The sequence below is a fragment of the Haemaphysalis longicornis genome, unplaced genomic scaffold (assembly GCF_048455015.1).
Source record: "Haemaphysalis longicornis isolate Haplotype H1 unplaced genomic scaffold, Haemaphysalis longicornis Haplotype H1 scaffold_11, whole genome shotgun sequence".
NCBI classification, from domain to species: Eukaryota; Metazoa; Arthropoda; class Arachnida; order Ixodida; family Ixodidae; genus Haemaphysalis; species Haemaphysalis longicornis.
In genome coordinates, this window is record NW_027526214.1 from 84840247 (window position 1) to 84912335 (window position 72089).

The window sequence follows — 72089 nt, forward strand, 5'->3', positions numbered from 1 at the left end:
TATCGCATATGTGTCATGTCATATAATCGTTAGGTGCCTTGTGTCTCATTTTTATGCTTCTGGACCATTCGCAGACACTTACCTCTTTGTATTGTTTATTAGATATTTGTTTGTCGCTATCGGGAAGTGTCCAAAAATTAAAAGGGCATTATTAGACTTGTGGTGTCTTGTATGATACTGTTTATTTTTAATAAGATGAAGATGTAGACTGATATGAGGTAATCAGCAAAATTTCTGTTAACGCGATTTGATCTTTCGAGGCTTGCGCACATATTCGACTTTGTGTGTACGTGTGTATGAGCTTCATACACATGACTCATTGTCTGCTTTTATTTTACCTAACGGTGTTATATAATTTGTGTGCAATCTATGTCGATATTATGTGCTCCCTCTTACTCTCTGCCCCACCCCACGGGCCTGTAAGGTAGCTTGAGTAATAATTACAATAACAGTTGAAAATTTTGTTACTTCAACATGACCCTCAGATTGCACCTAGGTTCGCATTATGGAGTGACCAACACCTTTTCCCCTTCATTAGAATATACACCAACAAGATCGGGAATCGGGGTGGAGGGTGGCCATTTTGATCAGGAAATCAATGGAAGCTGTTTTTATGAATAACGGTTGTGAGCTTCAGTGCACAAGCCTTAAATTATTTTGTTGGGGCTTTCGCTTCATTTTGTATGCTATTTATTGACCAACTGATGGCGGAATCGATTACGTTGCCAAAATACGTGACCACACATTGCAGTTAAAAACAGCAAGATATTACTGATTGGTGACTGTAACTTCACAAACGCAACTCGGACGGTTGCAGAGAGACTATGAATCCAAGAAAACATAAAAAGTTTTTTTTATATTAGGCTTACACATGATTTGGTTCAATCAGTTAACGAGCCCACTCGTATCAAGGGTGTATCCAGTTCTATATTAGGTCTTGTTTTCGTTAACAGCGATTATACAGGGAGTACTGTAATAGTGGAACAAGGCTTGTCAGATTATGATCTTTTATGTACCTCTTTGAAATTGGGCAGTTTAGTGAGTACTGCTTATTATTCGTTACGTTCCTTCAAGAACTATTCACAAGGTAATGACGAATGTATAGTTAGACATTTGGAATTGTGCCTTGCTGTTTTTTTCGGGAATGACGTATCAACACTTTGGGACCAGCTCAAAAAAATGCGTCACTACTCCCTAAAAACGTTTGTTGCCACTCAGCGAAAAAGAGTTCATAAGCATACGCTTTCGATTACGCGCAAAATATTCCACCTTAAGCGAAGAAGCAAACGCTTCAAGAAAAGGCACGCACAATTTTTGTTGTTGAAGAAATAAACGTGGTTTGCTTGTTATTTCGATACTACTAAAGTCTACTATTTGAAAATATCATTGCCTAGTTTTATTCAAAACGATCGCAGCAAATTTTAGAATTTCGTTACTGAAAAAGAGAAATCGGTGAAAGAAATTGCTGCACACAGCTGTGTTGTTTCAGACCCGAATTTAATTGCTGAAGATTTCCACCGATATTTACAAACTTTATTGTCTGCTTCTTTCGCATGTGCGCTCACGCACACAGTGTATCGCCCCCTCTGATGTTAACTTTATTTCGTACTCATATGTGGTATCTATTCTTTCCAACCTAATACTAAAAAATCCTGTGGAGCCGATGATATTCCAAACGTAATTCTTCGCCGTTATAACGATTCACTAGCAAACTTTTTTGTTGTGGTATTTCGTATTTAATGCATGGAGAGCTTCTTGCAGACTAGATAGCTGTGCTTCTGCCTACCTTTCAAAAGGGTGACCACGTTTGTTTTCAAAATTACCGTTCGATATCACCAAAATCTTCTTGTCGCAAGCTCATAAAATACAATAGTTTCACTCAAATTGTTCAATACTTAGCATCCACATATAACAAATTTGGATCGCGCCTTTACGAAAGGGTAGTCTACCATCACACAGTTAGTTACCTTATTTCATTTGTTGCACACACGCGCGAAGACATTTCTCAAATCAATGCAAATTGTCCGGAACATTAGCAAAGCCTTTCATCCAGTAATTCTAAAAAAGAAATTAAAGATGCAAATTATTGGCCGGTTTCGTTTATGGGCACATGGGTAGCTAACTATTACAAACAGTAAACAACTGCTCACAATAGACCGGGTGGCATGACTATCCGGATGTTACTTTGGAAGTTCCGCAAGGAAGTCTGCTCGGGCCATTGCTTCTGTGCTGTACATAAACGATATTTTTGATGAAATTACCCTGGTGTAAAAGTTTGACTGTTCGCGGAGAAAGTTTTCTTTCGAGATGTTTCAGGCTCTGATGATCGGTCGGAGCTTATTACAGATAGTACTAACATACTTGAATTGTGCAATAAATGGGGAATGGTAATAAATGCTAACAAGCTATTGCATCTTCGCGTAGCACGATAAAAACGGCGATATGAATACCAATACACACTTGGAGCATCACCACTGACACAATACGTTGGTGTCACATTGACCAGTAATCGATCATAAAATTTTCGCATTGACAATATTTGCTCGTCCGCATTCTGTAAACTGTATTTCTCAATACAACCACTGAAAAATTGCTCTATGAACGTGAAACTCCTCGCTACATTACTTTTATTCGGCCAAAGCAGGAATATGGGTGCACAGCCAGGGAGTCCTATATAAACCACGACATCCGTAAGCTCGAAAGAATTAAACGAAAAGCTCCAAAGTTTATGTATTCAAAATACTCAGGCATTGGTTTTCCCTCACGCTTGACGCTTACTAACAGTATATCAAGCCATCAATCTAGGAGAAAGTTCTGCGTTGATATTCTTAACTCAGCAAAGGTGAGTTGTCTATAAACCCAGTTATGTTTTAGTCCCCATTCTTAACAAGATATACTACACACTATAAACCCAATGTTTTCGCCCTATATTTTGCTGCTACTGACAAAAATAATATATTTTTTTTTTTGCGTACACTTTTAGAGTTGAGTGAGTCACCCACTGTACATGTGCCTTGTTGTTTGTATTGTCTGCATTTTTCCTAGCCTTCTATCCTTTTATGCCGACCTGCATTTACCGAATGATGGTCAACAATATGTAATGAATAAAAAAATAAATACTCCAACTATGCAAAATATTCAACGAATTTACGCTGACAATACACAACTCCTCGAATCCTTCATACACTCTACATACCCCAAGGAGACACCATATAGCTCCTCGAATAACTAGGTTATAGTAATTCGGATTTTAACATTGAAATCTCGCATACAAAGTAATTCAAAACAACACTTCTGAACATCCGGCATGCATGGGGCCGGTGAGGATGGTATCACTAATAAACCCCTCCGAAACTCATTCGAAACAGAAAAATCTATCCTTACACAGTTTTACCAGCACTTTTGAACTACAGGCACATCCCTTTAACAAAAACAGTATAACTTACTGTTGCTAAGAAACTCTGAAAAGAAAACACACTATCTCACGTCCATATGTTTGCATTCCACACATAGGGAAAGTTCTTAAAAGCATATAATCAATAACAGTCTGGTTGAGCACCTTCCCCAGACCAATGCAATTCTCCACACAACGATATGCGTCCGGAAAGGTATCTCAACCGAGGATCGTCTTTTCCGAATCCATTGTAAGATCCTCCAGGTAAGGTAGAGACGGTGCCTATTCTAGGCCTAGACCTTACTAATGACTACACAAAGCTATCCTCCAAAATGTGGCAATAACCCAACCAGGGCAACGAGTTTACACTTACAATAAATAGTTTCTCACTGATTTTGGTTCTGTAATTCGCGTCGGTGACCTAGTGTCCGACCCTATTCACATAACTTACGTTGTTACCTCTCGAGCAATAGTCCTCTCTCCCCTCCTTTTTACTCTATTTCTTCCTAATTTCCTAAACCGCTTAGCTCAAATCACACCTTAAATAGAGTTTGTAGGCCGATGATATCACTTTTTGCTGCGCCGGTACAAGTGATGCCAAAAATAGAGCAGGAGCTTCAGGCAGCCACGGACGTCGTAGTCGCAGAAGCGGCACTCGCCTGTCTTGTGGACTCCTATAGTTAGTCGGTGCTCACGACTTTCCCTGACTGCCACCCGTCATGCTTCACTCCGAACATAATGATAAACATTCATATTGTTACGGGGAGGACACTATATTTGAAGGTGTGGTACAGCGGGATGCAAGCACCGGGAAAGACGAACAAGGCTGACTGCGAGAGAGAGCCGTCATGATAATGAGCGGGTTAAATGATGATGATCGCAGTTAGTCGAGTTGGTTTTCCACCTTGTATCAAAGGTACTGCTCGCCAACACCCTAACCATGACTTGTAACATGACTCCCCGCTGCAAAAGCGTCGTCCCGACGCTAACTTGTAGTCGATGAAGGCGCATAGTATGGCTTGAGGCGGGACACATGCACAATGTTAGTAGGCGGGGTTCTCTCGAAAGGTAAATGAAGTACAGGGGTGATCTCATATGTTACGTCTGTAACCGAACGGAGATCACGGTAAGGACGACTATAACGGGCAAGCAGTTTTTCTGAAAGTCCCACGCGACGGGATGGTGTCCAGAGGAGGACCAATGATCTCTGAGGGAAGTGTACTGGCCGGTGGCGCTGGTTCTGAGAGGCTTGTGATGCGTGAAGGCGGTCGCGGGCGATCTGCCTTGCAAAAGTAGCTTGAGTAATCGAATCCTGAGCGTATTCGGTGGACAAGGGGGCAGAAGGGGGCAATAAGGTGTCCAAGGGCAAAGCAGGCTGACGGCCGTAAATAAGGTAGAAAGGGCAAACTCCCATGGTGTCGTGACGGAAAGAGTTGTAGGCGAATGTAATGTAGGCGAAGGCGATGTCCCAATCGCGATGGTCCGCTGAGACGTAGGCTGACAGCATGTATATAAGGGTCCGGTTGAGTCGTTCGGTGAATCCGTTTGTTTGCGGATGATATGCCGTGGAAAATTTGTGCTTAGTCGAGCATGGGCGCAGAAGGTCGTCAACAACTTTGGATAAAATTATCGGCCATGATCAGTGAGCAATTCGCGGGGAGCACCGTGGTGGAGAATGATGTTGGTAAGGAGAAAATCGGCAACATCGGTCGCGCAAAACGTAGGCAGGGCACGGGTGATGGCAAAACGTGTTGCATAGTCCGTCGCCACGGCCACCCACTTGTTTCCGTGATTGGATAGAGCAAAAAGGCCCAGTAAGTCCAAACCTACAAAAAAAATGGCTCAAGGGGAATTTCGATTGGTTGATGCTGACCGGTGGGGAGTGTGGTCGGTGGTTTCCGCCGTTGGCAGAGGTCGCAGGCGGTGACGTATTGTCGCACGGATTTTTATAGGCCGTGCCAAAAGAAGCGACGTCGCACACGGTCGTACGTGCGGGTTATGCCGAGATTGCCAGCCGTGGGGACATGTGAAGCTGGTGCAAGATGGTCGTACGCAAGTGCTGATGTATAACCGGGAGCAATTCGGGACCATCAGCACGGAAGTTGCGATGATAGAGGGTGCCATCACGAATTGCATAGGCACGTCGAGAAGTTTCAGGTTTTGCGAATGCGAGACCGTCAAAGATTACGCGTAATGATGCATCACGGCGCTGTTTTTCAGCGATGTTCAGAAGGTCGGAGATGGCAAAAAAAGGATACATCAGAACTTGCTCCGCTAAGGTCTGGACGGTCCACAGGATTCCGTGACAGGCTGTCGTCACCCTGGTGTAGGCGACAAGATATGTAGAGCACAAAGGAAGTATACTCTTGATAGCGGAGACCTCATCGACCAAGCCTGCCCGTGGGGTCTTTCAAAGACGAAAGCCAGCAGAGAGCGTGGTGGTCAGTAATAACACTAAATGGCCTTCTGTAAAGGTATGGGCGGAATTTCACGACGGCCCAGACAAGCGCAAGACACTCCTGTTCAATGAAGTAATTGCGTTCGGCTGGAGACAGGAGGTGGCTGGCGTAGGCGATGACGCGGTTCTGGCCGGCCTGTTGTTGTGCCAAAACCGCCCCTATAGCATGGCCGCTTGCGTCGGTTGGGACTTCGGTTGGTGCATATGGATCGAAGTGGCCCAGAACGGGTGGCGACGTAAGGAGAGTAATCAGCGTAGTGAAGGCTTCACCCTGTTTCGGGCCCCATGCATAGGTGACATTCTTCATAATAAGGTCTGTGAGAGAACGGGCAATGTCGGCAAAATTCGCAATAAAGCGACGAAAGTAGGAACAGAGGCCGACGAAGCTCCGGACATCTTTTGACGACTGTAGTTTTGGAGAGTTCTGCACAGCGTGAACTTTATCGGGATCGGGTAGAACGCCGTTGGCGTCGACAAGGTGTCCAAGAAGCTTAATTTGGCGGCTACCAAAGTGACATTTTTTTTTAAAGTTTAGCTGAAGGCCTGCACATAGGAACACTTCCAAGATAGCCGAAGCCAATTGAGGTGAGTGTCGAATGCAGGAGAAAAAACAATCACGTCATCGAGGCAGCATAGGCACGTCGACCCCTTGAACCCATGGAGTAGCGAGTCCATCATCCTCTCAAAGCTAACAGGGGCATTGCATAGGCCAAACGGCATTACCTTAAACTGGTAGAGGCCATCGGGTGTAACAAATGCCGTTTTTTTGCGGTCGGATTCGTCAATAGAAATTTGCCAATATCCAGACCTGACGTTTATAGATGAAAAATATTTGGCGCGTGCAGGCAGTCCAGCGCGTCATCAATGCGCGGCAAGGGATAAACGTCTTTCTTGGTGACCTGGTTAAGGCTTCGGTAGTCTACGCAGAACCGCCAGGTGCCATCTTTCTTTTTGACTAGAATGACAAGTGAAGCCCAGGGGCTCGACGAAGGTTCTGTGATGTCCTTACGGAGCATGCTTTCGACTTCCTGCTGAATTTCCAGTCGTCCAGCATGGGACACACAATATGGACGGCTGTGGACGGGGCTGGCATCACCAGTGCTGATACGATGTTGAACAGCAGTAGTCTGACAGAAAGGACGATTATCGAAGTCGAAAATGTCTCGGTAGATGCTCAAATAATGGCGTAGGGCGGCAGCTCGTCTTCGGGAACGTCGGAGGCGATCATGTTGCCGAAATCCTCGACAGAAAGAATTGAAGTGGTTTAGGTATCGAAATTTCGGGGTGGGTCCACGCACAAAGCTAAAACTTGGTGGTCACCTATCGGCCGCAGTGTAGCCAGAGATATACCTTTCGGTAAAAGTTGATGGGATTATCCAAAGTGGAGGGCTGGTAGGTGAACGCCTCTGTCCACAACTGTCACAACAGTGTGTGGCACGGCCACTTCAGGCGATAGCAACACTTCCAGAACAGGTTAAAGCACGTAGTCACCGTTAGGGACAGGAGGGCTTGACAACAAGGTAATGGAGGTTGCTGCTTGTGGCCGTAAGCGGACATCATGCGTTGAGACAATACGGCCTAAAGGTTCTTCGGCGTTCAGCACATCTGAAGGCATCTGGACGGGTTCTTCAGGGGACGAATTGGGAGAAGGCAAGTGAAGGCGGAGGACACCGGTGGAGCAATTGATAAGAGCTGAATGCTCCGAGAGGAGATCATGGTCTAGTATAAGGTTATGAGGGCATCGCTACAATACGGCAAATAGAACGACAGTGTCGTGGCACCCAATGTGAATTTGAGCAGCACACATTCCGGCGACGGCAGATGTCCCTCCATCGGCGACCTGTACGATACTGGAAACCGGCGGAGTGAGAACTTTCTGCAGGAGGCGGCGGAGGTCTGAGCTCACAGCTGAAATATGGGCGCCGGTGTTAATGAGAGCACTTACTGGAATACCATCGACAGTAACGTCTAGTAGATTTCGTCTGGTGGGCAAGGTTAGCAGAGGATTTGTGGGCGGGTAATAAATGCCGCGTCACCTCTGGGAGCTGCACTGCCTAGTTTTCCGGAGAGGAGCGGTCATACGGGTTCGGCGACAGGAAGCGGCAGGGCTGCGGTGAACAGGACTGGCGGCGGTGCGGTGACGGCGAGCGATTGTTGCGGCGTGGTCGGGCGTCGTCTTCTCGGGAAGGCGTCTGAGGACGGGGAGAGAAGCGAGCTGGGCCTTCTTCAGGGTTGTTATAGGCAGCAAATCGGGGTCGGGGAAGCATAAATCGACGACTCTGGCAATATCGCGCCACGTGGCCAACACGATGACAATAGAAGCATATGGGTCAGTCGTCAGGTGCTCTCCAATTGGCAGGGTTTCTGATCGGGTAGTGGAAAGTACGAGTATAGGGGGCTCGCCCATCACTGTAGGTGGAAAGCGGCTTGAAAGGAAGTCAGCGCGGCTAATGGGGCAGACGGATTGAATGCCTAGCTTAGCAAGTTCTTCGCGTACGACAGCTTTAATTAACGACACGGGAGGAGTGCTGTCTTCGGCAACGTATTGGGGAAGATCGGCGGGGGCCATGACCTCGAGCTCTCTACGTATTATTCTTGTCAAACCGTCATGTGAAGCCGTGGCCGTGGTTACGCCAGATGAGATTGGAGGTGAACGGGTCTGTGGTGGAATGTCTTCGCAAGATGATGTGGCGGCAGTGTTTGGGAGCCGGGTGAACTGCGATGTAATCCGGCGGCTCTTCGCCTGCTCGAACCGGGGGCAGTTGGTAATGTTAGCCTCGACCATAGCACAGTCTTTGCAGATGAGCAGGTGGAAAGCGTCATCGGCTATCCCTTTGAGTACATTTCCCACCTTGTCGGACTCAGTCATCTGGGCGTCAGCTTTTTTGCAAAGGGACAGGACGTCGTGGATGTAGGCCACGTATGATTCAGTGGAGGTCTGCGCGCGTGTGGCTAGCGCGTTCTTGGCTGCACGTTGGTGACCAGCTGGGTTACCGAGCAATTTGCGCAGCCTTTCCTCGCAGATGTCCTAGCTTGTTACCTCCGCCTCATAAGTTCGGAACCAGGTCCTTGCCGGTCCGTCCAGACTGTAATCGACGTTGGCCACCATGATGGTTGGGTCCGACCGAATATACGCGCTGACACGCTCGAACGAGTCGATCCAGTCTTCAGCATCGAAGTCGTCGGCTACGGTGAACTTACGAGTTTCAAGCGGTTGTTGAGAGACCGCGATAAGTGAGGTGGTTGAGCCGTGGGCCCCATTGTTCGCCATGATCGTTTCTGGTTGAGCAAGGTGACGTCCGCTGCGAAGCTCCGTTATGCGTAAAGCGTTACCCCGCACCTCCCAACAAAATGTTACCGGGAAGAGACTATATTTGGAGGCTTGGTACAGCGGGACGCAAGCACCGGGCAAGACGAACAAGGATGGGTGGGAGAGAGAGCCGTGATAATAATAACAGGGTCAAATGATGATGATCGCAGTTAGTCACGTAGGTTGTCCACAATGTATCATGGGTCCTGCTCGCCTAGAACATAAGCATGACTTGTAACAATATTACCGTGCCTACGCTCTGTCCTTACGCAAACAAGCCGTATATTTGATGTATTTTGAAATAATTTATTACGTGTTTTAACTTTGTCTTTATTCTCCACTAGCGGTCGTATCCGGTGGTGCCCCGGTTGGCCGTCATATTAAGGACAGCAATTGGTATTTGTTAGTCGCCTTATTAGGCTACTTCATTGGGAAGTGGTACACACTCGGGAGCTCCTGCCTGCTGTCAGTACATAGGCTCCTACTTAAGGCGCGTCGGGGTAATGTGAAACGAATGGTACTCGTGTTTTACTCCAACTCTTGCTAAACAACTTACACCAAGATGGCGCGTTTGAGCGAATGAGTCAGCGAGTTAAAAAGGTTTTTATTTAGCTGGCGAAGTGGGAGTGGTTCCCAATTTCAGAAAGTCATGTGATGAGTGGGCAGCCTTCACTCTGGAGAAAGTATTGTCTGGACATCCAGATTGCTGTTAGTCACCAAGTTCTCCCACAGCTCAAGATTTGGAAAAGTGGATGGAAGAAGGAGGAGCTTGGTTTGCTTTCGCTCCTATATGATTTGAGGTAGAGTCTAGGTTGCAACCACAACTTGAATTCGGCAGGAAATTGCGCTGGGAACACATGATGGAGGCCGGCTGGGTGAGGGGTATTCTTCCTCGTAGGAAATGCTATCTGAGAAGATATCAACGATGCTCATCGGGACATTTTTATCATAAGTAACATGGGCTTTCTGCGGGAGCCGCGAGGTTGCAGGTAGTCCAAGCAGGTGCCGACGGCGAACCTTTGCGCTTTTTACTGGTACATCTTCTCTTTTACAATTATGATATATGACACCTGTTCCTACGGGAGATACTACTGCATAATAAGTATTACCGTAAATACATTGAGATAATGATTCTTAGGGATTCTTAACGTTCACGCCAGGAAATTTATTTCTGTGGTTTACATAATTTAAAAGGCTCCAGTCTAACCGTATGCTCGATTAGGGAAAGTAAAGCGGCCCTGCAGTGAATAGGACAAGCAACCAACCGCAAAAAACAACACGTATGCACACAGACTACACTTTGCAAATTTGATTACTTTAAACCTTAAATTAGTATTTATTATCGCCATTACCATCACCAACTTGGAATGAGTGCCCTCCAGCCGCCTCTCCAGCCTAAATGCACCTTGATAGAGATGACTTCCCCGTTATACGATGGCTCCGAAGTGGGTAATGTTGCCGGCACGGGAAGGGAAAAGAGAAGAAATGAAAAAATGGGAGTGTAACACTGCTTGTCTAGATACAAATGTATGATATATCAGTGAGGCCTTTGCTCTAAAGGTACCAATGATCTTCAACGACAAATAATTGTTACCTGCCCTTTAAAAAGAAGGCAGAAAAATTGTCATACGCAAATAATACTACTTTCAAAGACGTAAACGGTGTATTTTGTGTCAAGCATATCTTATATTGTCCTATGGAATTGCATTTTTCATAACTTAGCTAGGGTAGGCTGGGGAACGTTTGCAGGTCATGTTAATAAAAACTACAGCAAATTAGCTAGCAAGAAACGTGCGGCTCAACAGGAATAAAAGCGTTACCAACATGCAATGCAACAGAATACAAAATATTGTCCAACTTTCTTATTTTAGGTGCATGAGTTTACAAACTTCAAATAGTAGTAGTTGTAGTTTTTCAACTAACATGAAGAAATCTGTTCTCTGACCCCCTCGAAGCTAATATGCGAATAAGAGTATTAACTTATATTATGACTTGTGTTTCGTTTTGAGGCGACGCATGTGTAAGAGATACGATTCTGAAAATATTTTGCAACATAACAGCTTCAAAATGAAGGTGCAGGAAGTAGTAACAGGCTGACCGACAATTTGTGGGATTGGCACGTGCACAAGAGATGCCTTTCGAGGCATTGGTGGCACAGTATTTTGATTTCATAGTAAATAAAACGAAAAGTTTAAAACCAACATTTAAAATTTCTAGCAGATACATGGTAAACACCCAACCGAGTGAATTAAAAAAGCAAAGAAAAAAATGTTCCGTTCTGCTTATACACATATTTATTTCTCTTCCTCTCAGCTGTATATAACCGCGATTTTTGTTTGCTGTTCTGACCACAGAAGATGCACTCCTTTATTTGAAGAGAAAAGTGGAAAACCTTTTTAAAGCTTCTTATTTCAAACGACAGGAAAAAGATGTGATAAACACCTGTTAGCGTAAGGGACAAGAAAAGCTGGGGGGTTTATTAAAAGCTGTTACATGTAAAAAAAATATTTTAAAATACACCTTACACAGTTCACTATAGATAACCCGCCAAGAAGAACACGTGCAAAGGCACACCCTACACTTGCTGTTGTGGCGTGCCTTTGGGCAGATATTTAAAACGAAGGCGTTTTAATCTGACGTAGACAAGCATCACCAACGTCTAATGCCGCACGGAAAGGACGTTACCCGAAAACGTTCGGTTAGTGCGGCGGTGCTAGGTTTTGATGGGACGATCACCTTGGCCGCAACCGGGGTGAGGAGAGGAGGTCAAAGACTCCACCGACTGAGCCATAGAATCATGCCCGGATAGCTGTACGAACATTCCATATCCTTCCCTGTTACTTTTATACTCAGATGGCGCTGCCGTCTCGGAAAACTAAATCGAAATTGTGCGTGATGACGTGAATGAGAGCCGATATTTGGTCACGTTACGGCAGCATGCAGCAGCGGAAGCTGCTCTGTTTATCTGCTGGCCGCGTGTGTAGAACCGCGCTCAGCTTGCAAAAGGCTGCAAACGCGTTCCAGCAGCTTAGCTCGTCGCAGCGCAAGCGTCTGGCGTACACGCCGCGGAGCAAGACCAATGTAGTCGCACCTTTACCTAAGCGACCCACTGGCAGCACATCGCTCGCCAAGCACATTTATAAGACCGCTGCCGACCTGCAAGTCATACTCATTTCGCGGTACTGTACTGTGACTTCACCAAAGAATTTGCTGACAAACCGTCCGGTTTTGTTCAGATGCTTTGCTAGTGCCTAGGGCTTCAATCACGTTTACGCACTGCTCAAGGTTGTGTAATCCAGTATCCAACGTAAATGCGTCTAACGGGGCCATACCAACGATATGATATAGCGATGTGACAGTTCATATTCTTTCAAAATTAACATTCACGTGCTCTAGTAAAAGCACATTTTCCTTTCGTGTTTTACGGCTTCCTATAAACGAAGAATGAACCACATCTTTATTCTCACTCGAACTCGAACGTACCAAGGGCCTCTCGAAACGCGCACATATATTGTCCATGAATTGAGTACGAAACAAATACGACGAGCAAGCACAAAAGGGGTAGGGTGGACTGTCCCAAAGTTTCTTGGAGGTTTGGGGGACCGAGTGTAACAACAAACAAAAAAATACAAATACGGCCGCACGGCAACCCTCTAGAGGACCGCGCAGGCGACGTACAGGAGCTGCGTGCTTCACTCAACGCCCCCTTCCTATTCTCTGTTCTATTGTATTCTTTCTCCGTTCCCGGCATCGGTAAAACTGGCAATTTGTAAAAATGAAAGCAACGGGAACTTATCCAATCCTCTAATGTAGTTTGACTTAGATCAATAAACAAATAAAGGTTCGTGGGCACAACCCACATAGTGTCAGACACCTACTTGTTACGAAGCTCATGTGGGTCATCTTGGTTACTCGGTTACATTCTTGGTTACTTCCAGACAGACGGAAAAAACTCTTTTGTGACCCTTTTTTGTTTAGTTTTCCGAGGACGTACAGGCGACGGACAAATATCACACACTGCCTACACTCCCGCACCAGGCTCCTCCACTTTCCGCCGTACGGGCAATCTATGAGCATTGGCCGTGGGTAAGCGTGTGTCTCATACTGCGCTCGTTCCACGCACGGCGGGGCCTCGAACATCTGTTGGACTCGTACTGGCATCTATCACAGATGACAAAACATTATGTTGGGGGCAACCGGGAGAAAACAACAGAAAGCTGCATTCATAAATATATTTCGAAAACTTCGTCATCGCTAAAGACAAACGGCGGACTTTATACGAACAGTCTCCACTACAAATGTTGCTGGCTGGTCTCTGTTTATTCCGAGTGTTGCATCTCAATGCGCTAACGATGCTAAAACTCGAAATTCAGAGAAACCTATAGCAACTCTCTCTTAGCCATTTACGAGTACCCTAAATAAAATATACGCGCAAAAAGAAAGCTGCTAAAAGTGTTTTATTTTGTTACCTGCTCTCGCTCTCGTCGACTTGTTAGTCAATTGCATTGCACGGAGTGCTGAATATAGGACACCTGGACTGCAAGCTGAGCTAAGCCGAACCACCACGTGCGAAATTTTCTAAGGTGTCTACACTCTTTTTATTGCAAGGATAACACCATACATCGGAAAAGTTGGCGCGGATAACTCAAACTTTTAAATTTTTTTTTCGAGTCACCGCACACTCAAACTCAGACTCAATGCTGAGCGGCACATCTGCGCTCACTCAAACTCAAACTGACAGTGAGCGCAAAACTCAGAACTGACACTGACTGAAAACTTAAATTGTACTCAAACTAAAAATGTACTCAGTGCTGAAAATGTACTCAGTACTCAAAATGTCCTCAAACTCAAAATTTACGCCGATTCTAAATGTACGCAACACTCAGAATGTACTCGTTCTCCAAATGTACTCAGTGAAAATGTTTTCCAACTCAAAATGTACTCAAACTCAGAATGTAATCATACTCAAAATGTACTGAGTACACACAATTTACCCAAAACTAAAAATGTACTTTAAACTCAAAGTGTACTCAAAGCTAAAAATGAACTCAGAACTCCAAATGCACTCAAAAATAAAAATAATTTCAGAACTCAAATGGCTCAGAGCTCACTGTTGCTAGGAATTTACTCGAACTCAGATGCGCTAGGATTTTATTAGCATTGAGAGTTTTAACATTCATGCGTGGTAACAAAAAACAGGTGCAAATTCCCGAGATCAAACTCTTCTATTCGGTACGACATGACAGCATAACTGCTGTGAAGTTGGAAACAATTTTCGCTGGAGAATAATTGCAGCTCCACATTTTTGCCATAATAAAGAGCGCTGGTGGCAAGCAATTGTACGTATAAGTTGGATACCAAACTCTTGAAGTAGGCTCCGTGTTTGTGTTCGTGACAGAGGTGGTCCAGGCTCGATGGTATGATGGGGCCCTGAGGGTGGAACAAGGAAGATGGGGCGAGGGGACGTGCGCTCACTGCTCGGCACATTTACATCGAAGCTGTTTAGGGTTACGGTTCCATGCATTCTTGCTCTGCATGCTGAAAAAACACCTGGTGTCAAAGCGAACTGCCCCCGCGAATCTCAAAAGCGCGAGGCGTTCATGGATGTGCCTTCGCTTTTTTAAAGGGTAGCATTCTTGGCCGAGTACCCCCACTGGATCCCTTGGCCAGGATCGTGTAACGCCCTGTATTTAGACGAAAATGCAGATAACCCGGAAGTTCAACATTTATTCATTATAAAATCGTAAATGAAGATAATTCATCAAACAGAAGTTTAAAAACTAAACAAAGAAATAATAAGAAAAATATCTAAAATGGGGAACCGTGTAACAGTGCAGTCAATGATAACCACAGATTTGGTTAGAATTCAAAGTGATGGGCCACTATGGCATTTGGGGTATCAAATTGAAGTTCTCGAGGAGCGAAATCACGTGGCACAAAAAAACGGTTTTAATAATAACTATGCCTTAGTTATCTTGAGTGATAATAAAGGTTGGACTTAAAATGATGAACCTTGGGCCTACGGGGTCTCAAATAAATGTTTTGATTAGGGAAATAATGTTGGACAAATAAGAATTACATCTTGGTAGTAATAATCACATAATCACGGTGAATCATAGAATGATTTAAATTCATTGTTAGGTCACTAGTGTGTCCCCCCGCGCCGAATTGAAGACTTCAGTGTGGGGATTCACGTAGGACAAAAAAGTGCTTCCTGGTTACAATCGTGACACAGTCATGGTGAGTAATATATATGGTTAACATTCAAAGTGATGCGCGCTAGGGAGTGGGGGTGTCAAATTGAAGGTCTCAATGAGACAAATCACGTGTGACAAAAATTCGTCCTGTTGATAATCATGACTTTGTAGTGGTGAGGCATAGGATTGGGTATCAAATTGGAAGGCTTGATAAGGTGAACAAATAAGAGATGCTTCCTCATTATCCTCCGGCGATAGTTATGGCAAGTAATAAATTTGGTTGACACTCAAATAACTTCTGGCAGAGTGTTAAAGGAACAAATTAAATGTTTCGATGAATAAATCATCTGGGGCACATAAAAAGGGGTTCCCATTGATCAATACTAGTTGGGAGTAAACTGCGCAAATTCATCACAGATTGAAGGACAGTAGCCCAAAAGGAATTGTGGTGTCAAAGGTAAGGATTTGAGGGTAAAATTGTAAGCCGGGCCGTTACCGCATCGTAGGATCATTATATGCACTCACTTCATAAGTAAAAATTGGGAGTTGTTTCGTAAGCTAATCGGGGCTGCACATTTATTGGTTTCCGTATCGGGAATCACGTGATGCTAAAGCGAGCTCATTCTACTTAGTAAAGGCAAGTTCACTTTCGAAAACGGCAATATTGTAAGCACAAAGGTCCGAAGCGTGGAAACTCAAATATTTCACTTCCACATTATCCAAATCATCAAATACTTCGAAAACACTTCGTCTTCTTCCGGACCGACGATCAGCATCGTTGGTTCCTGGACCGGTCTTCGGAGATGGCAGTGTCGTAGAATAAACGTTTTACTTTACCAAATAACCATGGCACTTATAATACAAAAACACTCATCTGATGTTTCAGAGGGATCAATCGTGCTTCCGGCATTTGACCAGGCCATCTTTAAAACTTAGCTTGGTCAACACCCTGCTGCTCGCAATGTCTGGAAAAAAGCCCGCGTAGACACCAAAACAACGCTGGCGAACAGCTGCAGGCGCAAGATGGAAATAAAAACCGGGGAACCTATTTTTAATGTCGGGATGGGCCAACATCTGCACCCAAACACTGCTCACTGTACGACGCTTCGACAACTTGTCTACACTAGGATTTTGCCGGGTCGGCCATATACTAACGATCGAGGCACCACCCGGCCCGCCTTTCTTGGGGAGTGCGGGGCGAGCAGACGACGTCACAGTCCCACACTGTTGCTCCGTTCTGCGCGTGAATATCAGACGGCTAGGCAGCATCGAAAATCCGTAAGTGTTATTTATTCGGTACGTCAGCAGCGCCTAGTTCCGCAGTGCTTTAAAGAGAACGTGCAAAGGGTCAGAGAGCTGTAAGATTTGCCCATAAATTCTGTCCCCTGCTTGCTAAAGCGCGGGATACCCCACAAGCGCTTTGTCCTGAGTGGGGTTACGTGCGAGGCTACTTTTAACCGTGCAAGCAGGACGCCCAACTTATAATCCCCAATTGATGCTTATTTTCTTATTTGAGAGCACGTTGCCGTCATCGCCTTAACTTGGCAATGTGCAGGAGCTACTCGGCTGGGCGTGACTACGCCATTGTTGGCTGCACCAAGGATCAGCGTTAGGGCAAAGGGCTCGTGCAGGAAACGTGTAAAGAGCACCACGACAAAAGAAGTCTCTGCCTGTGCGGAATCTCTTCGCTACACAAATTCCCTGCGTCTCTTGAGTGCCGCCGCGAATTGGTCGCCGTGTTGAATCGGAAAAACTTTGAACCAAGCAAATATGCTAGAATACGCACAGTCGAACACTGATTGCGGAAGCACTGTTTATTCACCCTCATGTTCGATTTCTATCGCACGTTTTTGTTCGCCGGAGGTATGTTCTTTTCATTTCATCGACGGCAAGCCGACAAAAATCATCCGCACACCTAAGCTGGAGCTCGGGTACGCGAAAACGTTCAGCCGAAAGCGAAACAAAAGCTTCGAAGTTGCAGAGAACGCCCGGTCTTTTCTGGAAATAACTGTTCGCGGTTCCTACCCATTTCTGAAAGGCATAAGTTCTTCGAAGCAAGCAAACGGCCATGAAATCTTGATTTATCAAATCGGTTGCCCCTGTTTGTCAGCAGAAAATAGTGTTATGAGGCGGCAAATATTTTACTTTTATGAGCATGTACGGCTACGACCTCACACATAAAGTAGTATTTCATTGCTTGTTTAACAAACAACTCAGTATGAGGCATGTGAGCACGTAATAAATGCCAACATGTTCACCCACTGACAGCAGCAAGCCATGCTAAGAATTTTCACTATCGCGCGCGCGATTGAAGGCATTCGCTGATTGCGCCAACCCACTGACTTCTTACCGTATACGTTGGAGGCATATCAGCCCAATAGGTCCTGAGCTCTTTCATGGGAACGCAGGCTTGTTGACGAATGTTAAGTGCGGCCACGTGTCGAATGAACCACGCTTTCAAGATGGCCTGCCAACAATTACGAGTACAAATATATCTAACTGGGAATGAATAAGAAGTTTTTACTCAACTGGTAATTATAATTATTCAGTGTAATGATTTGCAATGGTTGCATACGATCCACTTTAATTCATCAAGAGAATGTTTTGATACAGTTTCATTTTTTTAATGTGATCATTTTAACCCAATCATTGAGTAACCATGACTATATCATGATGATAAGGAGGGCGCATTTCTTTATTTATTCAACGCGACTCCCCTCATTGAGGCCTTTAACTTGATACCCAACAATCTCTATTCCGTCACTGAATTTTCACTCATTCTAAGACTCACCGCGACTATCTCATAACTATAACCATTAAGCATTTTTATATTTGTCCCACGTGAGTCTCCTCAGCGAGCCATTTATATTTGATACCCCAAACATTATAAGAGAATCGTTTAGAATTTTAATCAAGCCTGAATAATCATCACCTTCATGACTGTAAGCAGGACGCATTATTTACACGCCCTACAAGATTCCCGTAATGGAAACCTTGAGTTTGATAACCCATTTGATTTAGCGGCCTCACCTTGTATTTCAACCCAATCTATGACGCACTATGAGTTTCTCTTGATTAGAACCATGAAGACTTATTTATTTGTCCAACGTATTTTTAAAGCAAGCAAGACAGTGCACCAGAGGACCAATGTTAGTAATCTTAGGCGACGTTAACGTGAGGCATACGGCATGAGGATATTCTCACAACAACCGCAAAGGCAGTCAGCTGTACGAAGCCATCCAACAAAATCAGCTCCATCTCTGCAACGTTCGACACACCTCTACCCGCATCGGAAATTGCGTATCCCGTGATACCTTGCCCGACCTAACAGTGATCTACATCAAGAATGCCATTTTGACGTGCCTGGAAGAAACGCTGAGAAGTGATCACTACATAATCGAGCTAGAAATTCTTTAAAATAAAAGTTATAATCAACGCATTGGAAGCGTTCGACTCATCCATTGGAAGCAATTTAAAGACACTCGCCCCAAGGATCCAATCCACAATCCGGAAGATTGGACCGCCACACTACTTACAGAATTGAGCAACCACACCAAGGAATTCCCAATCACACTGGAAAACAGTGTCGTGGGCCACCACCTTCGCGACCTGTGGGATGCCCGTAGGGGACTGCTCAAACGATGGAAAAAGCAAAAAAATAATCGAAAACTCCGAACCGCCTAGTCCAGATATTGATAGATGCAGAAGCATACGCTCAGCAACTAAGCCGGCTAAACTGGACGCAGTTTTGCGAAAAACTTAAAGTAACGCTTGGACCCCGCCGCACATGGCATTTACTTCGGTCTCTTATGGGTAAGAAATAATCGAAAGCTTCTACAGAACACGAACCACGACGGTTCATCCATAAGCACCCAGAATTGAAGAACACCTTCTAAGAGAACTAAAACAGACCTTTAAACTGCCGCCGTCACAGCCTCCCATGAATCTTACACCATATACCGGCCACTCCAATGCAGAACTCGATGCACCCTTCACCATAGCTGAAATGGAAGCTGCAGTGCACAACCTCACCAGGAACACTACGCCCGGCAAGGAAAAAATTCCTAATAACTCCTCCACAATCTAGATGGAGTCTTCACAATGGAAGCATGCAGACATAACACTGATCCCCGAACCCGGAAAGCCACTTACCCCGAGTTCTTCCGAACTATTTCCCTCGCATCTTGCGTACGAAAACTTTTTGGACATATGGTCCACAATCGCCTCCCACCCCACATCGAAGACAACAATTACTTTCCTCATACAATGTTCAGTTTTCGGCCGTACCTCTCTGCTCAGGATATTTTACTCGAGCTGAAAGAAGATATATTGAGCAAGTTGTCAAACCTGCACAAATATTTTATTCTCGCATTAGACATCATAGGTGCTTTGACAACGTAACACATCAGGCCATCCGGCGAGGACTCAGCTCAATCAATTGTGGATAACATCTTTACAGCTACGTCACCGCATTCTTCACCAACCGAACTGTCACAGTGGGCATTGGGCACCTCCGCTCGGACACCTTCACAACCATAGCGCAGGCGACCCCGCAAGGCTCTGTTATTTTACCCCTACTCTTCAATATCGCAATGAAGTGCCTCCCGCCACTTGTGGAAGCGATTCCCTACCTCCGAAATGAAATGTAGGAAGATGATTTGACACTATGGACCCATACAGGATCCGTCGGTGCCCTAGAAGAGGGACTCGAAACTGAAATACGTGTGACACAATGCCTCCAAGCCCGCGGCCTTGAATGTGCTCTACAAAAATCGGACCTTTTAACACTCAGAAAAAGAACAACCAGAAAAAACGCGCAAGATATACCCGACCCGCAAATCAAGATCAACAACCAGCCAGTCCCTACCTTTGTATATTAGGATGAACCATTCCAAATGATGGTTCAGGTTCCCAAACGATCCTCCCCCTTCAGCGGGCCCTCGCACAGCTCATGCACCTCATACATCGTATCTCCCGCCGTCGGTTCGGCATCAAAGAAACAAACACGCTTCGCCTCATACAAGCCATCCTTATCAGCTGGATAGCATGCGGGGCTCCGTACCCAACCCTCAAACAAGGCGACCGAGATCATTAAACCTAACTCAGCAATCCGCCAAGCATACAAGACAGGCCTCGGTCTGCCTCCCATGAACGTCACTGTGAAACTCCTGCGGCTGGGTGTCCACGACACATGTGAAAAAATATAGGAGGCACACCATACGACTCAAATACAGCGGTTAAACAAACTCCAAGAGGTTGGGAAAAATCTTGAAACATCATTACTCTATACCGCCCAACCACGACCAGAAAATTCTAATCCCCCTGGCTCTACGATAAAACATTCGCGTTGTTCCGATACCACCAATTATGCACCCCACCTAGATCTTTCTAGACCTTGCTAGATCTTGCGGTATTCATAACCAATAGCACCACCTTCCATGCACCCGATATACGGATGCGTCGCCATACCTCCACAAATCTGCCCAAGCCGCCAGCGTGGTCAATTCCAGAAAAGCCGAGCTCGCTGCGGTGACTTTTTCACCAACTATACAGAAACATCTTAGGAGGTTGCCATTGCCCATGCCGTCACAACAGGCCAAGACATACCAACCATTCTTACTGACTGCCAAGCCGCATGCAGGAACTACCTAAAAGGACGCATATCACAACCCGCCTTGAAAATTCTACAACAAACGAAAGCACTCCCAGAACTGCAAATATTTTGTACTCCAGGTCAAAGATCCCTCGGGGGTAATGAAGTGGCACACGACACTGCCCGCGCTCATTCACACCCAGCCGTTTCCCAAGAGGGCCACGAACCCCCATCGGAAGCAACCGTTTGGCCCACCCCGCTGCAAACATACGTCGAAATACTTGCTCACTACAGGAACGGGCGTCGCAAATACCCATTCTCCCACCTGAACCTCTCTCGTGATGAAGCTACTACCTTTTAGCGACTACAGACTAACTCCTACTCACATACCACTCTGCTACAGGCCATGTATACCACTCTATACCCAGCCACATGCAGATCCTGCTCCCAACCAGGCACCCTGCACCACATTGTATGGGAGTGCTAGCAATACCCTTACCTCACACCTAACCCCAACCGTATCTATGAGCAGCGGATGAAGCTGCTGGCCAGCGTCGACCTTCCACACCAGCGACGATTGGTGGAGAGGGCACGGATGACCATACCCCAAGCCATTCCGGAGTAAGGAAGCCTCCCAGCGGGCGGTTGACCTGACATGAGCACCTGGTTTCAAATAAAGTTTATTCATCATAATCCCACCAGACTCCCCTCATCAATATCGCAAATTTGGCACACTACACGCCCGAGCGCGGTCACTTCGAATTTCAACCCAACATAAGACTTGTCATGACCATGTCATGACTATAACCACGAAGCATTTTTGTATTTGTCCTATGGTATTCCTTTCATGGAGACCAATATTTGATACCCCACGCATCCTAGTGGCATCGATTTAAATGTTACCCCACAGTGACTAACCATGACTATCTCATGACATAATCATACCTCATTTTCGTCTCATGTGATTTCCGTCGCAGCCTTCAACTTGATGCCCTGGATACCCTCGTGGCATCATTTTTAATTTCAATCCAATTTATGACCTAATGGGACTACGTCATATGATAATAATCAGGAAGATTTTCGCCATTTTTCTGACGTGATTCCCCTCATCGAGACCTTTAATTACATACGCCACAAGCCCTAGCACTATGAATTTGAATTTTCATCCAATCTATGATTAGCGATGACTAGGTCATAATATACCCATCTGGCATTTTTGTCCTTTGGTAAGATGACATGTCATCACCCTGCTTCAAAGGGAAACCAATAGCAATCATCATCATCATCATTATCATCATCGTCGTCGTCCTACATGATTCTTCTCATCTAAACCTTGAATATTATTCCCCAGATGCCCTCCTGGCATCATTTGGAATTTTAACCCACTCTATTACCGGTCATGACTCTCAGATGACTATTCAAAGGGAGCATATTTTTAATTTACTCCACGTGATTCCGTAATCAGCTCCATTAACTTCATACCTTAGAAGCCTTAGCGATAAGTGTTTGAATTTGTACACAATATATCTCATAATGCGTTCATTATTTTATTAAAACGGGCGTCGTGCACTCCTTTTGGTTGACAACTCATTTCAAACTGCGGAGGAGACAGCCGTAGCCGCTCCTGCCCAGTGCTCACCTCTTCCTTTTTGACACCAGCCAATAAAACCATTAACAAATGCAGGCGAACAACCAACCCGAAAGCGCCGCTGTGTGCTTTCCCACCACCGTCTCCCAACTTCTTAGAGGATACATCAAGAGGAAAAGGTGCTTCCGCACGGGGCACCTTGAGTAATCTTGCTGACGGTGTTGGCGACAACGCTGACCCCGAGCTCCCAAAGATAAGCTGGATCCAACCATGGCGATGTGTTTTAGAGTGAAAGGTAGAAACCCTTCAGTGGAAACATACGGTGACCATCGGAGCTCATGTTAAGCTCCGGCGTATTGTCTTCCTGTCTATTTACCAGGCAGTGAGTTCCGGGGCCTCTTCAGCTATCAGGGTAAGGATGACAAGAAAGTACGCCCGTCTCCCTGATTTTAAACTATGCCGTATGGTATTTTCCAGTGTTGTAAGCGTTCGTCCAAAACTGGAACAACAGCTCGTTCCTCGTCCCTTCCCACATTTGAAACGAGTTCCCGTTACAAGTTCCTTTATTGCGAAAGGAAGGCGTTCCAGTTCCACTTCGAACATTGGAACGCGTCGTTATATTAACGTTACATTTCATTTTTTTAACTACACCATGGTGTCGGAAAATCCCAAGGGGAAATAAAGTGTGAAATTTAAACCTGACACCAAACTGCGTATATTATACGAATAGGAACACCATCGGCAGCACATTCTCTGGAGATAAAAATATTCTAAAGAAACGCTCCTAGACAATATTTTTCAGGGAGCATCGCACGAACTTCAGACATGTTTAACTGCGGTTTTGGTGCTCGTCTATTATAGGTGCAACAAATATGGTACTTTACACTTCAGTCTTACAAATGCGCAGTAAGGTTACAGCGCTTCAGATGTGCAAATAGAAAATTGCATGCAGGAACATAATTAAATTTCTTGCGTAGTAAACTGTGTCAAAAGGAGCAATCCATAGGTTTTAATAAATGGTTAATACAGTATTGCAGGTTATTTAAAATGCTTTACAGGCCCTGTGCAGGGAATTGATTAAGGGGGCTACAAATTTGGAGCGTTGCGCGTCATACAGCACTAATTTGCGAGTGACAAAACACAACAAAACATGTAATAACTACAAGGTTCCCAATACAGAATTAAGCCAAGAAAAATAAGGAAAACAAATGTCAGCAGCGTAGTGACGCATGAAATCTACGCGCGAGAATTACAAAGTATACCGAACACTATTAGGGTAGTTGATAAAGTAAACAACCAACAATAGCCAAATATGTGGACGCGACGCACAAACCAGTTGATCTGGTTAGAATTACGCACAAGGGAAAATGACAAGAATTAGCGCGGAGCAAAATCTTGTGCACAAAAAACATTTACACTAAAAAAAACCAAAGCATAGGTTGAAACCGGCCAACTAAAGTAACTGTGAACGCCGTCCACATTCGGGCGGCCTCTCTCAGGTATAGTTCATAAGGCAAACGACGAAATTTGCCCAAAAATTACGACATCCCTGTCCTTTGTCAACATGACCCGTGCAATACAAAAGGTCCTGGCTATACCGTCGACCCACAGACCGCGCCGTGACGAACTGCATGCATACTCTGTAACTTCGTGCAGTACAGCATCCCGAGACACTGCGAAACGCCCAGCCCTATTCATAGCCGATGACACTTCGAATGAGTTAACAGCGAGCGCAACATCTCAGTCGGCACCCCACGACAGACAGTTTCGGACCCTTTTCACCATCTATACACCCCCCCCCCCTCTTAAAACCTTATTGCATAGCATAGCAACGCACCCGCGCCTCCCGTCCACTCATGCGGTAATTACCCCTGACAATATACAGATACGGTGGTTTCGCAAGGAACCTGCAGCGCCGCTCGGACGTGGACAACATTTCCCGGGCAGGGAACAATTTTATCGCCAAGACGCGCATCCTGGCCTTTCCAGAGAAACGAAGAAAGCTGAAAAGCATTCTCGCGGCTGCGCTGTTCACCCGTCGAACACCGCATAGGCTTCGCCGGCATCGAAGCAAGCACAAGCTGCGGCCCGCTGCGTGGTTATTATTATGCCTTTGATTTTCGAGGAGGCACGTTCCGCTGGAAGGCGCTGGCCAATAGGCCTACTTCTAGGAAGGGCAACACAGTACCAACTTGTGGATTTTGTACTAGAGCCTTCGCAGCAAAAACAGCCAAATCCTAGCAATGTAACGTTTGAAGAAAGAACGCCGTTCTTGCCGTTTTTTGATAAACCTAACGAGTTACCGTTACAGTTCCAACGCCCCTAATGGAATGGTGGCGTTCCTCCGTTCCTCCAAAAGGGTACTTGTTCCTGCAACGTCGTTGCTTGGAACGCCGTTCCGTGCAACACTGCTATTTTAACCCGCCTCTCCCCCCCCCCCTAACGTGATCGGAGCCTGAAAAGGGGCCGCACTGAAGTATTATTTCTATCCTGACCAACATTCTCAATCCCAAAGTCAGCCAAATATCTCTGCTTTCTGATCATTGAATCTGTTGAAAAATAAAAGCTTTTTGCCTCTCTGCTCGTCTTCTTGGTCACAAAGTTCATAGAACGTATAATAGTAAAATAAAGCAAAGTTTAATAGTAAAGTAAAGCAAAGAAACAGAAAACCGGAGAACTGCTGGTCGAAGTCAATACCTAGCAGCCGGCAACAAATCTCCTGAGCCAGACACGTATCGCAGATATTGGCATCACGGTAACGCCCCACCGAACATTTAACTGCTCACAGGGCGTAATCTCAGATCCTGACCTCATCAATGAAATCGAAACCGATCTGCTGGAGGGCCTGAAAAGTCATGGCGCAACAGCAGAGAGGCGGAGAACGATACGCAGAGAAGACTAAGAAATTCCTACCAAACATGTGATTTTAACCTTTGATCAGTCAACACTTCCAGAAATCATAACGCAGTATACATTTGATGCTCAGTTTGGCCGCACATCCCTAACCCCCGCGCTATTTGAAGTGTCAGAGGTTTGGGCATAGATCCAAGCCCTGCTGTGGCCGTCTGACCTGCGCAAAGTTCTTCCAAGCATGATCATCCATCAGGCAGTTGTACATCACCAAACCTCCTCTGCCTCAAATGCGAGGGACCCCATGCCGCCTACTCTCTAAAATGTGAAAAGTTCAAACAGGAGAAGGGAATATCAAAATAAGTCATAGTGAACCTTACGTTCCCAGAGGCCCAAAACAGGTTCGCCTCTTTCCCCTAGGGGAGGGGGGGAGCGCCGACGCAGCTCGCCGGAGGGCGGAGCGGCGTCTGGTTTCCATGGGGACCGAGTTCAGCGAGTCTGAGCTGGTCCCAACCCGTCACCACGCCATTTGCTGAGACAGCAGCGGTTGTGGCGGCCACCACGTTTGTAGGGGATGCCGCTGCATCCGCTGCTTACGCTACACTGCCCCAAAGCACATGCAAGGGCACAGAGGAGATGGAGATGGAGGCACCAGCGGCTGTTCCCACTCCCGCTGCACCGCCTGTGCCACCCGAGGCGCTCGTGACGCCCTCGGCGGTCGCGGCTCGAACAAAGGGCTCCAGAAAGGATGCCAAGTCTGGGGGGTCTGGTCAACTGGGCTCGCGTTGCCATCAGGTAACGACATAGACGTGAAGCCCTTCGAGCTTTTATCGCAGCGAAATGGACGGGCTGTGATGTCTCGTTCAGTAGAGAAGGCCAAAAAACCCCTTCCAAGAGCCAAAGCATTAAAAAACCTTACATAAATGTAATGATCCGAGGCTGTACACTTGGAAACAATCTTTTTATTGTGTTCCTCGACCCCGTCCTGCCTTCGTCGTCTTCGGCTCTCTAAACGCTCCGGGGCCCTGTTTTTGTCCTCCCACTTTGTGTAGGGAACCACGTTGGTGATGGCCGCCACTTCTCCCGTCCCGTTACCCGACATGTACCACACGGGTTCCAAAACGCCAATGGTAGATGCTGTGCTTAAAATTTCAAAGGGACCAATAGGTCTGGCTTTTAAGTAGGGACACCTTTTTTGCACCAAGACCAAATCACCTGGAGAAATAGCTGGAATGGTCGTGTTGTGACGCCTGTCGAAGAAGCGTTTCATCGCCTCCCTATATTTCACTTCACCCTCAACTGTCCTTTTCGTTTCTTGAAGTTTAAGCATTGTCGACAGACAACAGATATCGGCAGCGGGCAGGTATGATGGCTAAACAAAGGCTGCATACTGAGAATCTGCACCCCAGCACACATGTGTGCAACCGGTTTTGGTGCGTGACCGCCGCCTCCAGACAGAACTTAAAATCCCCGGGACAGTTAAGATAGAAGTAGATGTACCGTTTAAGATCTCTTATAGCCCGTCCTGCAATACCATTAGCAGCCGCGTGATATATGGCTGCAAACTTTAGGGTGATGCCTCTGCTTTCGCCCAGCGTGTCATTGCTCGGTTCCAGAAAGCCGGTCATTTGCCCGTCACAACGTATTTTACACCATTAAACATCTCTCTTTTCAAAAGCGCTATTACAGTATTTGCGTCCTCCTTTTCTGGTTTTGCAGTCAATATCCTGGAGCATTCATCGATACACAATGCGAAAGGCTGCGTCCTTCTTACCCCTAAACCAATGTATTGATCCGAGGCTGTTCACTTGAAAACCATCATTTTCTTCTCTTCCTCACACTTCTCTTCTTCCCCTGTGCCCTAGTCCTGCCGTCGTCGTCTTCGCGTCTACACAATAAATAGTAACACTCCAGTCGCTCAGAACAATTAATAAAGGGAAGAGAAAATATGGTTGAATGGAACTGCAGAGGCCTTATGAATCATCTTGAGGACCTTCGAGATTGTTCATTCTAATCAGCAGGTGTAATGAATGTGCAAACACACATTTATATTCCAATCATACCAATTTCTTAAAGAGCTATATGGTATTCAGAAAGGTTAGGGCTGGCTGCACACTCTTCTGGGGGTGTAGCCATATTAGCCCGGAAATTCTTAGGATGCCACCCTATCACCTTCAACACCGGCTTTGAGGCTGCATTAATATCCACAATAATATTTATTAGCTTGATAAGAGTATGCATCATTTAAATTCGTTCTGATTTTGCACTTTCGAACTCTGAATTCGAGGGGGCTCGTCGACCAGTTTCCCGAACCATACATCCTAACCGGCTACCTAATGGGGACAATTTTCTTTCAGGCTATTCTCAAACGGATGCCCGAGGTCGCCTCATAAAAAAATTTCTTACATATTCAGGATCATGCCGATTCAACAGAAATGAGCTCACCTACTTTAATATAGGACACGACATGGACTCATATCTTCACTTGGCTATTGGTTCTGCAGTTTTCACTTCATGAACTGAGTGAGGTGTGGTCAGGAACCCATATGGTAGTGTCCATTTCCCTAACTCACTAACATATTGCCACACGCTCCGACAAAGCGTTTCATTTTTAGTGAGAGCGGGGGGTGCCAGCGACCACCGGAACAGCGCCTCGTCATGCGACCGCGTTCGAGAAGATTCTGCGCCGGGTAGGACGCGCAAGTGTGCCGAGTGGCTTCCATCGCACAGTTCGCGGACGCACGTGAGAGGACTCGACCAGCAACGCGTTCGCAGTGCAGGAGAGCTCTCTTTCTCGACGGCGGCCTCCCTGTTCGCGTTTCTTCAGTTCTGCGGGCACAAGTTCGCCTAATTAAAACAGTTGTTTTGCCCTACTCTATCCATCTGTCGTCTTGTCATTGTTGACAAAACTGGTAGAGGTGCGGGGTAATCGCAACCCATGCAGCGTACCCCTCCGACACGCCGTGCAGCAAGCCGAATTCTGAGCCCCGGACGACGCGTCTTCCTGGATCAGGACCAGCCACGTACAAGCCGACGTCTACAAAATCAACCGCCCGAATTCGAACTCTTGCACGACGGAACGAGGACGAAGGCCAAATTCGTCATGACTTCCCAAGTCCAACAGACAGAAGCCAGTGCCCCGAAAATTATCGACATGCCCATTGCCCCTCGGGCGCCCATGCCCTTCCGTGGGGGGCAATTTGAAGACCCGGAAGACTGGATCCAGTATTACGAACGGGCGGCCCGCCACAACAGATGGACCCCGAAGCAATGCCTGGAGAACGTCTACTTTTCACTAGAAGGGACTGCCAAGTCTTCATACGAAAACCACGAAGCTTCACTTGCATCTTGGGAAATCTGTAAAGACGACCTAAGGGGCATTCGCGAAGCCGTACCGACGGCAGCGTGCCGAGGATCTCCTTAAGACAAGGGTCCAAGGACCAAATGAAACCATCCCCAGCTTCGTGGAAGGAGTGCTCCGCCAGATTGTCCGCGCCGACCCCCGGGCCAGCGAAGAAAAGAAGTTGCAAACTTTTATGAAAGGTGGGAAAAGTGACATCTTTGGTGGCCCCATTCCTATTCCCCCAACGACAGTGAGTGAGTTTGTCACTGAGGCAACAAACATCGAAAGGGCGCTACAAGCAAGAGCTAGCCACTATCACAGGCTTACTGGCTGCCCTAGTGTCACTACACTGGCGCACAACCACCGGGAAACGCTTGCCGCCGAGCCCGGAAATCTTTGTGACTTTATACGTAGCATCATCCGGGAAGAACTTAACGCCGCCGTCCCCTGCGTGGCCGCCGTAGCCGATAGTCGACCGGACGGGAGCACTGGCGGTACCGAACGCACTAGAGACACAATTCGCGACATCATTCGCGAAGAATTTACAAAAGTGCTTCCATCCTCTGAACGCCCAGAATCCGTTTCCATCGTGGAAGTCGTTCGGCAGGAAGTTCGACGCTCCCTTGTGCCAGAACACCCTGTCCAGGTTTTCCCTGAGTAGCCAGCCTTGACGTACGCAGCCGTAGTACAAAATTCGTCTCCCGTAATTCCTTGCCAATACCTGGCTCCAACACGACGGGAACCACCATCGCAACACTACGCACCCACAACCCATCGCGGCCCCCGGAAAAGCGACTTGTGGAGGACGGCCGACAACCAACCTTTGTGTTTCCACAGTGGAGAGGCCAATCATGTCTACGGGTTAGTGCCACACGCTCCCACAAAGCGTTCCATTTTTAGTGAGAGCGGGGAGTGCCAGCGACCACCAGAACAGCGCCGCGTCATGCAACCACGTTCGAGAAGATTCTGCGCCGTGTAGGACGCGCAAGTGTGCCGAGTGGCGTCCAGCGCATAGCTCGCGGACGCACGTGAGAGGACTCGACGAGCAACGCGTTCGCAGTGCAGGAGAACTCTCTCTTTCTTGACAGCGGCCTCCCTCTTCGCGTTTCTTCAGTTCTGTGGGTACAAGTTCGCCTAATGAAAACAGTTGTTTTGCCTACTCTATCCATCTGTCGTATTGTCATTCGTGACAATATATAGGTAAAAGGCCATGCAATCCATTTTCTCATAACATGTACAATGAAGCAAGAGCTAACTAGAATACATTTACAGAAATCCAAACTACACCATACATCTATAGGACACCTACAAGATTAGGAAACTACCCAACTCCTCACGGCACACATCCTCGACGCCGCCCTAAAGTCCGTTACCCACACCCCTGGTTGCCCGCGCAACCAGAGGAGGCCGTGGTTGAATAAAGACTGCAGGCGGGCGCGAGGGGCCCAGAACAAGGCTTGGGGTATCCTCCGTGGGTACTCCACGTCGGGTAACCTCATTTTGCTCAAACGGGACAAGGGGTTAGGAAAACGAGTGCGCCGTGAGGCAAAACGAGAGGGTTGGCACACCGTCTTGACGTCCATTAAATCATACACGGACACACAAAGTCTGGACACATATACGTAAGCTCAAAGGACAACATACACACAGCCTGCCCCTAGTTAGCACAACAGGGGACACACTTGAAGACCAGGCTAACACACTTGACAACACTTCGAACACGTGTCCAGTTCAGCACACTACAAAAACACTTTCATGAAAAACAAAACATGTGCACAAAAGAAGTCCCTGCGTGATAGAAAGAAGTCGCACCTTCTTACAATTCTTCATTTCCAATTCATTAGCTGAAGGCTGCTCTGACCACATGTAAACCTTCAGCTCCAGCTGCAGATAACATTACATACACCATACTAAAAAACTTACACTGAGACACCCTTGAAACACTGCTACACCTATACAACAAAATATGGCTTTCGGGGCACATTCCACGCTATTGGAGGGAGGCCATAGTAGCGGCTTTCCTAATAGAAGGGGAGAACCCTTCCTCTGTTGCTTGTTGTCGTCCCATTGCCCTGACAAGCTGCCTGTGTAAGCTCTTCAAGAAGATGATAAACAAGACACATGTAATTTGTAGAGTACAATGGCCTTCTCGAGAGCTGCAAGGCAGGCTTCAGGGAGGGGCGATCTACCAGTGATGAACTCGTTGCATTAGAGGCGTATATAAAAGATACCTTCCTCCACAAGCGGTATTTTATGACAATATTCTTTGATCTTGAAAAAGTTCATGATTCTGCTTCGAGGTATGGTATCCTCAGCGATATCCTCAGTGATATCCTCAGTGAAGTTGGAACTTCACTTTATAGGGTTCATTTGCAGGAAAATGGAGTGCCAGAAGGGTTAGTTTGAAGTTGCACCGTCTTATTGTGAAAATGAATGTGCTTAGGAAGGCCACCCACCGTCGATTTCCTGTTCCATCTATGTAGATTACGTTCAACTCTCCTTTAAGTCATGTAACTTGTGTGTTTGTGAGCGCTACGTACAGCTTGGTGTTTACACCCTAGACGGCTGGGCAGATAGCAATGGTTTTAAATTCAGTCCAAGAAAGTTTGCTTATATTTTTTTTTCAAGAGGCGTGACATCCGGCTGGATCTCGAAATTAAACTCAATGGTGTCTCGATTTATGTCAAACAGGAATACAAGTTTTTAGGTATAATCTTTAACGACACGCTCACATTTACCCACACCTAACACAACTTAAGCATAAATGCTTAAACCCAATGACTATTATCAAGTTTCTCTCGCTTTTTTCTTTTGGTAATGACAAACAACTTCTATTGCATGCCTAATAGGTTCACGATTGGACAATAGTAGCGCTGTCTATACGTCAGCCACTAAAAACATCTCTCAGAATGCTCGACCCTGTGCTTCATCTAGGGCGGCGCTTGTCTCGTCGTGCCTTCGAGACTAGTCCACTTGAAAGCCAGTATGTAGAGTTCAAGAAATGGAGCCTTGAACATCAGCGAGCATACGCAGATCTTCTTTATGCTCTTAAAATTTCATCCATGTTTCAACATGCTTTTAAATCAGTGAACCCTGGAAATCAATCAACCCTGGAAACCTTATCTACCAGCGAAATATCCGACGGATCTTCAGTCAGACCACAGCAGCGAAAACATACTTTAAAACAAAGGCACCAACAAGAAATTTGGTTGTTTGCAGGTCTCTCCAACGTAAGTATGATGCTGAAGGGAATACGGAGACGACGCGATTCCTCCTACTGAGCAGGGCTTAGTAACCAAAAAGAGTTCTATTAGACACGGGAAGGCCGTAGACCCCCGGATTGCTTCACAGGGTGAAAAGGTAGTTACCAGGACAAATTACCCAAAAGGTAGTTTACCCAAACAAAGTCCTGGTCATCCAAAAGGTCGATCCGCGAAAACTAAAGGTAAAGGATCAGTGTCGTATTAGCTCGCGTAGCCATTGCTGTACGGGGTGACTAATCCGTAGTCGGCTAGGCCCTTGTACAAAAGAGCCAGAGAGGTAAAACAGCCACTATATGAAACACAAATTTATGGCCAATTGCCTGTTTGGACAATTCTGCACTGTCTATTTCAGTCGAAGGTGGCGTACTTAGTAGCCAAAAGTTAGTGTCTTGATTTCTTTTGTATTGTGACCAGCTTTTTGTGTAGTAGTGTTTTTGCCCTGATACGTTTTAAGTGGAATTAGAAGGAGTACATTTTTGTGTGACTATGTGTCTCAAGAGCTGTGTTCTTTGAGGGGTAGACTATTAACAGACATTGTTCGTGGATAAAATGCGTAAGTTGGGGTACATATGACTCGAAGAAATAGCAAGGACAAAAACAAGTACTGATAAAAAGAAGACGACGACGATAACCACGACGTTGCGGAAGAGTGAGTTCCAAACAGCCTGACTACACCATCATTATCATTGTATTGCGGGGTCACTCACCCCGCGCTCACCAGCCGGCCAACCAATCGCTAGCAGCCAGCGACAGCGACCGGCGTCATAGAAACGGTCCCGGGAAGAACACCGAGGGACCTGCATGATGAAGCGTGATGGTAACGCACGGCGGTAGGGCGACCGAAGTGGTGCTATGTTCCGAGAGGTCCTCTTTCACTGCAACCACCAGTAGGTCTGCTCCGCAAGCAATTGGGGTCGTCGGAAATCGGTAGAGGACCACGACCCCAAAGAGAGCAGCGCCTGCTACTATGTGACAGGAGCTCGGAGCGGGCTCTACCAGTGTGGCCACGGCACGTTGCCTAGACCTCGCAACACCGAAACACCACGGCGCTGCTTCTTGGACATGTCGGACATACCAGTTCAAGCAGCGAACACGGATTGTGTCTTTCTCTTTTCCCGGCTGCGACTATTTCACGGTGGTTGGAAGTATCGACTGTTTTCTCTATCGTTTTGTTGCAATTTCGCGTTGTTCAGTAGTTACGTGTAGTTATTCAGCTCATTGTATGTATTTCGTTTGGGTTTTGGGTATATATAAACGGTCTCGTTTCCAAGGTTTTCTATTCTCTTTATTATTGTCAACGAACCGACACTATGCAGGTATAACGCAGCCGAAGAGATAATGGAAGCCCACTATATGAATAAGCGTTTTCGCCTTACTACTATCCCTGCAGCCCCATCCATCTTTGATTCGTTCGTAATTCATGCCCTGACCTTCACCCACGAGAGAGCACGCGTTGCTTCCGACTTAAACAATCTCCTACTCGCCGTTGGAACTCTCCATAATATGCACCCGGAGAACAATGTTAAACGCCATGAACGTCGCGCACGTGGCTATCCCGCAAATATCCCATTAGCCCGACCCCCGAAAATGTGAACTCCCTTAGGTTTTGCATCCATGGCGCTTATGCAGTCAACGCAATGGTTATTCTAGAACACTTGTTACCTCTTACTAAGTATCCTAATGAACTCTCTGCCACTACAGAAGGGGCGGCCATTACACTTGCGCTCACTTACTGGGCGCTCAAACAATAGATATCTCATTTAAAAACGTCCACGAATATTTTCCACAGGAACATTTCACCGCAGGCTCTCAAAAGTCTTCAAAAGAGCTCCCAACACTCGCTCAGAGGTACATTGAACTCCTGCCCATAAGGGTATGATAGAAAATGAAGCGCTTAACCTTGCATCTCGAGAGCTAATGCTCCGTGCTGGTCAAATCACACCCCTTTTCATTGAGCCAAACAAGACCGCAACAGTGTTTTACTTTCCAGTAAATTCGCTGCTCCTACCGCATGTCTGTCGTCAACTACCCCTCCGGAGAGTGTCCATCACCGAAGAATAATACCGGAGTCTTCTCCAAACCAATACCCTCTTTCATCGCGCCACCCTACATGCTATTTATCCCCCTATACATGCTTCTCCCCAAAGCCCCGACTTCGGAGCCAATTACTAATCATTCCCTCTCACAGAGGAGGACTACGACGCGTTGTTACGCACCTCGGACGCTGACGTCCAGAGGCGACATGCTAAATGAGCAGCCCAGGCCACTTTCACCCTACTCGCGCTTGTCACTACTTGTCGTTATTATAACAAAAAATTTAATAAATTTTATTTTCTTTGTCTCTCCCTTATAATAAAGGTAGAAAGTGCGCTAGCTCAATGTGCTCTAGCCGCAGCACACGGCAGCAAAAAGTTTGTCGACATACACGTGCATTCTCCCAGAATTGTAAGTAATGGTAATCGAACTCTTGCAGGCGGAGGACCGAGAGCACGAGGCAACCTGAAATTTCGTTAAGGGACGCCAACCAGCGAAAAGGGTTATTAACTCTTACCAGAGTGAAATGGCGCCCAAACCAACACGGCCGCAACTTCTGCATGAGGCACACAATGACCAAGTATCACTGTTCTGTGATAATACAGTTCTTTTCTCCTGGTCCTAAAGTGCAGCTGACATAGGCGACAACTCGCTCCGATGTATTTGCCTCGCGCGGCTAAAAAAACTGCGCCAATGCCACAACCACTCGCATATGCATACATAATTGTTGGAGCTGTCGTATTCAAATGGCAGAGAGTCGGTGCAGACGTCAGTGCTCCTCCAGCCCCAAAAATGTTGTTTTGAAATCCGGTGGCCGCACAAACAAAGAATGAGTTAGAAACAGTTTATGAAGAGGTGAAGCAATATTGCAAATTTTCGAATACAGATTCGGGAACACTACGTGAAGCCGAGAAAACACTGTTGTCCTTTTGACATTATTTCCGGGAACAGTGCAGCCCGGCGTTCCTTTTCTCTGGATCACGGCGCAATCTACCCGAACTAACTACGAAACCAAGCTCTTTTATTTATTTTTACAGCGTAAGTGAACTGGAATTTTTTGTATTAAGCAGGAAAGCACGCGAGAACTTCGTCTAGGCGCATACGTGCTGAGAACACGAAGTTGAAACAATAACAATGTTGTCCCACCACCACAGACACGTTTTGCATTTGAGGCTTCGACGAACAAAGGCTGATGGAGCGTTGCACAATCGAAACTGCCTCACATTATTAATTTATGCACATTGGGTGTGGCAAAATCTGTTTATCCTACTTGTGCACAAACATCAGCCAATACGATCGTAATTTATTACTGGAAAAATTACCTTTGCCTTTCATGTGTCCAAAGCATCATCGATACAGGACATCGGGCACACACCTTTGGTGTTTGCTTGTTTAGCGGCCGGTAGGCTACGCTCAGCCACCTACACCCATCTATCTTCAGAACTATAGTGGCGGGTGACGACCAGGAGCTTTCTGATGGGCGACCGATATCGCGCCTGAGCATGTCATCTTCGTAGTTTTGAATTGTATTGTTTTCACTTGGTGATACACAGCAAAGGGCGACGGTGGCCAATTTACCACTCATCCGTTTAAATCCGATGTAATACGACAGAAGTCGTGGCCAGAGCTGAGGACGTAACTTTGAACGTATCAATGTCTTTGCGCAACAGCGACTGCAGTTCTTCATCTTCTCCAGGCTAAAGTTTAAGCTAATTGTGGGAGATAAATTTGTAGCGAAGTTTCCCGAATCATGAGGAGGTGAATTGGTTAAGACTAGACCAAGCGGAAGGATAGCTACGACCTCGTTGCAAGAAATATTTCCAACATTGCCGCTGCGTGGCAGCAAAATGGGCTGTGAAGTTGTTTCCATGACCGGCAGAAGTGCTCAGCCCTTTAAAAAATGTACGAGCTGTGTCGGCAGCGGAACTTATTTACGGGCGAATGGTCCACTCGTTGGAATCTACACGTCACTGTTTAATAAATTCCAAATGGTATCAGAAATAATGGTCTTTTTACGAGGAGCTAAGAAAAATGCGGCGGTTCTGCCAACTGGAGATCTGGTGTATCGGAGCCATAGTCCGTTTCAAAGATGTGGAGTGCCGGTGGACAAAATATTACTACTAACGCCGATGACAAAACGTCCCAGCCTATGATGAGTTGATAAAAACACATTGAGTATAGCCAACTCGAAGTGGTGGCGGGTGACTTGAATGAAGACTCGAATGGTTCAGTACCCAGAGGGTTCAATGGCGGCTTCATTACCGCCATTTAAAGACCGGCTAAGATAAAGTGTTGTAACTTTTCGTTATCACAAACACACAAATCACAGTGCGTGATAAAAATGCTGACGGCAATTCCTACAGCTATTTCTACACTAATACCTTCAATTAAAACAGTGAGCTTATTATATGGCCATGGAGTGTTTGAGCGTGATGCAGTTGTACCTCCTAAGACTGCAGTCTCCAGCTTTTCGCCCAGGGGTTCCGGAGTATCAGATCATGGGCGAAGTGGAGACGAATAGCAACAAAAAGGCGTAGGGAAACTTTGTCGTGGGGGCTTCGAGCTGGGGTGTGGTTCAGTGCCGCCAGCAGGAGAAGGGTAGAACCACGCAGGAGTTGTCACTTGATGAAGGTACGCTTTATTATATTCAAAGTTAAATCTCATGACACCTCGCTGAGAACAGTAGGCTTGCATCTCATCCTAAAGCCGCTTCTGGCAGGGGTTAGATGTCTTGCCTGATTCCGCTGTAGTAGCAAGTGGAAAGGGAAATGCGCCAAGCATTCGGTGGACTATATGGGGATACTGGAACCACATACGTGTGGTGACGCTCGGGAGGCCACGGCAGCATTGTGACGTGTGGAAACGGGGGGACATCGGTACACACAAGTATCGCAGCATCGTCGGGATGCAGCGGACCATCGCCGAGTCTGGACTTCTGGGCACTACAAATTTGATGGAGGCCAGCTCCTCCCTAATTATCTTTCTGTATCAGAGAGCGACTGCATGCCGCTGGTTATCCGAACAGCTTGGCAATCTCTGCACGTGAAATTCCTCCCGTATCTTCGCTCGGGATGGCTCCCGTAGATAACCATCGACAACAGCTCAAGCGTCCTATGTGGATGGCTGGAGGCATTGAAGTGAAGTTGTTCCAGCCGCTGGCAAATTTTCTTGACATCGCTAATGGCGGTCAGATTCTATTTTGCAGAAAAAATAGATGCGGCCAGAGTAGCTACTTTCAATATGTGCGGAATGCGGTCACACTCCGGCAATTCATTGTTAGTGTGCCTGCAGAAGGCCAAAATGTCTTCAATCCACGATGTGTACAATTCCACTGGAAGATCGACTCATTGATATAGTTGTCTTTTAGCTCTGCAGATAGCTAGGCATTAGTTCCAAAAAATGTTCACAGTTCTGTGGTCAATATCGAAAAGGTGGTAAGGTCCATCTCATGGTTCAGGAACGAGGTTTTGACAACTCTGCTGGGGTGAACTTCCACGTTTCCAAGGTTCAGCCAGAGTTCTTCAATGGTTTATTGGTCACAAAACGTGGCGCTTGTTTCATATAGGGACCGCGCGTGCCAGCATAGGATGCACGAAGGGCATCCAGCCGCCCCGCGTGTGGCGTATTGGCCAGCTCTTGGCGTGCAAACGCTCGTTGCTTTTGGTGTCTGCGCGCTGATTAAGTGTTTTTTTTTTCATTGTAGTTAGCGATGAATAGTATAGTCATTGTGTATATAACCTCCCTTAATGGGGTTTTATTGTTCGAAGTAAAATACCGCAGACTTCGCCCGCGAACGGCAACGCCTTCTGCGTGCTTTCGCGCAGGCGCTGCGCTGTCGTTTTCACGAATTTTTAAATCTCTATTTCTTCTTTTCTTAAAGCAAAAGTTGTAAATACTACACATACGGTCGCTGCGTAGTCACGGACTGCTGCGGGCCTATCTATAATACAATAAAAACCCAACGAAAACAAGTACGCGTCGTTAAGACTACGCCTAATGAATTCGTTGATTGCTCTGGAATGCACAAAACGATAAAACACATAGACCAATACCATTTTCGTTTCGATGAGTGGGTACATGCTTGAGAGCATTAAAAATGCTGCAGAAACGCGAAGGACCAAAACACGAAGAGATATATGTTCCACCATGTATCTTTCCGCTTCCATGCTTTGCAATCCTTGCAAAAACAGGAAGCCAAAAAAAAGAACAATACAACTGATATTATCACACGCAACAAAAAGTTTCAATGTTACGAAGGAAGACAAAAAAGCGTGGTCCAGCGTACAAAAATTTATTTTTTCGCGGTGCGATGTGCAGCACACGGAGGAAATAGAATATTGCCACGTAGCCAACACCGATGCAAACCTTTTCTGAACGAAGCGAGCTAGCCAGCTCCTGCTCTACAGAAGACTAGAATGAAACACAAACGTCGCAGAAGCAGTCCGCAGTATGACGTGCACAGATGAACGTCGTTTCGCGGCGTTTGCTATGCATGCATTACTCCCGGAACGTTAATTATTTCAGATTCATAGAAATAGGATCGAGAACATTGTCGAAGAAACAAAAAATCAAGTTAGTGACAAGGTGGCACCCTTTCCATATCAAACAATATTGCCCGACGGGGCGTACGACAAAAAGAGCAAACGGGCGCTCCGGTTGAAACGCCGGATAAGAAACCGGAATCGGCTACTTGCGGTTAGAAAACAAAGAAATTGAACCCTAAGTGATAATTTTCAGAAATATGAAAAGTAAAAGCAGAATGACGTACCACAGCTTTTTTACACGCGAGCTTGAGCCGAACATAATACAAGTTTGCAAACAGATAATAAAGCACCGCTACAACCTGACTGATATGACAAAAATCCGGCTTTAAGTTTGCCTTGTACAATTCTAGGTCCACGATGCTCTCAAAAGGCTGCATTGCTTTTTCCATTCTTACACACAGTGCATTTCCACACCTATCATAGATTTATAATGCAAGCTGAAATCGCCCGTTGCTTGCTTTGGAATGGCGCGCCTCCATTTCTCCCGCAGCTCCCCGTCGCTCGGTCAACAGAACAAGGAAACATTTTCAGTGGTATTGTTGTACAAGGAACGACATTCGTGGACGCAACACATGTTCGGCATCGTCGTTGCACTTCTTAAGTCGCATCACAAGAGCGCGAGAGGCACGTTACATTTTTTTCCCGCAAAAAAAAAAACACAACTCGCGTGGCTCCGCCGTTCGAGCCAGCGCAACGCTGCCCGATGAGTGACCTAAGTGAGAGGGTGGCGCCACCTCGCAGCGGCCAAACGCTGCATATGAAGCTCTCCCATTGAGTTACGGATTAGTTTCCTGACCAGTAAAGCATTGAAGGACTCTGGTTCAGCGCATCATCCCACCTCTTAAAGAAGGGTATGCGGTTGTAACATTCGAGGGACGTCGCCACGTCGTTACATGTAACACCAGAAAAGCATGGTTGATCCCGCTAACGGCCGGTGATGGTCGATGTAGGAGCACAGGTTCCTGGAGCGCTGTCCGGGGTCTCGATGAGTCCCTGGAATAGGTTATTTAAAGCGGACTGCGGCATGCGCTCACGTGAGCATAGCTTCTGTGAGACATCGCTGCAAAATGTACATTAAACAAATCATGACCTTCCCCTTTTGAGGGTCCGGTCATGAGGGCTTACCAGTGTTTTTTTTTGCTTTGCAGGGCGCAGCTGATGCTCTTTGTATTAGGAAACCCATAATATCAAGCTACTGAGTCTAAATTGCAATACAATCAGCGGATAGAAAACCATTATTGTTTGCAATTTAAACGGCCTCTGCTATATCACTGGCCGGAACGGCGTTACTGTCAGGATTTCTACAATTCCTGGGGACGGAGGGCCAAGATTTCGGTAAGTCACTAATGAGGGTATCGGACCAACTACTAAAGTAGAGTTGCCAGATCCTTCTCTGGTGAGGGGGTACTGCTTGAGTCCCGAGAAGCCTTTGTAGCATAATTACTCCTAGGAAGTTTAGCACTCTAGCTATCAGAGGTGGTGTTTACTTGAGCACAGGCAGCACTCCATTCCTGGGATATTTTGGCAAAAATAAAACAAAAACAGAACGTTCAAGGGGGGAAAACAAAGCAAAAAAGAGAAAACTATTGTGCGTAATAAATCACGTAATCGCCGAATGAGAAAACCTGACAGTGCTACGAAAACTTAGGCCTCATCCTAAGCAGATAAATTGTGGGTCTCGGGATGAACAAAAGCTGAGCGAGTGAGCAAGAAAGAGAGCCCAATGTTGTTGTAAGCGGAAGAAGTAGCCAGGAGTGTCGAGCTTTGAATGATAATCACAAACTGGCACTTTGTTACACTGTAATTTCTATATCAGTGTCGGTGAGGTAACGTTTAAGTAACAGACGTAGTTTTATAAAGTTCGCAGTTGTACTTTATTAAGAATAAAAAAATGACTAGGAAGCGGCTTTGAGTGGCAGCCGTTTTATTTATTTCACAGTATGCTTTAAGTTTTCTAAGTATTGGGTCCTTTAAATCGACCAATGAGAGAGCAGCCAACGCAATAGTTGCGCTCTAAACGCAACGACATTCTCTAGCAGTAACGCCTACCCGGGAAAATAATGAGATCCTCAAGATCCAGGCAGCCAGCGCGCAACAACTGTAAAGAGATTGTAGATCTCGAGAAGGCACAAAGAGAAGCTCGTTGTGGCATGCTGGGCACCACCTGTGGCTGCGACGGCGGTCTGTGAAACATTCAGCGCTCGAAAGATGGCTCTATCGCTGTACCGGTTAGGGAAGAAGACCTTAATAATTACGACTTTTTTTATTATACGAACAAACTTGCTCATTTAGCCCTTCGGCAAAGTGTGCGTTTGTGTGCTTGGTCGAGCAATGCCGGCAGTTTTATTTCAAAGAAGTGGCGGTCCCAGAAGAACAACGGGACAAGAAAGAACACTGGCGCTAAGCTATGTTGTGTTTATCACAGTGCCCATGTTCGACGCTCTTTAAGCTGCGACGGCTGCCGCCAGATGGAGTCAAATGCGACCATTGTTCTTTACATCCTTCCGCAAGGAGTGTCCCGGTGCTGGCCAAAAAGTGCCCTGGCTGTGTCGGAGAAGATTCCCGCAAGCTTTATTCCGTGTGCCAGTTTCGAGTATTCCACAGAGCATAAAGCAAAATGTCCGCACGGGGACGATACTACCCGCTGGTGATCCGTTGGACTCTAAATATTTGTACTCTAATAACTCTCAGCAGGGTTCGTCGGTTTTGCACTCTTTTAACTTGAACCGTTGCAGCCGAGGGTATTACACATGCCCCGGTGCTGAGGGTAGCTATAACTAGGTACCTGACTTATTCCACTTTTGGCACCGAAAAATTGTCACCTTTTTTGCAAAAAACAAAAAATTCAAAGCACTTATAGCACGTCAAGTTTTACGTCTTCAAAACAGCCCTTACAAATATGTACAACGGTTCAAGATAGTTGTTCACACACCTGAATAATTTTGCCATGTTTGTTTTCCTAATCGTTCTTTCAAAACGTGACACAGACTTGCTGGAAAATATGTCAGCAAACCTTACTCACCAGGGCTAATTATTCTGGCTTCGCCACCCAGATCTCAAGCAAACGTTAAGGCTACGGATTCGGATGGCTTCAAATGTCACAGCGGGAGGGGCGTTCTCAAGTGTGCGCAACTGGTGACAGGTTACCAAATACGTCCGGAGCTGCCCTGGCTGCCAGCAACGAAAAATGCCGCAGACAAGTCCCGCGGGATTTCAGCAGCCGATCGCCTCACCATCGAGGTCAATTCAACAAATTGGAATGAACCGTGAGGGCCTGTTTTCTACGTCACAAGCTGAGAACAATAGATTATTGTAGCGACCGGCTACATGATGTGCTCGCCGAGACCACCGCTCTTCCGACGGGCACTACACACGAAGTCGCGAAGTTCTTCCTAAATCAACTTGCGCTGCGACATGTCCCTAAAGTCCTTATCACGGGCCGCGGAACGGCCTTTACTGCAGAGCTTTTGTAGGGAATAATACGCTACAGCAACACGGATCAGCGAAGAATGACGGCGTACCACCCTTAAAGCAACAGACTAATGGAAGTTCTGAACAAGGGGAACGCACGTATCTGTCTATGTACGGCGATGTAGATCACAAGTCTTGAAACGAGGTGCTTTGTGATATCCAGTTTGCGTACAACATTGCTATCCAGTAAATTACGCAGACGATCCCGTTCGAGCTTGTCTACGTAAGACGGCCGAACACGATACTTTACGCCATGGTTCCGAAAGTACAATACGACGAGCTCAACGCCGTCGTCCAAGGATGCTTTCAACGTGCGGAGTAATGCCGCCAGCTTGCACGAGTTCGTACAACAAAAACAAAAACAGCTGCTGGATGCCGGATAGTACAACTTGTGACAGCGATACGCCAAGTAGCACCAAGTAGATCGCGTCTGTTTTTGGAGACCCATCCGACGACGTTGTCTCAGGGAGAAGCTTCTGCTACGCTATTTGGGACCCCACCAAGTTCTACAATATGTTGGCTATCTTAACTAAGGCCGTGATCCCGCAGCACCAAGACAATACACGCGGACCGAAGTCGTCTACGTTGTTCTCCTTAAAATTTACAAGGCCAGATGACGAACATTTTTGTTGTTTGTTCAGAGTATTCTCTATTTCGGCGTCAACTCGACGCACCTTTAGACTTTAGAGGGAGGTAATGCCGCGAACCATGCATTGGGTTTGCTTGTTTGTTTTGTTTTCACCACCCCGCTTCGCCAGTCTGTGTTATCTGTGTTCAAAATGAAGTGCTTTTCCTATTCTTTATTTTAATGTCCCATGTGGTATCTATTTTGATAGGGCGATCCTTTCAAATTAACGTCAACAGGCTAGAATGATCTTCTGTGATTTAGTGTTCTGAATTCAATTCGACGGTTTGAGGAGCGTTCGAGCCCAAAGATAACTGCCCGCAGAGTCAAAGCTGCGGTATTTGGTTCGCCGACATTCACCTGTGTGCCTCACCTTGTTGACTGCTGCCTCGCCGCGTGAGCATTTTCAAGTTGTCACGGGAGCACAAGGTCGCTGAAATTAATTTGCTCTTAAAGACAACAGCATCATCTCTGGCTTAGTGACGATATGTAGAAAAAAACATATTTACCTATATTTACCATTACACGAAATCAGAACATTCCAATATTTGGAAAGAAATGTATTTCAAGGCACAAAAAGTTTTCCACCTGTCTCTTGACCGTGATAAAGAAAATTCCATAAAATAAAAATGAAAGACTGTCCTTCGAGCAACGTTTTCATGAGAAAACCATAAAAAGAAAATCTGAGTAAAAACTGGAGATCCAGGTGATATACAGTAATTGTGCTTTTCATTCTTTACCAAGTTTTTTTTGTTTTATATATGACTATTTGAACCTCTTATGTGAAGATCTGACACTGACTATCACCTTGTACCTTACTTACACAGTATTCTCCTTAGCGGACGAATCCTCTTTTTCATGAGCTGTAAAAAACGTGTTACGAGTTTGCGCCCGTGTACATTTTATAATAACACCTGGATATATGTAAACTTTTGTTTCTTTATTCCACTTTATATTCACAAAAGGGGTGCAAACTGTTCTAAAGCCATCAAAAAAGAGCTGGGAAATTTTACTGTGTACGTAAAGTGTGTTTCTTGATTTTGTTTGTAGTACTTACTTTGTGATTGTGCTGAAAATGAATAGCAAAACGTTTTCCGTAGCTGAAGAAGTAACATATATCGCTATGTGGAAAACCGAAATTTTGGTAACTTTACGGTGCCGGAGAATAATAGTTAAATGTAAAAAATGCATTGACTAATTCTATTGTAAATAGCAGGTGCAGCCATAACTGCAGTTTTCTTGGCCACTGAATACATCTGTGGCGTCTGAGAAAGTTATTTCGTGATCAGCGAAAGCACAGCGGGGCATGCTACTCTCCTTTTATCTCACGCCGCAGGTCAACTACTGGGAAGCTTGTTATTGAAAATTGTGTTTGAACCTCGATCGCTAATGTGACGTGGTTCCAATGAGGCACGCAAGGTGGAGCAGCGCGCATGGTGTTGCAAATGGCGTTTATGTCTCCTGCGCAAATGTTATGGGCTTTGGATGGACAGTTGGAAGAGCAGCGTCAGGGGAAAGTGCGAGAGGAAGGGCGCTCCTTGGCGGCAACGCAAAATAAAGTGTGACGGGGAGGCAGCTAGAGGGATGACGCCATCACCCGGTATGCCGCCCTCCCAAATAACATTTTGCCAGAAGATCCTCTTCGTTTTATTTCTGACTTCGCTGCTGCGTTCCTTCAGTCGGTTAGGCCGACGTCGATGGACCCCGCCGTCGCCTACGGGAAACCTAGGTACCCGGTGCAAAATAGCTGCTCCTAAAAATCGTCGCATCATACCGCAATGGGGCTACAGTGTAACCACAAATAAAAGAGCCTACAGTTCTACAGCCATGGCCCGCGTCTCCTTGGTGGCGTTAACATGTTTGCTAGGGAAAGTAGTCAAAGAATGACGCGTGTCACGAGTCGATAATTATGCATGTGTTGCATGCGTTTCCCTTGACTCCGTAACTTTTCTGGCAAATTGTAACCATTAAAAATTAAGTGCACTTCCATCGCTTTTCACGAAAAATGTATAATAAAGGTTAACCTTGCAGAACTCCCCAAGAAATCTAACAGGCTCAACTAATGTATGCAATAGCAGCCCCCGGTTAGAGCAAAAATTACGTCTTGAATGTTATACAGAGCATCCCGCGAATAATAATTCAGGGGTTCTGATTTTGAGGGAAGGTATGTGCAAGTAGCGTTTTTTGTGGCACATCGTCAAATTTCCCTGCCATTTTCCAACCGGGCTGCCTTGGTTGCCTGACCAGGAATGCCCTCCTCAGTAAAATATTGGCGGCAGGTTACCGCCAGTTTATGTAACACTCGCTTATTCAACACAAGCTTATTTTTCTTTTTTTCTCTCTCTTCGTTCGCTTCACCTGGACTCAATGTCTCCCTATCCCTTTCTCTGTGTCCCTTCGCCGATGTTTTCTGTCCACTCGACTTGCCGCGGAGAATACGCGGGCGTTTGAAGCCTGCGTGCAGGCGGCATTCGCTGTGTTTATTGCGTGTTTTTTTTTTCACCATATCAAGAATACAAAAGAGGCATGCGCACCGGTTCCAGCAGAAGCTGTATTGGTTTGTTCGCATTATATATCTGCGGGTACTACAAACGTGTTCAGGCTCGTAAAGGTCACGGATCGATTAGTACGGTCTGGCTTCAAACACCTACGCGCTCGCGCCGAGGCTCGGGCTCGGACCCGGGTTCGTTAATTTTTTTTCGCTTCCTCCCCAGGGGAGTTTGCGCGCATGTTGAATATAAGGTCCCACGCAAATCATGCCTATTTAATACAGATGTTTTTGTTCTCAATCATTTGTTCTGTTTGGTTGTATGAGCACACATTAGAGCATGGGAAGTGCTTTCAAGGTGTTTTACAGCCTATAAACGCATATTTATCGTTTGTGCCTAAATGTATATAAATGGCAACAAATGCCTATTTGTAATACCTAATGGAATATCGGCGCCTATGTGAACACTATTTCGTATCAAGTTTCTTTTTCTGGTGCAGTTTCAGATTCTTAATTATGTTACCGTGCTACATTTACGATTCAGAGCTTCATTATTTATTTATTAACCAATAAGTAAGTCTAATAACTAATCCTAACTTTATTAAATCTAGTAACTAATCACTAACTTTATTTTACTGTGTGCATTCGTTACATTATAATTTTACCTATAATACTGTCTGCTCGCAACGAAGTGTTGTTTGCGGACAGACTTTATTATTAGCAAGAGGATAATGGAGGGGCTTTGCGCACAGCAAGCGCTAGTCAGCATTTTGGTAGCCCTAAAAAAGGTTTGTATTCTTTGTGGACGGGCATCTTACTACTGAGGGAAATGCCGAGAGCTTGCGTGAACGAGGCTCAGGAATAGGTCTATGCAGTGGTAGCGGCAGCAGCCACCATAGGACGGTGGAATTTCAGTTCCCGCCTTCGTGCAGGAAGCCCTTGTTCTGGTGCCACTGCAGCTGATTCAGTAAAGTGTTCGCGCCAGTTACCGAGTCCACTAGGTTCTCCTCATGAAGCGCCGTTTGGTGGATCAGCCTTATGAACAATTTAAGGGAATAGTTGGGCGAGTTGGTTACTCACTAACGAACTCATACTCTTGCGAACTCTAACACATGACGAAGAAGGGAAAGGCGTAACACATGCTAGACCTCAACTTGGTTTATTCAAAAGGGAACAAGAAAACACGCAGATATGTATATTGCCTCCGACATTTTTATAATACAGCGGGAGCGACGACTGATCGGCATGTCAGCGCCTTATCACGGTGTTCTGCTGCGAAATAGGCAAGATTACGCACACGGGCATAGCGCTATCTGCTGTATGATTGTCGTCTGCTACGCTATTTCCTGCAACTGCGTCGAAATGACTTTGTTCACGAGAAGCCGTGGTTATTTAAAGCGCATGGTTATATCAGATGTGGGGTTGGGAGTTCTTTCAGGTCACTTGCCCCGCACTGCGTGAGGAATACCACTGAAGATATAAATAAAAGTAGAAAAGTACTGATTTTATGGCCAGAATGGCATCAGGCCGCAGCACGACATAGTGCGATAAATAGCAAATTGATAAAAATAAATCTTTTTGCCCCATGCTGCTTACCTACCTTCGGCGGTAGCTAAACGGCATTGCAAGATAACTAACAGAGGGGGTGTATTGCGCTGGGGAGATCAGCGGAGCAGGGGACGCTCCACGCAACAGATAGGTCTATGCGCGTGCGCGTACGCTCGCCTATTTCTACAGTGAATATCGTAATAAGGCGCTGACATGCCGATCGGTCGCCACTTCCGCTATAAAATTACGCCCACTTCCCCTAGCGGGAACCCTGGCGTGATGCAACGCATCTCATGGGGGGTTCCATTGGCGTGTTCCATCGTATCGATTACGCTTATAGCAGGGATTCTCACGCGAAGGGGAGGTGGGCGGACGACCGTCGACTGAGACCGCTGGAGTGCAGCATGCCGCCTGATATTCACAGCGCCCGAAAGACAGGAGAGCACGGAGAGAGAGAGAGAGTACTGCACATGCACCGCGCGCGCACCGCCACCCACCAGCGCCTAAAAATGGAGTGAGTGCGCGCTGCGCAAACCCGCAGCTGTCTGGGAGAGAGTGTTCGCTATCGGGGAGAGGAGAGAGGGAGAAGCGCAGCTTTGCGGACAACGCCGGACAGACGCAGGAAGGGCAGAGGGGCGAGCATGAGATGCGTTGCATCTAATAATAAAAATGTTGGAGGCTATACATGATTCCAAACGCAAACAGCCATTACTCCGTGGAAATGAAATGAAATGGCGGGAAACACTGTTTCATAGACTGCGACTTAATGTGGCGTTCACTAATGCCTACTTACATCGCATAGGCCAATGTACAAGCCCACATTGCGACAATTGTGGCGCCCCCGAAACCGTCGAGCATGTCCTGGTAGAGTGCTCCGCCTACATTGACGCAACGAGTCGGTTAGAGCAACAGATAACATGTCTTCACCCTGGACCAATTACGCTGAGCCTGCTACTTGGACCATGGCATTCTCCGACATCTCAACGGAAAGTCCTGGATGCGTTATTTGGGTATCTTGAAGATATTGGCGTCACCGAAACTTTATAGCCCCCTTAAGCGGTCAGTCTATGCTACGCCGCATGTCCCTTTATATCACCCTCTATTTTTTTCCCCTATTTCACCTACTACTCTCCTTTTTGCTACTCATCTGTCTTTTCCCCGTTCCCCTTCCTGCAAAGTAGCATGTCGACGTACGCATGTTGGCAAACCTCTGTGCCTTTCCTCCTTTAATAAAAGGCTTCTCTCTCTCTAACTCTCTCTCTGGCGTGTGTTTCGGCTTTAGGTTGTTCAACGAGTGTTAAAGTTCGCTAGAAGTACGGGTCAATCAGCTTCATGGGCCCGGTGCCGTCTCTGAGCAGTCCATGCAGAGGTAGCCGGCCTACCGGTCAGTCCACACTATGGTTTCTGGGATCCCATTCTATTCGACGAGCCTCGCCAGGGACTCACTGCCCCTCTTCTTGACATCAACATGCGGAACACCGCGGTGCTCATCCAGGCGAGGCCGACCACCCAAGGACCGCGGACTCCCTATCGGGCGATGCCGCCACCGGTCAGCTGGCGACCCTTGTTCGCCAATCTGCCCCCCCGGTACATGGTCTCACCCACCTGTACAACATCACCGGGACCACCCATCCGCTGTGGAAGCTTGATTCGCCTCTTAGCTGCCACCTCGCGGATAAGGCTTCGCCAATGCAGCATCGCCTCCAATCAGGGCTTGCAGTGCTCGTTCGCCCTTCGTACCATCGCCGCGCAGAGAAACCCTTGAATCATGCAGTCCATAGCACAAAGTATTTCCCCACGTGACAGCTTCACGTTTAGGTGGTCGCACATGTATGGGTAAGCAAAGAAGCTGGGCGTGGCATTGGGGCTGTCAATCACAGCTGGTTTGTTTTACAGTGGCAGTTTCATTCCACAGAAACCACGGGTAAAAGGTGACCGAGAACCCTTGGGCTGCATCCGCATCTGGACGACCACGCGATCAGTGCACAAAGGCTTCGTCGTGTTAAACCCAGGACGCCGTAGATGCCGCACACCTGTGGAGAGACGCTGTGCCCGCCATCGCCAGGCGTCCGGTAGGGAAGGGGTGCTGAATCCGTTGTTTGCAGGTCATGGTCCGGGCAAAACTTGTCTCTGGGCTTGTCTTCCGGGAACGTCATCATGTCGGAATCCTTCCTAGACGCTGCTGTCGTCTAGGCACTCACAGTCACACTGACAGAGTTGCTGCACGCAGCAAACCTTTTAACGTCAAGTCGCCGCCCTTCCAATTAAGCTCTTAATCCTTCGCATCAACTCCTGCAACTCCTGCAACAATTGTCCTCTTTTCCTTGCCTTTAAATAAATTGCTACGAGAAGAGGCAAGGAAGCAAGCAAGATGAGCACCTGTCCAACAGCCCACCGAAGGGGTTTCATGCCCGTGAGTCCCGCCGCTCTCGCCAGGGCTTTGTACGCGAAACGAAAGAGTCCAGCTAAACAGTCCAATGCTGCCAGCAGCGGCTATTGCACATTTTTTCCAGCAACGAATTATCTAATACGACTATACATTTATGAGGTCATATCATGGCTCGGCTATATAAAATCTTTAGTCACCTTCACAGCTAAGCGCCACGTGCTGTTTCTTTTCTGAGTAAATATGTCCAGTAGCCTATGCAGGGTTGTGGAAGGTTGCTTCATCGCATAGCCAGTATTTAGGGACTCGAAGGCAATCATTTGTAAACGCCACAAAAACCTGCTTTACTTACCGACCGTCACTCTCACAACAAACCTCAACCAGATCAACCGATAGAGTAGGAATTATTGCACTACTTTTGGCTTGGGATCTATGAGGCGTGGAGTCCAGAAGTCACCGTAAAACTTCTCAAATGAACACTATTACTTATTTTCGCCTTGTTCAAAACAAATCCATCACCTAAACTATAAAAAATGAAGACTTTAATGCATTCACATCGTCGTAAACGGTGTTATTAACTTGAAATTGGCCAATAAATTTATCCACGACAATTTTTGAATAAAATTACTATTAATATTATTCCCGCTCGGTCATTTCTAGCCCCCGGGAGGACGGGAGAATAAACGCGAAGCAGCAACGGAGTAAGCGGCGCGCGGACCGGGTTTATTATATAGAGCAAATGGAGTAGAGAGGACGAGATGAGAGAGGACACGTGCATGCGTGCTTATCGTGCAGATGGCGTAGAACCGGGGAAGAGTAGGAGCAGCGCGCGTCCTATCGCACAGCTGGTGGGAAGAGGGGGAGAGGTGCGGACAACGGACGGACGCAAGACCTAGCACCGAGCAAGAGATGCTTTGCATCTAAAATTACACCATCTTACCGTGGGGAACCATGAGGAAGATGCGAAGCGTCATAGGAGTTCCATGTAGGTTCCATTGTGTTGCCGTTATGTTGTTTCACTTATCGGAGCAAGAATGGGGACGTAGTGTGAACCCCCATGTAGAGACAGAGAAATGAAGAGAAAAGTAGAGACAGCGAAGAGACCGACACCGGTGTTACCAGATCGAACACGTCCTGGTTCTCGTCTGTATTGCGTGCTCACGCTTCTACCCCGCTGCCCCCCTCTTCGTCCTCTTCTTTGGTTGAGCTGCAAGGCGCGTGGCGCTTCCCGCTACAGCTTTCCACGGGAAATTGAACATGCTCCTCTAAAGTTTTCAGTTCGTCGTTTCCGTTGACGTTCACATTCGCGTGCCTTTGTTTTATCAGTAGCTTCTTGACGTAGTTTGAAAGGGTCATTGACATAGCGCGTTCGTAGCACTTGCTCCTGTCTTGGTTTTGTAGCGCAGTGGGAAGACGCCGCGTACCTCCCGTTGCGGATAGAGAGTCGTGGGATCGAAACCGTGCGCCGCTAACTGTTTCTTTTTTTATAGTGAAAGGGGAGAGGTGCTAACAGCGGACGGACGCTGGACATAGCCCCGAGCAAGAGGTGCTTTGCGTCTAATTAAAAAAGACATGCGGGGAAATAATTAAAGAGAAGGAATTTTCCTTGTAGAATACTGTAGCAGGTCTAACCTAAGGACGAAAAAAAGTGTGTGGCAAGCTGCTGCGATCGATATCTCTTGTGTATGAGATTTCGTAAAGGATATCAAAACTATCAACCTTAATTACTCTTCATATCAATATAGCTGGTGCCCTTTTGCAACATATATTATCCAACAATCTTGGGCGTGATGTCAAAGGCAGCCGTTACCCAAAACAGACGTCGCACAGTCAGTCGAAACGGCGCGTTTATTCCGAGAGGCACCCGACAGAGGTTATGTCAGAGGTTATGTTAGCCGTCAGAGGTTTTGTCATGTGCTCTTGTATTTTGGCAAAGAACTTAAGAAAGCAGCCAACATTAGCGGGATGTTCAGTTGAGCCAAACGTCTACTTCAGGGATACGCGCCATAGCACTGATCAGAAGGTAAGCTCGCGCATTGCTTTGGGAAAAGAAGACGACGACACCTGTAGGTGTGCGGACGTGAGTTCTGCATTGCACTTTGGAGCTACCTTAGCTACCGGTTTGTATTTAGCCGTGAATACATTTTATTGCGAACGGTGTAACCTCGCAAAATTTTTTTACGCGCGGAAGGCTAACAATACTTGTCGAGGTCTTTGGGTAAGGCTACCTAATAAAGCTCTTTTTTCCAACCCAAGAAAAAACTTTTCACAGGTAAATTTGTTTACTCTATTTCCTATCTCGCCATTACCAGAGCAGGTGTACTTAACATGTGTAAAGCGTAACAATGCTTTTATTCACCCTCGGTGAGATGAAAAGTAAAACGCGTTCTCGTGCCACTCCTTCGCACGTGCTTCGATTTTGAACCAATGGCTGCCACATTGCCTTGCTGATTTGTCCCTCATAACTGCTTATCACTTTCCAAGGGGTAACTGTTTATCTATGTAAAGCTTTCTCCTTGAGCTTTGCACATATTCGAAAACCAAAGAAGCCTGAAACTGTTTCAAATGACCTTGAATAAAGCCTGTAATAAAAGGCAATCACGTACCACCAAAATGGCCAGTTCATTTTTTCACAGATCGGTACCACATTCCCTGGCATTTCTTTTCTTCAAAGAAATCAGAGCATCCCCCAAGGTTAACTTTGTTTATTCATAAGCAAATTTTTGCATTAGCTTTGTTCATATTTCTAAGACATTCAGTAGCAAAACGCAGTCGTGAAATTCCTACTGCAACGCCAAAAATAAAATATGCTCCCATAACGCAACATTGCGGAGTGCATCGCTCTTCGACTGATCGTTGCCGCTTTTCCTTCCTGTTGAGTTCTCAAAAACAATGGCAACATGCCCTCAGCTAACATTGTTTACTGTATGTGAACTTGCGGTTTGACTTTTTTTGAGTTGTTGACACTCGACAGAAATTTATAGCAGTTGACGCTAACACTGATTTCTAATGCGCATTTCAAATCACCCCCCTTACAGGTCATCTTTTCTCAACGAATGGTTCTCCCTTTTGTTCGCCATTTTCTCCAAAACGGCATTAATTTTCTTCAGGTAGATTTTTCAGTGTAGTTTTATCTCTTTCTGATTTTGTATCGCCCATATGAGTATTCGCGTGAAAAATTAACTATTTTCTTAAAGTGCCCGTTGGAAAGCAAATAAATAAAATCGTTTTTCTGCTGCAACATTTGCCAGAACTTTCTCTTATGTGCAATCGCTGTCTTTTTTTAACTTCTTTCTCTATGGAAAAAATACACTTCCCTTTTCTAACATTCCTTGCATTCTTCTTACCTCTTTCTGCTTTTGGGATGCACATATTCCCTATATATGTATATGAAAAACCATATTTTTAAAACCTCCTGCCAGGATACCAAATATCCCGTGTATTCGTGCTGCCAGAGTGGATATTGAGGCATTATTCGCTTTTCATCGGTCTTCCTTTCCTTGCAAGGGCTCTTAAAATCTTGTATGCAATCTTTTTGTGTTTTACTTTTTCTTCATCCTCAATACACACATTTTAGTACGTGTGAAAGTCTAACATATTTTGCAGTGGCACTTATCAAAGCAAATAAATAAAACTTCTCAAGCCCTCACAGTGGTCTTTACTTTTCTTTTACCAAACGCCACCCCTTTGTTGAAGTTTCTTCCCACACAAAGCATCATAACATCCCTGCAAGTAACTCCCGTGGTTGCATTTTTGTCTGGTAATTTTTGTCTGGCATTTTTGTCTGGTCTGCTGCACTGGGGTTTTGAAGATCCTGTCAGCAGATACGAGTGCATTGCATGGGTGTGCCCTATCCGTAGGCTCCACAAGGTGACTCCCGTGTGTCTGTTGTGTGACTCGGTTTTGTACCATCCCAAGTGTGGTTTTATTGTGTAGTTTGTTACCTGTCTGTTCATTCCACTGTGCTTGCTATTCCCTCCGAAGGTGTTGTCGAATTTGTGGCATAAATTCACTGTGTGGTTGCATTGGTATATGCACTGTGCTCCTCAATGCGCCAATTGCAGCCTTCTCATCGGCAACCTTACTGCTAGCAATCCCAGCATAGTCTGGAACCATGCACAATACCAGAACACGTTTTGGGCATACATGGATATATTACTGTTGAGAAACCATAGTGACACTTCTCTTTTGGCATAGATTGTGATTCCAATGCGCGCAGAATGCTAACAGCGTGTGTACATATGGTGGACTCTGAGAGTTTGTGTTCAAGAATGAGTTTTGCGATGAGTAAGAAGCCATATGCTTAAGATGAGCAAATTGTAGTGTATGGGCTCATAGTTCTCCATACATGATAGTTTGACCCTAGAGCAGCGCAAGACAGCATGGTTGCTGTCTTAAATGCGTCACTATAAAACTTTGCGCATTGATACTTATACTGCAGGGACAAGAAGTGCTGGAAAAGAGCTGTTTTTGTACCCTGAATTTATCAATTTTCATGAAAGCCAAGTCACCACAAACAGGTCGTAGTTTCCAGGGTGGTAAAACGTCAATAAGATAGGTTGTGTATATGTCCAAAAAGGAGATGTTCAAATTTGAAGCTTCCTGTCTCACTCTAAGTGATAATGGCAGAGGAACGAACGGCCGATTTTCAAACAGTGGGGATGTGGATGTGTCACTAAAAACACGTTAGTAAGGACGTTTAATCAGCGATAAAATTTGAAAAGTTTGGAGCAAGTCCGTGTACGTCCGTTGGTCCTCCAGGCATTATTTATTACATTTAACATAAAGGCAATGAGCCAGGCTAGTGCGGAACGCACAAGACCCAAACCGGAGGCCCAAGAGTATTACTAGATCAATAATCTTTAGTGTCGTTTTTGATGCCAACGCATACACCATACTTCCCCTGTATAACCGAGACCCGACTAAGGCGGTGAAGACCCGAGGATCAGTTCTTTGTATGCACAATAGGATTGGTGGTGGAGGACCTTAAGAATGTTTACTGTTTTGAAGCATTTATGATTAGGTGCTTTGATGTGTGGGATCAATGTGAGCTAGTCGTCAAATAGGACACCTAAAAACTTGTGGTCCCTTTTAACGGGAATATATGCATGATTAAGGGTAATCTGAGGGTCCGCATTAATCCTGCACTTGGAGAAGAACAGAAGTACTTTTGCCAGCGTGAAGTTTAAAACCGTTAATGTCAGCCCAGCCAGAAAGTTTCTTAACACCGAGCGCTATCTGACGTTTGTATATTGACAGGTTACAGGATTTAAAACATATTTACACATCATCTACATAAATGGAACAGACTAAGGTTTGCGGCAGTGCCTTTCGGAGGGAGCTCATCTTAACTCTATACAATGTGTACCTTAGAACTCCACCTTGAGGCACACTATTTTCCTGCACACATACACTGGAAAGTGCATTGCCAACCCCCACTCGAACCGTTCTTTCGGACAAATAACTACAAAGAGTGTTCATGATGTTGCTTGCGACGCCAAATGACTTAAGGTTCGCGAGGATGCCGTAGCGTGAGGCTGTATCAAGCTTTTTCAGTACCAAAAATACGGAAAGGCTAAACTGGTTATGTACAAATGCATCTTTTATGAAATATTCCAGTGCAACAAGATGATCATTGATAGATCTCCCCACCCAAAAGCCTGCCAGGCAGACCTCGAGAAGGCCATTGTACTCCAGAAAGTACACGAGCCTACTGTTTATTATCCACTCGAGGAGCTTACAGAGGCAGCTTGTTAGGGCAATGGGTCTGTAGCTGGCGGGCGAGGAAGGGTATTTCCCCTCCTTCAAAAAGTCCACAACTATAGCCTCCCTCCAAGAACTTGGAAGCTACTACAAAAGCCATATCTAGTTGTATACGTGTAGGAGTCTCTCAAGAGTGTCTGCGTGAAGGTATAATACTATCTGACCATGGAGCTGAAGGCTTACAAGCGGCAAGAGCAACCTTCAGCTCATTAAGTGTGAATTAACAGTTGTAAGTAGAATTAGCCTTGTTCTAGTCTAGTAAAGGCTTCTTTTCTGCAGATGTTTTGTGTTGCATGAAAGTGTTCTTGTAGTGTGCTGAGCTGGACAGATGTTGGAAGTGTTGTGCTAGTATATTAGGCTGGTCTTCCCGTGTGTCCCATGTTGTACTAACCATGGGCAGGCTGGGTGTCTGTTGTCATTTTAGTTTTGATGGATGTGAGGACGTTGCGCCAACTCTTCGTTTTCACCTCTCGACGCACTTGCTTCCCAAAAGTCTTTGCCCAATAAATAGAAATTAAATAATCTGACGTTTGGTAAAGGCGAACGACACCCCACGCCTTGATCTGGTCTTCTCGCGCTCGCCTACATTCCTCATTTCACAATGGCCTCCTTTCGTTGTGCGGAGCATCGGAGGCGTAGGGAACGGACTTTTCGGTGGTGTCGAGGATGTGCGCCGTGATGACTTGTGCTACTTCCTCCACGTGTAGTTGTTTTCTGAATGTGTGCTGTAGTTTTGAGGTTTGGATGAATGCGCTCCAGTTTGCTTTTTATTGGATAAACCTTTTATTTATTTATTTATTTGTACAATACTGTGGACCTTGAGAGGTCCAAGCAGGAGAGGGATTACACATCCAGAAGACGTGCGTACGGATACATGGTGAATACATGAACTAGGGGATAAATAATCAACATGTAAGTATGCAATCATTATACATTGGATAACAGCAAGGGTGCACACTGGCAAAACATTCCAATCGGAAACAGTGCTGGGAAAAAAGTTTTTTGTATTGGCCTGTACGGGCAAAGAACGGTTTAATACTTCGGCTATGTTTGTGACGTGACGCTCGACTAGGTTTGTTAGCTATGTAATGTTGTGACTGGATTCACAGTTTATTAAAATACAGCTGGTGTGAAAAGTTTAGACGGTCACATTTAGGTCGGTTGGCCAATGGCTCTATGTGTGCGAGCTCCAAAATAGCTGAAGGGGAGTCACGACGTCTAAAACATTTATAAAGGAAACGAGCTGCCAATGTCTGAATTTTTTTAAGCTTTTCTCTATTAGTGATAGTGTGGGGGTCCCAGACAATGCTCCCGCATTCTTGGGTGGGTCTTACAATGGATTTGTATGTAACAAGTCTAAGCGACGAGGGGGCATCACCTAATTTATGCTTCAGAAATCCTAACTTCTTTCTCGCGGAGATTTGTGTTGACCAGTTAAGTCTGGACGTCAAGGTTAACCGCAGGTACTTATGTTCCTCCACTTGTTTGTTCTGGTAATTGCCAAGACTATACATGAAATGAGATATATTCTTCTTATTTGAGATGCACATGTGAACCGTCTTGTCAAGATTTATAAGGATATCCCAATTATTGCTCCATTCCGTTATTGCATGCAAAGCATGGTTAAGAACTTGCTGGTCAGCGGCAGACAATATGTGGCTAAATATGATCAATCATCTGCAAAAAAATTCCCTCGCACTTCCCCGAGGGGGAGAGTGTGTAAGTGCGAATGCACGGTTGTTGATTGCGCGATTACGGTGGATATCGTGAGAGTAGCGCCCACCGTTACGGCGAGGCTACACGAGCGCCCTCACGCGTCGGAATGCGGAGCGCCCGCTACGTGAGCGAGAGCTCTCGCGCCCGAAGTGGAGAGTAGGCGCCCAACCCCCGCAGTCACTGAGCGGAGAGAGAGGAAGGAGAGTAGCGCGCGCCCATCTCCCCCCGTTGCTAGGGAAGACGAGGAGCGCGCGCACCCGCAGCTGTTGCTATGCGGACGACGGCGGCGGACAATTCAGGCTCGCTTAAGAAGTGCATTCGATCTTAAAAGCCTGGCGTGTAGAGGGGGCTTTACAATTTGGCCAAGATCATTATTTATCAATATTAAACAGAACCGGTGCCAGGACCGAGCCCTGTGGGACGCCCGAGAAAACATCTAGAAAAGGAAAACAGGCATCGTCAATTTTAACGTATTGGTTGCGGCCAGTTAGGGATGAAATGACCCAATTGATGACTTGTGATGGGATGCCTAATTTGTTTAATTTTTGTTATTAGTTTAGAATGTGGAACTCTATGAAACGCTTTCGAGAAGTCTATTAGAACTGCGTCAATCTGTCCGCCCTGGTCAAGCACCTGTGCCATCTTATGGACAGTACCTACTAATTTAGTTGCAGTTGAAAACCCTCTTCGAAAACCGTGCTGTACGTTAGTAAGAAGATTATTATTGTCAAGAAAAAATTTTAGGTGTTTAGCAATTACGTGTTCCAGAAATTTGAAAACGGTGCAAGTGAGAGATATGGGTCGGCAATTACAATAACAGGTGACAGAGCCTTTTTTAAAAATTGGTTTCCTCGGGCAACCACCCATTAAAGTGGTAGGCAAGAAAATTCAAGAGACTCAGAATACAATTGTACCAAGAATCTAGCCAGCAGCTCTGCATATCTTTTTAAAAAATGCGGTGGGAATGTCATCAGGTCCTGCGGATTTTTTGGGATCTAATCATAGGAGCAGCTGAGTAACACCTTCGACAGTAATATGGATATATTTGTGGCTATCGTTGAAGTAAGGTATATTACCCAGCTTGACTGGCCTTGAGAATACGCTCTGGAAATAGGAATTAAACATTTCAGCGATATCTTTTTTATCTGTAACAATGCGAGCACCAACAGCTATTTGATCTACGCTTCTTGAGTCCTTGTTTTATAAAAAGTGCCAGAATTTGTGTTTGATAAAATTGCCAGAATTTTATGGGAAGATGGACTGCTTGGGCCTGAAGCTATATATGTTAATGAAGTGGGGAAATGGTAACTACCATATCGGTCGGTGCCCACAGCCCACTTAAGACATAGAAAGATAAATGCGGAAAAAAAGCTAAGTCAAGAAGAGTATGTGTTGTGGCCTATGCTATTGTATTTAGGCTGTTTTTTGTTACAAACGCATGCTCCAGATGATGTTCAGAACTTCTCCATTAGGCGACCTCAGGTATCTGTGCCGGAAGAGCCTCAAAGAGAATTGTATGCAATAAGGTAGCCTGTGAGGATGTATGGTTCGGGCAAGTGGTCAACCAGAGCCTCCAAGTCAGAACTCGAACGCGCAAGATCAGGAGGACTATATATGAAGCATACCGTTTTACACCTAAGAAATAATATTGTGGGAATGGCTAGAGTCTCAAGGACAGTGTTCAAAGTAACTGAGTGGCATGCTAACGATTTGCGGACAAATATGGCCACACCGCCAGAAGAGTGTGTGCAGCCAGCCCTGTCTTTTCAGAATACCATGTAACTATTCAAGAAATTTTCGTGATTGAAATTCAAATGTGTTTCCTCAAGAGACAACACACTTGGCTAGTTCAACTGCAATATCTCATAGACCTCATCAAAGTTTTTATAGAGGCCTCTACAGTTACAGTGAACAATAATTTCTCTTCCGATTAAGAAGATTTAGGAGCTGCTGGAGTCTGTGTGTATGTGTGTTCATGTGTCTTTCGTAGCTGTTACTCTGGGATTTGCCTTTTTGGGCCTTTATGTAGGCTTGGACGTCGGAGGCCGCTCCTTGCGATGCGTTGCAGGGAGGAATGGCCCTACGTCCACCTCATCGTCAGAGGTCACAGGGATGCCCGACGGACCGGGCATCACGGACTTGGCCCCCTTCCCGGGCCCTTCGTTTGGGACCCGACGCCGCCAGACGTAGCACGGAAAATGTGGTGGCGGTGGGAGCCCATACGGGGCCCCCGGTGTCCATCCCATCGGCACCCTAAAATACACTGGAGGACAGAGAGGGAGATAAGGGAGCGGCACCGGTCCCGACAGACGTGGTTTGCAACACAACCGCTGCTGCCTCAGAAGTGGTGTGGTGACGGGTTGGGCTGCGTGAGGCAACCTAGCGGGGGGAGGAGGAGAGACCAGGTCCATCAACTCCATCAACTCGGTCAACTCCATCAACTCCATCAAGACTCCATCAACTCGGTCCCTGTGGAGACCAGACGCCGCTCCGCCCATAGGCAATCTGCGTCAGCGTACCTCCCCAGTGGTAACGCGGCAAACCTCTTTCGCACATCTTTGAAGCCGATGTTCTCGGTTACCTTGATGTTTAATATCCTTTTTTTCATTTGAAATTCTTGAAGACTCCTCATGACCATATCATGACTATAACCACGAAGCATTTTTGTATTTGTCCTACGGGATTCCTTTCATTGAGACCATTAATTTGATACCCAATCACATCCTAGCGGAATCAATTTGAATGTTAAACCAATTCATGACCTACCACGACAATCTCATATTATAGCCATACCGCATTTTTGTCCCACATGATGTCCCTCATCAGAACATTTAATTTCATGCCTCGCACACCCAGTGGCCTCATTGTGAATTTTAACCTAATTCATGACCCACCTTGACTATGTCACTGTGGCAGACGTGGTAGGTTCCTCTTTAGCCGCTGGTCACCCACCAGAATAAAAAATTGGACAGGCGCCCCCCGTACGGGGCATCCAGTGTACTGGAAACTGTTCCACCACGTCGGTTTGTACCATGGGGTACGAGAATGTGGTAGGTACTTCGGTAGCGCTGTGCACCAACCAGTAAAAATTGGTGCAAGCACCCCCTGCACACGGAATCTCGTGCTTTGGAATTTACCCGACTTTGTCGGGAAATGCCCAGAACAAGGAGTCGTAACTTTTCAACCGACGGCGATGGTCGAGTGGTAAAACACTCTTATCGTAAGCGGGAGGTACCAAGTTCGAATCCTGGGCCACCGAATACCCACCGGTTTCTTTAAAGGGTACAAGCGTCCCCGTACCGTAGCTTGTCTCGGCGGTGGAACAAACGCTTGGAGCTGGACGAAAAGCAGCCGTGGGAGGCTTTGTGGTAGGTCCCTCGAACCCCTTCGGGCGGGGTCTGGGACCTGTGGGCGACCACCAGTTCAAAGGGTACAAGCGCCCCCTGTCTCGGCGGGGGATGAAGGGCTTGGACACGCACTACTACTGCGTCAGGCGTGGTAGGTTCCTCTGAACCGCTGGTCACCCAGCAGAATAAAAATGGGGACAGGCGCCCCCCGTACGGGGGATCCAGTGTACTGGATAGCGTCCCACCACATCGGTTTGTACCATGGGGTACAAGAATATGGGGGGGTTCTTCGGTACCGCTGGGCACCAACCAGTGTGCTTGGGAAGTTACCTGACTTTGACCTGATGGAAGGGGTCGTATATTTTATTACCGCAGCGATGACTCAGAGGTACAGCAGTCGCCTCGTTCGCGGGAGGTACTGAGTTCGACTCCTGGTACCGCCGGACACCCACACGTTTTTTTAATGCGTACAGGCATCCCTGGTCGAGTGTGGACCCTTGAAAGGGGGATCCACGCCTGGAAAGCTGCCTTTGCCCTATCGAGGGGCCCCTGACCGTTGTCCATCTGGCAAGGCCACCGGCCATCATGCCGCCTTGCGCCATTGCTGGTGGAGAAAGAATTTGGTGGCATGTCCTGCCACAGGTGGTTGCGAGTTGAGAATCCATCATGGCTGTGGAAGGCACCATGTGAATTCGTGTTCCTTGGTGGCTCCGGGCACCTACCGGTAAAATAGGTACAAGCGACTCCCCGGCCTGGTGCTCGTCCCTAGTGTGGTACTACAACGCTTGGGAAGTTCAGCCGGCTTGCACGGGAAATCGCCCCTATGGAATGGGGCGGCTGCAAAAACGCAGGAACTTTTTTTTCAGGAAGCACGTGATTACCCTTATCGACACCTGTAATTTGATACGCCACACGCCCAAGCGTCATGAACTTGAATATGAACTTGAATCAATGGCTAACCATGACTACGTGATGATGTAACCATAACCCATTTTTTTCCCGAATGATTCCCCACATCGAGACCTTTAATTTGATTACCCGCATGCCCTAGCAGCATCTTTTGGAATTTTAACCTAATCAATGACTCATAATGACTGCCTCATGACTACAATCAGGAAGCAATTTTTATTTACCCCGCGTGATTTCGTTAATTGTAACCTTTAATTTGATACCTTACACGCCACTGCGTCATCAGTTTGACTTTGCACCCAATCTAATGACGACATTTTTCTGTGTATAGGGGCGTTGCCCAGTCAATTCAGCTAATTCATTTGAAACAGCAGAATGCACAGCCCCGCCCCTTTTCCCCCCGGCTCTCACCTCTTCCTTTGTGACCCCTAGTATATCAAGCCGTTAACAGTAGCAGGTGAACAACCAGCAAACAAGCGCAGCCATGTGCTTTCCAACCACCCTTTCCCACCTTCTTAGTGGATCCATCAGGAGGAAAAATTAAGACAACCCTTTTTTATTACCTCACGAGTCAATTATCACTCACGCGCCTAGCCGCGAAAACATGGTATACAGCAAGTGCTTAGGGTTATGAAAATTCAACAAGAAACTAAAAAAAATCAGACACCCCCCTCCCAACCGATCATGCGGATCGCGAATGCTGCCGTACATTCAGCTAACCAGAATTCCGAACCCACAGCGACACATGAAACTTAATAGCCAACCATAACTGCCTGCTAGGCTACTCGTATGTACTATACCTCAAAATGGACTCAAAACCCATATCTACTCAGAACTGAAAATGTACTCAAACTCAAAATGTACTCCAATCAAAATGTACTCAGAACTCAAAATGGACGTATACTCAAAATTTACTCAGAACTCAAATTGGACTCAAACTAAAAATGTGCTCAGAAATAAAAATGGACTCAAACTCAAAATGGACTCAAACTCACAATGTACTCACAATTCAAAACAGACCCAAACTCAAAATGTACTGAGAACACAAAAAGGACTCCAACTCAAAATGAACTCAGAATTCAAACTGGACTCAAACTCAAAATGTACTCAGTACCGAAAATGTGCTCATACGCAATATGTACTCAACTCAAAATAGACTCAGAATTCACAAGGTCTCAGGCGTACTCAAACTCAACTGAACTCGAACTCAGTCGGGCTCACTCGGCTCAAACTCACTCAAGATCAAAGTCACCATGCCAAGCTACCCTCGCGCTCACTCAAACTAAAACTCACGCGTGAGTTTGAGTTCAATTGAGTCTGTTTGAGCGGACTCATGAGTTAGTTCGCTGACCTCTGCTCGGGGGGTAGCGTGACGTGACCATCGCAAAAACGTAATGCCATGCAACGCGGCTCGGCTTCGGTTTTGTCAGCTCGGTTGGTAGAGAACGCGATCAGTAGCTCCAAACGTCAATGATGTCCCCATACTTAAAAACAAAGTCTAGTACGCGGATGAGTGGCTTTGAACACTCTCGCAAGACAAGGAAGCAAGCCGGGAAATACGCGTCTCGTATCTTAATTCTCGCCTTTCAAACTCCAAGCGGTGTAAGGAGGTGGCCGCCACCCGAGCGAACGGCGGGGCCGCTCTATGGTGTTACACCTTTATTAACCAGCCAGAAAGCTGTCTGCTCATTACAGAAAAGTCCGCTCCAATGGCAGCAATCGGGCCACAATTGGCTCATGAACATCATTTTCATGCTCTGCAGATCCTGCTATCGATTTTGGGCTATTGCACTTGCCGTTCAAGCCTCTTCGAGGATTATGTCGTTGCCTTCAACGGGACGCTACAGTTCGCCCCGCCCCCAGATCAGCCGCTGCGTGACGCTTTCAAGTGAACGCACTTGGTGACGGACAACCCTCGCCTGAAGATGGAAACCCAGCTGCATCGACTACATCTACGGAGACAGCTATAAATGAAGGGCGGCTGATTGACTTCACCAGTGGGCACGGAGGTAGCAATCAGCCACAATGGCTCATGAACATCGTTTTGTCCTTGTGTACGTTGGTAACTCAATTTCCCTGTACGTTAAGAGAAGCGATAACCGGTTACTTTTGCTGGTGCCGTGTCCACGAGTTGTCTGTGGTCTGCTTTCGGACTGCTTAGAAAGTGTTCTTTTGTTGCTCATGTCGGGCGTTGTTGAGACCAATCCCGGTCCCTCCTAACCAACGCGGCCACACAATAATGCTAGTGATGCAAATAAACCCCAACTTGGACTTCTGAAGGCGCTCAAGTTGATGAGCAACAGAGCGAGATCTTCAGCATACTAATGGATTTACAGTCCCAATGAGCAACAATATCTGCGAGTCATAAAGATATTCAAGATATTGCGCGGCTCATTTCCTGGGCCAGTTCTCACCGTCGTGGTGCCGGCCAATAATTGTACGGTTTGCCAACTTCATAACCCGAGAAAATGTTTTTTCAGGCGGAAGTAAGCTAAACGAGCATAATATCAGAGTGTCAGCAGATCTATCTACCGATTTGCGTCAAGCCCACAAAACCCTAATTGAATTTGCCAAATCCCAGCCTAACCATCCTTCCTTTTTACTTACATATAAAAAATCCTTCTAAAAGGCAAATACTACTCTTGCGACCCTGTTTCAGGCAACGTAACTCAGTCGGGCCATTTCCCTTTGGCCGAAGCCTATAATCACGCCCCTCGGAATGATAACGATCTAATGATCTAATTTTAAAAGTTTGTGGCCTGAAGGATACCCGATGAGGATACGCGCCAGATATAAGAATTAAAAATAACCCTGAAGGCTTTTTTCTCTACTCTTTTTAGTTTGTCGATGTTCGTTTACGTGCACGGGTCCCATACCGGCGTGGAATATTCTTTTACGGGTCTAACGTATGGTTTTTAGGCTAGTAATTTCCCAATGTTCGTGCTAAATATCCAGGCTTTTTCATTTCCTTATTTGTGATATACGTCGTATGCTTATTCCGCAATAAATCAGAAAACACCTAAATATTTGGAAGTGGACAGTGCGTCTAAATAGCAATTACCGACTTGAGGTCGAAAATTCAGTGGATGTTTTATACGGTTTATAGTCATTGAAACATTTTTTTATATTATTGACATTTGCCACTTCAGGAACCATTCCTGTATATTGTTCAGTGACATGTTTAAACTTTCTTGATCGTTAGCAGATTCGATTTTATGGCATAGCACACAATCATCGGCCAAACACTTTAGGTATGTTGGTATGTTGGTAAAAAAAACTAGAAACAAAAAAGGCCCTAACACGGATCCTTGAGGGAATGCAGATTGAACTACTGCAGATTTGGAAGTTATGTCGGCAATATAAACGCCTTCTTCCCGATATGAGAGATATGCTTCTATTCACGAAAGTATTGAATTGTTTTGTAGAATGCGTTTTAATTTCAAAAGAACTTTAGGATGCGAAACCCCATCAAATGCCTTTTCAGAATCGAAGTAAAATATATCAACTTGCCGTTGCCTGTCTATGGCTAATGGGAGGTCATGAACGGTTTCCGGCAGCTGGGTTACCGTGGAAAAGTTCTTGCGGAAGCCATGCTGTCGGTTGTAAGGCATATTATTGCGATCTAGGTGAACGGCGATGTGCTCGAGAATAATGTGATCTAGTAATTTGGCGCAAGTACACAGCAGTGATATAGTCGGTAGGAACTGGGTAGCGCTTCACTTTGTTTTTTTAGGAATAGGGGTGAGTTTTGCATACTCCCAGTCCTTCGGCAGTTCCGCGCAAGAAATAGATTTAGGAAAACGTAAACAGAGATATTTAGAGCACAACTCTGCCCACCTGACCAGAAATGCATTAGGAATTGCGTATATTCCAGGCGCCTTCTTTGTGTCCAAGTTAAGAAGTGAAAAGATGCCTTCTTCATGAATATACACAACATCGATTGGCGGGGAAACAACAGAGAACGAAATATCGGTGCAACGTTATCGTCTATGGTGAACACTGTACAGAAGTAATCATTCAAGGTTTCACAACTGTGCTGCCTATCTCCGATTAGAACATTGTTCAGGCAAACATTTGGCACAGCCCTTTGTTTGGTTGAGAAATGCCGCCAAAACATAGCAGGGGAGGAAGATAAAAATTCTGGTGAGGTGACCCGTTGGTAGTCGTCTCTAGCTTTCTTAATACTCTCATATAAAAGCACGTGGGGGCTAGGAATTTCGTTCGTATTGGAAGTTGTTGACGATCGTTGAAATTGTTTGTTTTGCCTTCTTGAGTTTGCTCGAGGTGCGTATGATTTCCTTAATTAACCATGAATTTGAGCTCCGATGCACTTTCGTTTTGAATAAAATAAACGCATTATTACACTTAAAAATACAACATTTTAAAATTAGCACAACACCTGGTCAACTGAGCATGCGTCCGATTGACGGAGACTAACACAAGATGAAAAAGAACTCTCAGGAGCATCTAGCACGTCATCGTCACTAGCACACGAGAAAACTGGAATGGTGATTTTTTTTCGGCGGGACTACGGAGTTGTTTTCAAGGGTTAAACATACTATTTTGAGGTCTGATACGCCTTCAAAATCTTGCACTTTCGCGTTTATTTAACGTAAGCCACCGTTAACAATAAAAAGATAAAGAGTAGATTCCGCGCCGTTTTTAACACGTGTGGTAAGCTTGACAAGTTGACATAGATCATGTAGAAGCATATGTGCCTTTAAGTTTGGAGCAGTTCTTGAGTACCAATGTTTATTCTCTGTGGTCCATCAGTTTTAGTGCAACTGGTCTCTGTTTATAAGGTTGTTTTCGTCCAAGTCGATGACTGCGCTCAACTTAGGATACCTTTACTTGTAGCACGGTAGAAAAGACATTGCCCAGCACTTCGTTAGAAAGCGATTCCACTGATTCGTCAATTTCTTCCTCTGCACCATATACGATCAGATTGTTTCGGGAGCTCCTATCCTCTATTCGACTAACGTTTTTCCAGATTCTGGAGGGTGTTTTCGAGAATTGCTATTTCAAGGCCAATTTGTTTCACTACTAACACACTAGCTTCCACTTGTTTATTTTCTCTTCGAAGCGTCTAGTCTCTTTGTCACACACTTCTGACCATCCAGGTGCTGCTGAGACATTTGTTCAATGGTAGGGCCGGGATTTGTTCAACATGTCCACGGAGTAACAGCGAGGATACAAAAATACTCCGGATATACAAGCACACATCAGGCAGGTCGTCGGCCAACCGCTCCTGTTTCACTGCTCTGATTGCGTCAGCGATGTTCTCAGGTTTGTTAAAAGTTTCGGAAAGATCAGGACTGGGTTGGTTTAAACTACTCCCGACAACTTTCAAATCAACTCGTAAATTGCATGACAGCACTCGACGGCAACAACAAGGCAACACTGTAGGCTCGGCGGCTCAACCAAAAAGCAATTGCGTGATCGTTTAGCTAGAAGGGCATATGGTGTACCCACCTGCATAGCGAAGAGGAGGGGATTAGTCGAAGTTGTTGTGGCGAAGGGAGCCGCGGGAGCCCAAGGGAGCCGCGCGGTGTCGACGCTCCTTTATAGCCGTCCAATCAGTGAAAGTTGAAGACGGTGGCGCATTTCCGATGGTCGTCCGTACTGTTGCCCGGGGCGTCGGGGGTACCGACCGGGGATTGACCACGTCGGGGAGACGGGGAAGCAATGGCCGAGGAGGCGAGGTGGTGGAGAAAGATGGGAAAGCGTCCGACCCTGCACCGTCCGACGAGGCCACGAAAAGAAGCGGGGCGAACACAAGCACGAGCATGCTTGCGGTCGCCTGCATAGCGAAGAGGAGGGGATCAGTCGAACTTGTCGTGTGATGCCACCGAACCCATGTGTTCTTCCTCCGACCAATGCGGATTTCGTCCCCCTTCTTTCCTATAAGAAAAAAAAACATAATTTTCACACCTAACTTCGTTTACTGCATTTGCTATATCTTTCTGCGTTGTATTTACGCATAGGCCTAATACGTGCGGAAGTGAAAGCATACGCTTTTAATCGTTGATTCTTAGGGCACTTTGTAAAACGAGTGAATGCATCTACGCAGTGATAAGTGCTTTGTGTTGCAGCGATCACCGCTGGTTCAATATCTGCTTCTTAACCTACAAGAGATGAGCATTTTCTCATGTGACGGGTTTTACGGCGTTTATTTTTTTGTTAATTCTCAATGCACATATTTTCAGTGCGTGTTAAAGCTCAACCATAATTAAAAAGGACTACCCGTGGGGTGTGTTGCAGCGAGGGATACTTCATTGTTTGGCCGTTCATCGCCAACACTATTTTGTAAATCTCCCGCCATGACAACTTAAGAAACAATTACAGTAGCTGTCTTAGTGTTCTAGTTATATCTTGCTTCTTTCGCCTTGTGCTTTTCGTAAGTGGAGTCTAAAAGTAACCACCTTTGAGAAGAGTTGTGTGAAATGCTTATAAAGAGACCATGGCGTGAGGCCACAACAATAGCATATCTTTTTTCTGGTGCTGTGAGAATCCGCTTTTTCGTCGTTCTTTTTTTTCTTACAAAAATTATTGCTGTGAAATAGGAAGCTTTTTCATGAAGTTTGTGGCTTATATGGGTTAGCGTGGCAGTTGTGCTCAGACTAAGCTATTATCTACCATGGGAAATACACGTTGTAGTTTAACACTTCTTCTCGGTGCTTGAAATGTTCAACCAACTGGACGAGCAGCTAGCGAAGTTGTCCCGGTTGAGAATAGCGTTTTCCTTTTGAGCTTCGTATACTCACTCAGAAAAAGACTCGGCACACAAACAACAATGGAAGACTATTGCTTTCAATGCGTTGCGTGGCTGTATTGTGGAGACAAACATTCCAGTTTCAAGCGGGTATTTTTTTAGGGTGGGGTATTGTTTAATATTTCGTAAAAGATTTTACCTGCGGTGACATACATTCCAAGATAAGTGTGAAGGGAAAGGAGTGCAGCGGATGAAAAATTACCGAAGCCGGAAAGAGAGGTAAATGGTTTATTTCCTCGTCCAAAAAAGTTTGAGTTACAGAAAAGACGAAAGCTTTTCGTAGATTGAAATTTTGACCGAAATAATTATCACATTTATTACAGGCGCACGTTCAGAGACCGTGTGTGTTGCTTGTAAACGTAGATACCACAAACCATTTTTTGTTTTGCAGAGCATTTCGCTTAAAACAGTATTTAACTGCTTAAAAAAACAAATGTGAGCATCGCGATATGCAGTAAACTGCATAGTGCATTTCTCAGAAAAATTATCCACTGACTTTACTACTAGCATTAAAGTTGAAATTTGACCAAAACCATAGTTATGTCCGCAAATTCTTATTTTGTGCACCACTCCCCACAAAAAAGTGTTAAAATGTCTTACAACTTCTGCAATCTGAAAAAGCATCACCCCTCCATGTTATTGGCTTTTGCAATCTTTGTATAAGAAGAAACCAGGTATTGTTAGACAGAAAAGGTCTTAGTGTAATGAATAAATTTTATTTCCGTTGCCAAAAATGTTTTGTTGAACACACTCATATATTAGAGGTTGAAAAGACAAACATTTCAGCAATTAGAAGCTGACTTTTAAATACAAACAAGATGCTCTGATCCGAAGGAGGTATACTACAAATCATACTGTCACCAAATTTTGAACTGCAGTCTTTCCCAATGCAACTCTATGCTGTACATTTTTACATACGCAATACTGGCCTTAGTGCCAGAGATAAATCAGAAATTTGGGATATAGCAAGCCATAAAAGCGATTTTATTCCACAACAGAATTCAGATGGTTGTCTATACGTTTGTAATGGCACAAGAGCTTTATCAATATATTGAAATAAAAACATGCTGATATATTACGAGAAGGGCAACGACGATCTTTTTGAAAAATAGGATTATAGAGAAGGGAGGGAGGGTTTTTTGCGAAAAACGAACAGACAAAAACGTAATATATTTTTTTAAAAAACCAGCCTGATGTTAGAAGCAAACGTAATCTAAGGCACTATATGCCAACGCATAGTTGGCGTGGAGAGGAGTGCTTTTTAAAAAGCATTGTGTGACAATGACCATTCAATGTTTTTTTCTACTACACAAACTTTTTGAGCCCTCATGCATACTTTTATTAAGATCGGGCTTGCCAAAGTTTTATATACAGATATATTAAAACTATCTTTGCTTGTTTTGCCATCGTTTCACCATCAGTCCAGCATTGTTGTGAGGATACAGAGAATGCAAGACTTGGTGGGTCAGTGCGTGAATTGTGGGAACCTAAGTATATCGTTTCAGATTTCAGCTGAATATTTTAGGGTAACAAATTGCTGTGGGTGCGTGGATTTTATAGCGTGGCTGCATATTCTAAAACTTCTCTCGCATACTTCTAGGACTACTACCAATATTTACTTCTTTGCTATCATAATGTACTTGTAAGTTAGCAACGTTTTTTTCTACTGTTCCAGACGCACAATTTGTGTTAAGTCCACACCCGCCGCGGTGGCTCAGTGGCTAAGGCGTTGCGCTGCTGAGCACGAGGTCGCGGTTCGATTCCCGGCCGCGGCGGCCGCTTTTCTGATGGAGGCGAAAAGCAAAAACGCCCGTGTGTACGAGATTACGGCGCACGATAAAGATTCCCAGGTGGTCAAAATTAATTCAGAGCCCTCCGCTACGGCGCGCCTCATCGCCTGCGTTGCGTCGGCGCGTTAAACCCCAGAATCAATCAATCTGTGTTATGTCCACGTTTAAGTGGAATTGAAATGTTGGAAGTAGCTTCTAGTTCTTGTAGGCAGCACTATGTTCACGTTCAGAGCGAAAGGCACGGTAAAGCAGATACTGTTTATTATGGTCTGGTGAACCGAGCAGTTACCAGAGCCTTCGACATAAACGAAGACCGCGCGAGGCGAGTGATATGAAGCCGAAGCTTCTGGCACATGGATGAAGACGATTCTGAAGATAACACTGTTGAATACTAAATTGACGGGATATTAATGCAATAAGGTGGCCCTACTAGTTCCTACGGAAAAGGAGCGGCCATCCGTATTGTAGTTGACAGGTATATACACAGCTGGACAATCAGCTTTACACGTACAACCTGCAGGTTCAACGCCACAGCACAAGTGGTTGGTTACACATATCGTATTAAGAAAGGAGACTACTGAAGAGGTTTACTGGAGAAGGTTGGTAAACGGGGCATAAATTTCACACAGTAGTGTAGCACTTTGAGGCATCGAACAAATCACTTCTTGTTCAAAAGGTACTTATCACCAGTCTTGCTGTAGGAAAACTTCCGATCGTCTCCAAGCCTCGGCGTCCAACTGGGCCACGTTTTAGGAATGAACAATCTGATAGTGAACTTGGTCTGTCACGCAATCAGTGTGTCCGACTGTGAAAAAACTTTCCCAGGAGAGGAAGTTGTACTCAGAACCAAAAATTGATTGTGGCCATAAAGAAGAAAAACCTGTATATGCGGTGATATTTCTAACGACGTATTTATAGACGCCTGTTACGATTCTGAGCTTGTTGACCCTGTTTTTTGACTGGGTACAATGTATAATCAACGCATTCCTACAAGACATTTGTTTGTGCTTGATATTGGAACGTGATTTCTTGGGTGGTACCAGCAAGAAGAAAAAATTATCAACAACTGCTCAGAGAAATGTGCATCCGAGGTGGCCTAAAACAAAGTGTGGTGGTACGTTACGTATAATGGTAAAGTGCAGAAAAAACTGGGAATTAGGCAGTCCTGCAAGATTGAGAAGAAGACATCTTATAAATAGAGTCGAATGATAAAACCAGTTCCAGTCCCCGACCACCATTCAAAGACGAAGAAAGGTCCGTTTACGTCAGTGCCAAACAATTGCAATGGTGGGCAAGGGCAAAGGCTAAAGCAAACTACCGGGAGGTGAGGGCCGGGTGTACGACGCTGACACACCGGATATCCCACCATGTTTCAGCATCATTGGTTCGAATTCCCGGCCAATAAGAATCAACTCGTGTGTTTATGTTTTGTTGAAAAAACGCTAGCCAGCTTTAGCCTAATCGTAAATATATAAATGAATAGTGCTGAAGACAGTGAGATGACTGCATCCCATGTTACTTGTTAGGTGGTAGTCCGCAGATTATAAAGTATTTCTTCGGAAGACTTAAGCGTAAAGTACGCCACTAACTAGTTAAAGGGGCTATAAAAAGCGTCCCTTGAATAATCCATTAGATAAACTCAATGCGTGATAGAATCTCGTGTTCCGCGGTGCGCAAAGACGGCATTGTCACCGGTAGTGAGTACACCTACGGAGACAGGCTACCCGAATTGGACGGTTGGGGTCAGCTATATACACCTTCTGTGTCATTGTGACTTCTGGCCAAATTATAGGCCACAGTAAGTTTTTCTTCGTGTAAAAGTAGAACCCCATAGAAAAGAAAGCACATTGGTTTTCGAAAGCGGTAACCAAAAGGACATAATAAATGTAAAATTGAATGACAGAATAAAAATGAAAATAAAATACAAAGTGCCGCACATAGTATAAAAACGCTGACATTTTTGCATAGCCTAGAAAATGAAGAGAAATTTTTGTTTGGCTTTCATGTTCTTTGCTCAGCCGGTGACAAAGTGCAGCTTGCGTAGGTGCAGGCTCACTCCAAAAAAGAATTTTGGCACTGTAGAACCAGATCAAGACTACGCCAGTACGAAGAATGGTCTGTATACAGGATGACCCAGGTTCTGTTTTAAAATATTGCGTCCGGGTTTCTAAAGCTGTTTCACAGTCTTCGAACAAGAACAAACGGTTTCCATGCCTACATTTTTTGATAAGACAGAAACGGTTTCGTTGGAAAAGCAACAACAAAGTTGAGAAAATTAAAAGCCTGTACTCAGAAAGCTCGAAGTCTTTACAACAGGCATGCCTCAAAAAAGCAAAGAACAGCGGTTATCTTGTCTCGATTGAGGCCTATTCGATTTTTACGACAACGCAGCCAAACACATACCGGATTATTTAGTATGTTGGCAAAATGTCCGTGTCAGGACGCTAGTTAAGCAGTTCCAACAAGGATAGGAGGCTTTATACAGCCTCCGAGCATGACATCGTAGAGATTGTAGGACGACGGAGGACACATGTGGAACAAACGTAATAATCGCAAACTCCTCTGGGAATGAATTCCGCTTGTAGGGCGTGTTAAGAACGTTGTGACGTTTTGCATACGGCGAGTTAAAGTATCCGAGATGCTCGCCCTTATTGTTTTGTTGCAGAATACCTAAATCCGTGTTTTAATCAAGCCGACTTG